The sequence below is a fragment of the Podarcis bocagei genome, assembly GCF_964188305.1.
Source record: "Podarcis bocagei genome assembly, chromosome: W".
NCBI lineage: Eukaryota > Metazoa > Chordata > Lepidosauria > Squamata > Lacertidae > Podarcis > Podarcis bocagei.
Genome location: NC_138131.1, coordinates 17,495,295 through 17,556,242, shown reverse-complemented (window position 1 = coordinate 17,556,242; position 60,948 = coordinate 17,495,295). Strand labels below are relative to the sequence as shown.

Sequence of the window (60,948 nt, the reverse complement as noted above, 5' to 3'; positions counted from 1 at the left end):
TTTGACATTAGTAGAATGTGTGCCCTTTTATTGAAAATGCATCTCTGGGTTATTTGTGGGGCATAGGAGTTCGTTCCTTATTTTTTTCAAAATCTAGTCTGGCCCCCCACAAGGTCTGAGGAACAGTGGAGTGGTCCCCAGCTGAAAAAGTTTGCTGACCCCTGAGTTAGTTTACATAGGTTACATTTGTTGGAAGCAGGACTCTCAGAAAGAGTCCCATTCTGTGAATAAAACAGTATTTAAACAGCATTCAAAATGCTCTACAAAAGAAATCAAACCACAAATGTTTCATTTCCCAATATAACACAACCGCCTATGGGCACTCACATTAGCTCATCAGCGAAGTTGCCTGAACCATAATAATAATAATAATAATAATAATAATAATAATAATAATAATAATAATAATAATTTATCATTTCTGCCCCGTCCATCTGGCTGGCTCTCCCCAGCCGCTCCAAGCTGCATCCAACAAAAAATTTAAAAGACAGCTGTTCAAAACTTCCCGAAATTATGCACCCCCACCGAGAGGGCTCAGATTCCTACAGGGGCTACTCAGCGTTTTGGACGTTTTCAGAGACTGAAGTAGCTGGGCAGGTATTTATATCCTGTTGGTGGTGCCCTATTCTTCTCCCCTGAGATCACCTAAAATGGTAAGATGTTTTCTGTGGTATGAGGGCCACCAGTCTGGGGCAAAGGGGTGTGGACATCTCCTGGTGGCCCCCGCCCCCATATTAATAGCCTCCCTGAACTCTCAAACTGAGACATGCTCTTTATCAGCTGAGCTCCTAAAGTAAGGCTGGTTGGGAATTGGTCCTCGCTGAAGGATGGCTTATCACAGGCACGCAGGTAACCCTCCTCTGCGCCCCAAATATATATATGACTTTTCATTGCCTTTTGTGCTTTGGGTAAGAGTTTGGGCTGGCTTGCTTGCTCTTTCAACAGGATTTCGCTGTGCTGGAAATCCTTCATTTGAGCTGGAGGGGCTTTCCAGCAAATAAGGGGACCCTCTGTGCAATGATATTCCTTCCAGGGAAGGTAGGAGTGGGCAGTAGGGCAGTTCAAAAAAACCTCTTTTTTGAAAATGCCTGCTCCAAAGGTCTTATCTTGCTACACTAGGGATTATATAACTGTATCTGAAATTTCATGCATATCAGTTAATATCATGACCCTCCTCCACGAAAAGAGCTGTTTACTTGGCCGTTTTCCTATGCCGTGGAGGCTGAAATTTCAATTCAGCAGAGCAGGGTCAAGATATTAACTGATATGCATGAAATTTCAGAGATAGCTATATAATCCCTAGTGTAGTAAGATAAGACCTTTGGAGCAGGCATTTTTTTGAAAAAGAGTTTTTTATGAATCACCCTACTGAACACCCAATGCTTTTCAGTGGAGCAGGGTCAAGATATTAACTCAGGCATGGCCAAACGTGGCCCTCCAGCTACTTTGGGATTACAATGCCCATCATCCCTGACCACTGGTCCTGTGAGTTTGGGATGACGGGAGTTGTAGTCCCAAAACAGCTGGAGGGCCAAGTTGGGCCATGCCTGTATTAACTGATATGCATGAAATTTCAGAGATAGCTATATAATCCCTAGTGTAGTAAGATAAGACCTTTGGAGCAGGCATTTTTTTTTAAAAAAAAGTTTTTTATGAACTGCCCTAGTAAAGCAGAGGTTCTGCTTCTTCCAGTATACTGGCATTAGTTCGCCTGTCTTCCCAAGTGAAGTGTCAAATTTTCCGGAGACCCCGTTAACAGAATCTTTCGAGGAGTTGGAAGTGGCGTTGATAAGTAAGTATAAGAGCTGGTAAAGGGCAATTAAGCAGGCCTATCACTAACTTCAAATGCAGCTCATGGACTGGGCTCTAAACAACTGCCAGATCCTTTTTGCAGGAGACAGGACAGAGAGAAGCTTCCGGGACAGCCTTGTCCCTGCTTAGACTCTCCACTAAACTCCTTAGCCGTCATCCTTTAAAATTTTGTTGTCGTTTAGTCGTGTCCGTCTCTTTGTGACCCCATGGACCAGAGCACGCCAGGCACTCCTGTCTTCCACTGCCTCCCGCAGTTTGGTCAAACTCATGCTGGTAGCTTCGAGAACACTGTCCCACCATCTCGTCCTCTGTCGTCCCCTTCTCCTTGTGCCCTCCATCTGTCCCAACATCAGGGTTTTTCCCAGGGAGTCTTCTCTTCTCATGAGGTGGCCAAAGTATTGGAGCCTCAGCTTCAGGATCTGTCCTTCCAGTGAGCACTCAGGGCTGATTTCCTTAAGAATGGAGAGGTTTGATCTTCTTGCAGTCCATGGGACTCTCAAGAGTCTCCTCCAGCACCATAATTCAAAAGCACAAATTCTTCAGTGATCAGCCTTCTTTATGGTCCAGCTCTCACTTCCATACATCACTACTGGGAAAACCATGGCTTTAACTATACGGACCTTTGTTGGCAAGATGATGTCTCTGCTTTTTAAGATGCTGTCTAGGTTTGTCATTGCTTTTCTCCCAAGAAGCAGGTGTCTCTTAATTTCGTGACTGCTGTCACCATCTGCAGTGATCATTTATATCATTTAGGCGTAGACAAATTAGACTGCTTTACTAAAACCCAAAGAGTGAAGTTTTGGATAGACCATTTGAGTCCAGGCGCTCTTGGGACAATCTTGCAGCACTAGGGATATTAGATCAGGGGGATTTGAGTTTAGCCGAAGCCACAAGTTAAATGTCCTGTGCAAGATCCATAATTCTATTGAAGGGAGATTGGCCTCAAGGTGCAATGATGTGTTTGGGACACAGGGTGGTACAGAAAAAAATTGCCTTAGAAACTTTGCATGCAGGAAAGCCCCAAGCTAGACCCCTGGAACCACCACTTAAAAACACCTGAAGTTGCATTTGAATCAAAAAACCCCAAGACCTGCTGCCTTTATGCGTATGGAGCTCAGTGGACAAATATCCTGACCTGGTACCAAGCGGCTTCCTAGGGTGATGTTACTGGATCCATATTACAGATCAGGTAGACTGAGGCAGAGGGCGAGAGAAAGGGTGTTAACTTCTCTTACGGAAATGACGGGGGGGCACATCTTTAAAGTTGTTAAATGTTACAAATATTATGCCTGAATGCATCCCTTCGACTTGACAGCTCAGTGAAGATACCTAGCTTTAAAAAATCATATAAAATCAACCCTTTTGCCAGTTTCCTCCATTCCAAAGCTATTTTGCCCTTGGAAAAATGACTCTTTCCCCTGCCACCTCTCCAAGTGTGAAGACATGTATACACACCTCCTACCCCAGGAAATGCCCAGAGGTGACAATTGCAGGGCTCATTGTTTGCCAAGGGAAGCGAAATCTCATCACCAGACTTGCCTCAGGCTCCAGACATGCAAAGGAAGTTTTATTATACTTTTGGGTGGTGGGTACGTAAGACCTATTTGTCTGTGCTAATCTTGTGTAACCTCCCCTTTCTGACGGTTTTAGTGGTGTAGCATTGACGTATAGATGATGTTGTGCAAACTGTATTCTGGGATACTGTGGGAAAGTTTTAAAAGTCAATGTCGCCCCAATGCTCGGGGTTCTTACTGCCGTATGAACCTGTTGCACAACAATAAAGGATCAAAGTCTAACGACCGCTGTTTTGCTCCAAATTACTTGGCTGGAATTTCCTTCTTTTACTGACCGCATGGACCCACGGGGGACTCGCACCCCAACGAGCTGGGCTGTTGAGTAGTCTCTCAACCCAGAATTGTCTTTAACACGTGCTTGGGTGGGCTCACAGCTTGGCCCCTTGTCTCTGTCTTCTATAAGCACTTTGGTGCTCATTCACCCTAGCTGTGCTCCTGTGCTGTAGGACTGGCATTTGCAGTTCATGCTTCAATCCCACTTTGCCTGCTGATGGACGGATGGAGGCTGCAGAAATTGTTTCGCGTCCTTCCAGAGACATTTGACACCCCCCCACACAAGCCAGACCAAATTCCGGGTAATCGAGTGAAAGGGCAAGCAACTCAGGAAACAATGGGGTCATGGGCCTATATTTAGATTGGAGGGAGGGTGGGTGGGAGAGAACATTGCAGAAACAAGTTAGCCATGAACACATTGGTTTTACTTGGCTGTCCTGGACCTTAGAAAGGGGTGCTCTGCGTAGCCCCCCGCTTGCTTACTTCTCTTGTTCTGAGCTTGCAGGCCTGACCCTGTAGCTGTGAGAGCTTCAGACAGGAATGGCAGTCTGGCAGCCCCTGCTCCAGATCTGTTCTCTGTCTGGATCTAATGCTGTTTGAAATAAATTAAAAATTAAAAAAATTGTCCAGCAGTGCCTTAGAGACCAACTCAGTTTGTTCTGGGGTCTAAGCTTTCGTGTGCAGGTGCCCTTCTTCAGATACATGGAAACCAAAGTCTGTATAAGAACTAGTATGAAAAAAGAGGTCTCCCAGCATTCTCCCAGGCCCATATAAGAACAGCGTAAACAGTTGGGCCTGATGAGCGTTTACTGTTCCCAACCCTAATCCTGCGGTAAGCCATCTAACTAGGTTTTAATTTGATCCTGACTTGTTTTCAGGAGGCAATTTCATTATTGTTTGATTTTATACCAATGTTACATATTTGGTGTTAGCCTCCCTGAGCCTGGTTTCATCCGAGGAGGGCGGGATACAAATCAAAGTTTATTATTATTATCAGGCCGTGATATATAGTGGGAGGGTGGGGCGGGGTTTTTCTACGCAGGGTAGTAGAACTCAATGGGTATTATGCAGATGACCAAAATTAGCCAGGGGGGGGGGGATTGTCCAGTAGCACCTTAGAGAACAACTCAGTTTGTTCTGAGTCTAAGCTTCGTGTGCAGGCCCCCTTCTTCAGATACATGGAAGCAGAAGTCACTAGACCCTTACATATACTAGGAGGGTGGAGTGGGGTATTTCTCAGAAGGGTAGTAGGAGACGGGTGATTTTATGGTTCCAGAACTGAAACCTTCCTCTGCTTGTCCAGGATTACAGACCTGCGCCTCCATGATTGACACCTTCTTAATCCTTGTATTTAATGATAATAACACTTGGCTGTCATGCGCAGGCAGACTTCTTCAGATACACTGAACCAGAAGTCCCCAAACCCTGATATTTAGTGGAAGGAAAAGTCACCAGACCCTGATATATAGAGGGAGGGTAGGGTTTTTCTCCGAAGGGTAGTAGGACTCAATGGGTTTGGTCAACCTGTGGGCGACTGTGAATGACTACAATTAGTCCTACAGGAAAAAGCAAGGGATAGTATGCAGATGATTAGCACATGCAATGAGACAGGAATCCAATATCTCTATTCAGACCAGGTCTCTCCATCGTTTTCAGTTGAGTAATAAGTTGCAATTCAACCATTTCTCCTTCAAGTCTATTTCTGAAATTCTTTTGTCATAAGATAGCTTCTTGGAGATCCTGTATTGAATGTCCTGGGAGACAGAAGTTTTCTCCTCCTGGCTTCTCTGTCTTGTGATTCCCGATGTCGGATTGATGCCCATTTATCCTCTGGTGCTGGGTTTAGCCTGTTGGTCCAATATACAGAGCCAAAGGGCACTACTGGCATTTGATGGCATACACCAGGCATGGCCCAAGTCCGTCTCAGGGGCCTAATCTGGCTCACAAGTCAGTTTAATTTGGCTCCTGTGGAAGTTTATTTCCTAAAAATCCTTAAAAAACTCAACAACTTTGGTCGGCCCTTTGATCACAGCCCTTCACTTCATCAAATCTGGCCCTCTTTGAAAAAAGTTTGGACACCACTGGCTACACCATGGGTAGGCAAACAAAGGCCCAGGGGCCAGATCCAGTCCAATCGCCTTCTCAGTCCGGCCTGCGAATGGTCCAGGAATCAGTGTGCTTTGACATGAGTAGAATGTGTCCTTTTATTTAAAATGCATCTCTGGGTTATTTGTGGGGCATAGGAATTCGTTCATTCCCCCCCCCCAAAAAACCACTAGTCCGGCCCCCCACAAGGTCTGAGGGACAGTGGACCGGCCCCCTGTGAAAAAAAATTGCTGACCCCTGGCCATATACAGTGTTTGAAGATGAGCCATGAAATAGGCCTGAGATGATGATGATGATAATTTATTTATACTCCGCCCATCTGGCTGGGTTTCCCCAGCCACTCTGGGCGGCTTCCAACAAAAGATTAAAATACAATAGTCCATCAAACATTAAAAGCTTCCCTAAACATTAAAAGCCTTCAGATGTCTTCTAAAAGTCTGGTAGTTGTTTTTCTCTTTGACATCTGGTGGGAGGGCGTTCCACGGGGTGGGCGCCACTACCAAGAAAGCCCTCTGCCTGGTTCCCTGTAACTTGGCTTCTTGCAGTGAGGGAACCACCAGAAGGCCCTTGGCGCTGGACCTCAGTGTCCGGGTAGAACAATGGATGGAGATGCTCCTTCAGGTATGGGATGTTTGGTGTTGTTGGGTCCAGCAATGGTGCAATCCAGGCGTGTGTGGGCAGCAAAGTTGGCACCTGGGTTTATTGTAGGCTCTGGTACCCGTGTCCATGTTAAGTCTGTATGATTGTGGGTGAGGAGTTGTTTAAGATTGGGCGGCTGACAGTAGGCGAGGAAAGGTCTTCCTCCCAGAGCTTGGGAAAGGGAACTGTCGCCGTCTAGGAAAGGTTGCAAATCTCTGATGAGGCATTGAAGTATTTTAACTTGGGAGCTGGATGTGATCGCTAGTAGCATTCTGTTGTTTTCTCTTTGGGGTGTTTTCTCGCAGCATGCTCTTTCTGGGGATCAGTTTGGCCTTGTAGATCTGTCATTGAACTTTGAGTTCCAAAACCCCTGAATCTAGGATCTGATGTTGCTTGAAAGAAGATCAACGTCCTTTTTAGAACCCAAAACTCCATGGTGGCTCTCACTGGTGGAAGCATTAGCATTAAAACCTCTTAGCAAGAGAGGAAATTGGCCAACATACAGAGAATTATTAATAGAGGTGGAGAAAGGGTTGAAGCTGAAAGAATATGAGGAACTAAAGACTACATTGCAAAGTTGGTTACATCATAGACAATTAAACCAACAGTTTAAGGAAGACAGTAAGAAAGGTCTCAGCTATACAGTGTCAAACTTACCAAAAGAGATAACTGAGAGTGATACGAAATTACTTTTTAAAAATGTATCATCTCCTGTTATATGGGGAAATGCTGGATGAAATGGTAAAGTCAGCACAAATAATGTGGGCTCAGGATTTAGGTCACAATATACAACTTGAAGACTGAGAAAAGATGTGGAAGGTGAATTTAAAATTTACAGACTGTATTTTATTGAAAGAGAATTATATTAAAATGATGTATAGATGGTATATTACGCCAGAGAAAGTGGCAAAAAAGTATAAAAAGGGATCTAAAACCTGTTGGAAATGTAAAGAAAAATATGGTACATTTTATCATATGTGGTGGGAATGCAAAAGGGTTAGAAATTATTGGGAAATTATATATAATGAATTGAAATAAATGTTTAAAAAGACTTTTGTTAAGAAACCAGAAGCATTCCTCCTAGGAATTTTAGATCAAGATTTAGAAAAAAAAGGAAATTGGAAATGATTTATGTCTGCAACAACAGCGGCAAGAATTATATTAGCACAAGCTTGGAAGACAGAAGAAATACCAACGAAAGAACAATGGCAAGGGAAACTTATGGAATATGCAGAACTGGCAAAATTAACAGATAAATTTCATGAAAAGGATAACAATGACTTTAAAAGAGAATGAGAAGCATTTATAACATATATGAAGAGACAACATAAAGAATTGGACTCATTGGCAGGGTTTGAATAAACCAACACAATTGTGTATAACCAAAAGCAAGACTATATGCATTGGGGAAATTTTGGGAAACAACACGCAGGGTGAGTAATATGGAAATAAAACAAAATGGGAATATGAGGGAAGTCCAGGTGAGGAGGGGGGATATGAAAAATTGTTAGAGAAATATTGTTAGAGGATGTATACATGAAAACACCAATAAAAAATATTTTTGAAAAAGAAAAACTAATAAAAAATATTTTAAGAAAGAAAGAAAGACGATCAATGCCCAGAGCAATTTTAGCCAAGAATGTGAATTGTTGGGAAAACCCTGGGAGTTTGTCTTTCTCCTGTGTCCTGTCTCTTGATGGATGAGGTGGCGGCTGGCCTGATGAATGGGAGACAGGTCAAGGTTAACATAGCTGGAATGGAAGCAATGTGTTCCTTAGTGGACTAGGAAGCAAAACGGGCCGTCCCGCTCTGCAAAGAGCTGCTGGGACTCACATCATGTTATAAAAAACCCACACCACTCCTTTTTCCTGTATGGGGTACCCAAGAGCACAGCATCTAGAGACCTTAAGTGGGTTCCCTATCGCAGGGGTGGCCAACTCCCAAGAGACTGTGATCTACTCACAGAGTTAAAAACTGGCAGTGATCTACCCCCTTTTTGGGAGGAGGAAAGCCTGTTTTGGGGGGGTTCAGGTCTAAGTGGGAGACCTTTTTTTAGGGAGGAAAGTTGTTGAGGTTTTTTTTGAGGATGGAGAAAATAATAGAGGCCGACCAGAGAATATTGAGAAGCACAGCAGCTAGGCTATTGGCTATTATGTGTGACCTCCCATTCTAAAAAGACCATAAAATCAAAGAACATCCAATTGCCGTATTTTTCCGTGTATAACACGCTCCCATGTATAAGATGCCCTCTATTTTGGGGGACTCAAATTTAAGAAAACAGGGCCCCCTTTTAAACATTTTTTGAAGTAAAAAAGCCCCTAGTCTTATACATGGAAAAGTACAGCACCTAGGCCAGGGGTCTGCAACCCGCGGCTCCGGAGCCGCATGTGGCTCTTTTACACCTTTGCCGCGGCTCCAGGGCGGATACTAGCGAGGGGAGGGGCGCATTGTGCGCCCCGACACTCCCCACTGTGGCGGGCGCTGTACTGGCTGTGACGTTGCATGGGGGCGGTGCATGCGTTAGTCACGCACCGTCCCGACGTCACCTTCCCGCCCGCTGTCAGATCGCGGCTCCGGAGATATATTTGTTTTAAATGTCGCAGTGGTTTTGGCGGCTCCCAGGTTTTTTCCCCTTCGGAAACAGGTCCAAGTGGCTCTTTTTGTCTTAAAGGTTGCAGACCCCTGACCTAGGCAATGGATTCTTTGGATCCTGAACAACCAGGACTTCTTAGAAAGAGACGGAAAAGTCAACGGACAAACAAAACTGTTTGGTTTACAAGGCCGCACAGAGCTGGCCCTGGAACAGCATAGTTTGGATATTTCAAGCCCTTGTTTGGGAGAAGTGAAGGCTTGACTTGATTCCAACAACCTCCCAGGCCCCGTGCTAGATTTCAAACACCGTCTTTCAGAACGTGGGGTTTCAAAGATATTTTTTCTGTGTCCAAGAGGTCCTCCTCGCTGTTTTTTTTAAAAATGTTGGTTTCCTGTTCTCTGCTGTGATGGTCTCCTTGTCGAGAATCACCCAGTTAGGTGTTTATTGATCCATGTAACGTTGGGAAATGTCAATCACTTCTCCTACCTGGGCAGTTCTCTTTCCACAAGGGCCGATGTTGATGCCGAAATCCAGCACTGCTTGAACTCTGCGAGTGCAGCTTTCTCCCGATTGAAGGGCAGAGTGTTTGAGGACCGGGACATTTGCAGAAAAACCCAAATTTGCTATGGTACTACCAACCTGACTGTCTGCTTGTGAAACACAGACCACTTATCAACGCTGTCTCCAACTCCTTGAAAGATTCCATCAACGGGGTCTCCGAAAAATTTGGGAAGACACAGGCAAACTGTACTGGAAGAAGCAAAAATTGCCAGTGTCGAAGTGACGATTCTTCAACATCAACTTCTTGAATTCTGACAAGACAAAAGTATTCTGTTGGGGGGACAGGGTGTGTGTGTGTGTGTGAGGGACTCCCTGGCCCTGAATGGGGCAACTTTGCCCCTGAAGGACCAGCTGCACAGCCTGGGGGTCATTTTGGACCCATGGGGGCACAGGTCCATTCTGTGTCCAGGGCAGCTCCATCTGGGACACAGGATGAGACCCCACCTGCCCAGAGCAGTGCATGCTCTGGTTATCTCCCGCTTGGACTACTGCAATGCACTCTACGTTGGGCTACCTTTGAAGGTGACCTGGAAACTTAAACTAATCCAAAATGTGTTGGAAAAACGCTCTGGGGGAAATGGCACCCCCCCCCAGACCTCTGAGCGTCTCCCAGTAGGCACGTCTCTGGAATGGCATGTCCCTTCATCTCCATAGTGCCTCTCTGCGACACTTTTCATCTGAAAAGTGCACACAAGTCTTCTAGCATCACACAGCAAGAAGAAAGAAACATCCGTAGATCTAAACTACATTTTATTTAGATTCTATACAGACAATCCATAATCACGTCTGTGTTCTCCAAGCTCTGGCAGAACAACAACTGTTGCATACTGCAAAAGTGAAAGTACAGTTACAATAACATGCTCAGACGGAAGAGATAAGACAGTCTTCCGTTATCACACTCTTCTCAGACATCTCATGTGATTTATATTAATCACACCAGCAGCATTGGCTGCATAAAAATTCTAATATAATGCAGCAGCCAGGCTGGTGACTGGGACCCCCGAGATGACATCCACTGGGCCCAATTCATAGCATATTAATTTTTTTTACCTTCCTGTAATAAAAAAAAGGGGGGGGGAGGATTTTAGTCTTCTCAAAAGGAAACCTTCCTCCGCGGGTCAACGTGAAGAGGATGTCAGCAAGGTTGAAAATTTTTCTGTAAAATAAGGGATTTGACCGGGACCACATAACACCGGTCCTGAAAGACCTACATTGGCTCCCTCCCAGGATGTTTCCAAGCACAATTCAAAGTGTTGCTGCTGACCTTGAAAGCCCTAAACAGCCCAGTAGACCTGAAGGAGCATCTCCACCCGGAGCATCTCCACCCGAGGGCCTTCTGGCGGTTCCCTCCCTGCAAGAAGCGAGGTTACAGGGAACCAGGCAGAGGGCCTTCTCGGTAGTGGCGCCCGCCCTGTGGAACGCCCTCCTGTCAGATGTCAAAGAGATAAACAACTATCTGATGTTTAGAAGACATCTGAAGGCAGCCCTGTTTAGGAAAGTTTTGAATGACTGATTGACTGATGTTTTAATGTATTTTTAACCTTCTGTTGGAAGCTGCCCAGAGTGGTTGGGGAAACCCAGCCAGATGGGTGGGGTATAAGTAATAAATTATTATTATTATTATTATTATTATTATTATTATTATTGGCTGACCTTTGCTTCCTGTTACACATTATTATAAGATCTGGACAACTAAAGGTGGACCCATGTGTGGGAATGAGTTTTATTCTTAGGCAGGCATAGGCAACCTTTGGCCCTCCAGATGTTTTGGCCTCCAACTCCCATGATCCCTAGCTAACAGGACCAGTGGTCAGGGATGATGGGAATTGTAGTCCAAAACATCTGGAGGGCCAAAGGTTGCTTATGCTTGTCCCACACCATGTTCTGAGCTGCAGGTTCTTTTCCCATTTGCCGTGCACCGACCATGTGCTTCGCTGTCTCCCTCCCTGCCTCCTTTGCCCTAAATAATAACTTCTTCTTCTTCTTCTTCTTCTTCTTCTTCTTCTTCTTCTTCTTCTTCTTCTTCTTCTTCTTCTTCTTACAGGGCCTACCAGCTACACGGTGGGCACCATGTCGGAGCGCTTTGATTGCCACTATTGCCGGGACAACCTGCACGGGAAGAAGTATGTGCAGAAGGAAGGGCGCCACTGCTGCATCAAATGCTTCGAGAAGTTCTGCGCAAACACCTGCACCGAGTGCAAGAAACCCATCGGGGCCGATTCCAAGGTGGTTATTTTAATAGTTTGCTTGTTTGCTTAATGCAAGCATAGGCAAACTTGGCCCTCCAGAAGTTTTGGGACTACAATTCCCATCATCCCACCACTGGTCCTGTTAGCTAGGGATCATGGGAGTTGTAGTCCCAAAGCATCTGGAGGGCCAAGGTTGCCTATGCCTGGCTTAATGGATATTTCTATCCCACACTTCCCCTAAAGAAGTGTGGGGGTGTTTAGGGAGGTGGGAGAGGACCCGCTGTTTAATACAGGCATAGGCAAACTCGGCCCTCCAGATGTTTTGGGAGTACAACACCCATCATCCCAAGCTAACAGGACCAGCAGTCAGGGATGATGGGCATTCTAGTCCCCAAGCAGCACACATGAAAAACTGTAAACAAATCCTTATTTCCTGATGAATAGCCTTTGGATTCTGGACACATGGTCAGCAGACCCTGTGCACCTTCCACCAGACATTCAATGGAATGGCTTTCACCCCACCATCAACCTAACAAAGAACCAATCTATGCAATAAATACATTTTCTGGACACTACTATAAAAAGACAGGATGGGCACATAGACACATTTTTTATATATATTTCTTCCTAACTTGCGCTAGCAAGTCCCTTTGCTGAGCAGAGTGCATTCCCCTTTTGAATGCACAGCGGCTGGCTTGAGGCAAGCTTCTCACACAGGCAGGGATGATCTACCGGTAGATCTGTGGCCGATTCTGGTAGATCGCCAAATCCTTATTGTGTACAAAAAGTTACTGGGGTAGGGGAGAGCTACAAAAAAACCTCTATGCAATCCTCCCCCCAACACACTCTTGCCTTTAAATGGGAAACAGTGAAAATCATCGGGTGGAGGGGAAATGTGTAGAGAAATTGGAACGGAAGCTCAATAAGCTAAGGCTGTCAGATAGATAGATAGAGAGAGAGAGAGAGAGAGAGAGAGAGAGAGAGATGATTGATTGATTGATTGATTGATTGATTAGATAGATGATAGATGATAGATGATAGATGATAGATGATAGATGATAGATGATAGATGATAGATGATAGATGATAGATGATAGATGATAGATAGAAAGATAGAAAGATAGATAGATAGATAGATAGATAGATAGATAGATAGATAGGACCAGGGATTCCCCCCCACCTGCCCCCCCACAACCGGACTTCTGTCTTGTCAGAATTCAACCTCAGTTCTGCTGCCTTCTCCTCCTCCCTCCCTCCAGGAACTGCATTTCAAGAACCGCTACTGGCACGAGAACTGCTTCCACTGCTTTAAGTGCTCTGTGTCTCTGGTCAATGAGCCCTTCATGCTGAAGGAGCACAACAAAGTGTGGTGCAACAAGTGCACTATGGATCAGGCCCCCCACTGCAAGGGCTGCCAGAAGCCCATCGTGGCAGGTAGGACTCCTCTCGGCTGCCTTGTGCCCCTTTGCTTCTTGCCCCCCTTGATCATGGAGCATTGCCCTGGGACGGCCAGCAGGCTTACGGAACATTTCTCTTACCAAGATACTTACATAACATGAATTCATTTTTAACTTTGCGCACAAAACCAGGGCTGTCTTGAGTATGAGCACTGCTGGGATGCAAAGACCCACCCAGCGACATAATAATAATAATAATAATAATAATAATAATAATAATAATAATAATAATAATTTATTATTTCTACCTCGCCCATCTGGCTGATTTCCCCCAGCCACCCTGGGTGGCTCCCAATCAAGTGTAAAAAAAAAATACAGCATTAAATATTAAAAACTTCCCTAAACAGGGCTGCCTTCAGATGTCTTTAAAAAATAGGATAGCTGCTACTTTCCTTGACATCTGATGGGAGGGTGTTCCACAGGGTGGGCGCCAATACCGAGAAGCCCTCTGCCTGGTTCCCTGTAACCTCACTTCTCGCAATGAGGGAACCACCAGAAGTCCTTCATGGTGGAGACACTCCTTCAGGTATACAGGACTGAGGCCGTTTAGGGCTTTAAAGGTCAGCTCCAACACTTTGATTTGTGCTCAGAAACGTCCTGGGAGCCAATGCAGATCTCTCAGGACCGGTGTTATGTGGTCCTGGCAGCTGCTCCCAGTCCCCAGTGTAGATGCTGCATTCTGGATTAGTTGTAGTTTCCGGGTCACCTTCAAAGGTAGCCCCACGTAGAGTGCATTGCAGTAGTCCAAGCGGGAGATAACCAGAGCATGCACCGCTCTGGTGAGACAGTCTGCGGGCAGGTAGGGTCTCATCCTGCGTACCAGATGGAGCTGGTAGACAGCTGCCCCGGACACAGAATTGACCTGCGCCTCCATGGACAGCTGCGAGTCCAAAATGACTCCCAGGCTGCGCACCTGGTCCTTCAGGGGCACAGTTACCCCATTCAGGACCAGGGAGTCCTCCACACCAGCCCACCCCCTGTCCCCCAACAACAGTACTACTGTCTTGTCAGGATTTAACCTCAATCCATTAGCCGCCTTCCATCCTCCAACTGCCTCCAGGCACTCACACAGGACCTTCACTGCTTTCACTGGTTCCAATTTAAAAGAGAGGTAGAGCTGGGTATCATCCGCATATTGATGGACACCCAGCCCCAGCCCCCTGATGATCTCTCCCAGCGGCTGCATGTAGATGTTAAAAAGCAGAGGACAGAACCCTGAGGCACCCCACAAGTGAGGGCCCTGGGGTCTGAACACTCATCCCCCATCACAACTTTCTGGACAAAAGTTAGTTTAGCCCTTCGCACATGCGGCGCTGGGGTGCAAAAACCCGCCCAGCGCCCCCAAAATTTAGTTAATTTTGCATGCACGGCACCACGGAGAATGACAAGTGCCACCGTAGAGTCAGACAAGCACCACCATTGCGAATGACAAGCACCACAGCTTTGGTAAATGAGCACACAAAATCGAAAGTCCTCGAGTGAAACAGTAGATCTACATTTTGGGAATACCTAGGTATAGATGTCTTTTGTTTTTCTAGCTCTGGCATAGGCAAACTCGGTCCTCCAGCTGTTTGGGGACTACAACTCCCATCACCCCTGTCCACTGGTCCTGTTAGCTAGGGATGATGGGAGTTGTAGTCCCCAAACAGCTGGAGGGCCGAGTTTGCCGACACCTGTTCTAGCTTTATTAAAAATTATTGTATTTCCCCGTTTATAGGACTAGGTCCCCCCCCCAAAAAAATAATGTCAAAAATGAGACGGCGTCTTATGCACGGATCCATCTCACCCCCCTCGTTTTCTTCAATCTGAGTCCCCCCAAATAGAGGGCATCTTATGCATGGGGTCGTGTTATAGACGGGGAAATACAGTATTTATTATTTCATAACAGGTAGATAGTTAAGAGCTGAGGCAGCTCTTAACAAAGCCAGATGGCAAGAACCATATAATCAAAACCAGAAATCAGGTAGCTATTGTGGAAATAGGTATTCTTCATTGTCTGTTGGAATAGAGTTTTCGGCGGGTATTTAAAAGTGGAAACAGAGGGTTCCCACTGAATCTCTGGTAGCAGAATATTCTGCAATAATGGTTTGTTTCCTTTTCATTGTCAAATGAACATTCAGGCATCACTGCTTGCAGAAAGCAGAGTTGCGAACTGTTGCTCGGCTTTCTGATTCACATGGGATTTATGACCTGGAGGAGCACACAAGCATTTTTCCAACCCCACCCCACTATATTCAGTGTAATATAGTCCAAGAGATTTATTATTATTATTATTAATTTTCATCATTATTTCATTTCATTCTTATGCAGAATCTGCAGTGTCAGTTATGACATTGATAAAATCCCCATTTCCTCTTTCATTCTGTTTCTGTGACTTTTCTCCGCCACAACACGAGAGTCTTTCATATATTTTGAACTTGTCATTGTATGTGTGTGTGTCAAGCTTTTTTGAGGGAGGAGGAAAGCCCCGTTAAAAGGGGGGGGGGTTAAAGTCACTCAAAAAAAGATTGCTATGGATCAAAACAGCAGCACAGAGAAAACTCCGTCTTCCCTTCCAGAGATCATACAACAACGGAGGGCGGGGTGAGGGGGCATGGCAGAAGTCAGTTTCAGCAATGAGCCAGACATCAACCGCTATCTACCAAAACCTCACGGGGATCTACCAGTAGATCACAATCGACCTGTTGGACATCCCTGCCCTATCCCTATCTCCTATCCCTAACCCCTATTCCTATCTGTAACTCCTATCTATAACCCCTATCCCTATCCCCTAGTATCTTGTGTTTTTAATATTCAATTGGGAGCTGCCCAGAGTGACTGGGGAAACCCAGCCAGATGGGCGGGGTATAAGTAATAAATTATTATTATTTAATTATTATTATTATTATTATTATTATTATTATTATTATTATTATTATTATTATAGCTGTTAGCTTGCCTTTCTTGAATCACAATTTTCTCAGCGCTATGAATTGCATCAATCTGGCAGCGAGCACCACCTCCTTCCCTCCCTCTCTTTGCAGGCGACCAGAACGTGGAATACAAAAAGACTGCTTGGCACAAGGAGTGCTTCACCTGCAGCCAGTGCAGGCAGGTGATTGGCACCGCCAGCTTCTTCCCCAAGGATGATGAGAGAAATTCGCCAAGACCTGCATAAAGTGTAAGCAGGTAAGTCGGGCCGACACCCCCCCCCCCCCCGCTTACCTGGATCCCATTCGGATCCTGGCTTTCCTCCAAAGGGCTTGGAGCTGTGTTCATTATCAGGGTTTCCTCCGTTGGTTCAGAAGGAGGAAGATGTGCCCACTCTCCTTTTGGCGCGGCCTATCTTGGTGCAGTTCTTGAACGGAGGACATATGGTGGAGATAAGGTCAGGGTTAAGGGAACCCTGGATTGTTCAGTCCAGTCCAAGGCGGCGATGGGGTTGTGGCGCTCATGGGGTTAGGGATGTTGGGATACTGCCAGGGAGACAAAGGCCATCATGCCTCCACGTCGTCTCAGGACGATCCATCAATCTCCCGTAGATACAGTATCAGTCAATTAGTGACACGAGCCTCGGAAATAGCTGTCCACATCTCAGGACTCATGCACGCCCTTTTTGCAGAGTTCGCACAACGAAAGATGCACTCAGGAGAGCAGCATATTTACAGCTTTATTCATCGGTGGTCAGAACAAAAGGAAAAAACATGACTGACTGCCTGCTTGTCGAGGCACAGAGAGAGAACAAAAGCTATATACAAAACAGAGACTTCCTGTGAGCAGGAAATACGCAGGCTGTGACTCACAACAGCCTGTCCGTTTTTTAAGGTGGAACGGAAATATCCTAACAAGGGATAGGGCAGGCATGTCCAACAGGTAGATCGTGATCACTGCCAGTTTTTAACTCTGTGAGTAGATCGCAGTCTCTTGGGAGCTGGCCACCCCTGGGATAGGGGATGGGGATAGGGGTTATAGATAGGGATAGGGATAGGGATAGGAATAGGGATAGGAATGAATAGGTGATAGGGATAAGGATAGGGGTTAGGGGTTAGGGGTTAGGGGTTAGGGGTTAGGGGTTAGGGGTTAGGGGTTAGGGGTTAGGGGTTAGGAATAGGAATAGGAATAGGAATAGGGGCTAGAGATAGGCATTAGGGATAGGGGATAGGGATACGGCAGGGGTCAGCAAACATTTTCAGCAGGGGACTGGTCCACTGTCCCTCAGACCTTGTGGGGGGCCGGACTAGATTTTGAGAGGGGGAAAATCAATGAATTCCTATGCCCCACAAATAACCCAGAGATGCGTTTTAAATAAAAGCACACATTCTACTCATGTCAAAACATGCTGATTCCTGGACCGTCCCCCAGCTGGATTTAAAAGGCAATGGGGCCTTAGTTTGCCTACCCATGGGATAGGGGAAAGGGATAGGGCAGGCATGTTTTGGGGGTCTAATCTGACCAGCCGGTCAATTTAATCTGGCCCGCATGGCAGTATATGTCCTGGGGTAAAATCCTAAAAAAAGCTCAGCAACTTCAATCCTAAAAAAAATTCGTGATTTAAATCATGACTGACTAGTGATTTAAATCACTAGTCAGTCACACTTTATTTAAATCCTTTTTTTACATAAAGGTTTGACCTTGCTGGCATCCTCTTAATATTTACAAGTGAAGGAAGGTTTCCTTTTTGGAATAATAAATTTTCAGAGTAGTTTTTACAGTTAAATAAAAAATGACTGATTTTGGGGGGGGGCTGCTAGGGGCGCCTTGGAAGATGGCCGACAATACCATCTCTCTGGCCCACACGGGGTAATTTAGGGGCTGATTATGGGAGTACATCAGCCTCCCGATTTCTTCCCAGGGGATGGGAAGATGCAGCCTCGTCCGCGGCTGCCCATAAATCACCCCCGAGTTCGAAAGAAGGAGGGGGTGGCGGCACTGGACGGAAAGCCCTCGAGTGAGCTCCGGATCTCCCTGACACTACTTCTGAGAGCGACGCTAGTTGCATTACTTAAGATTAACGATTGGATATAAAAAATAAATGCACATGTTTCGAGCCAAGGAAATGATATTTTAACTGCTAATTAAGCTAGCCACTGAGAAGTTAAAAGTGACAGGAATGAACTGAACAGAAGATTACCTCTAAGAATTACAGCTATGTCGGTATGTGGAAACGGAACGGAAAGGGGGGGGGGAGCTTCTTCTTTTATTTACGATACTGCCTAACAACCCCTCCCCTAGAAGAACCGTCACATGACTGATAGCAAGCGAGATGGGAAAACAACTGTGTGGAATAGACTGTGTGGAAACAAAAATATTAACTAAAGGCTTTGCTTTTTAGAAGATATGGAAAGAAAATGAAAGGCTCTCTGATGACACACTTAATCGGGATCTGCCATTATGAGACAGACTAAGTTGCTAGATTGATAGTCAGAGGGGGAGGTGAGCCATTGCTTTGTTATCATGTTTGGATTGTGTCTTTGAGTCGACAAACCCTCCCCTGGAAAGACTGATTTATGGTGCAACTGGTCTGGGAAAATTAATGAGCAGACACTTAAGACTTTATTACATCGGAACAGACTAAAATGGCGCCTGCCACTCGAACAGGACTGTTGGATCAGTGTGTGGTGATTTAAGGAGAGCCTTACAAAGTTCACACAGAAATATAACAATGTTTGGTTTAACTCGCCTGCGAAAACAACTCAGAGGCTATTAAGAAGAAAAATGATAACAACAAGAAGACTGGAAGATGGGATTTGTGAATATCAAAAGCAGCAGAAATATGAGATGATTGGATCCTTACTGAGCTCGAAACATAGGAACCCCCAACAAAAAAATTAAAATTTGGCAAAATATTCGGATTATGTAATATGTATTGGTATAATTTGGAATAATTAATGTGATATGATTGGATTGTTAAATGGAAAACTTAATAAAATTATTATTTAAAAAATGACTGATTTGGTTCTACTATTAGAAATACATTGACAGATAATGATGAAATGATTATGAGGTTTAATAAGTTAACTGTTTCTATTTGGACAATTTTTCTGCTGTACTTGATTGGAAGGAGAAAAAGAATCATTTCCTTCATAACAATGTAAACAATTTATTTCACTAAAACAATAACATGATAGTATATGGATCCACGTTTGTTAACTGATGCGGTTAAACGATTTAAACAACAACAACAAACCTTAGACTGAGTTTTAGCACTTAAAAACAAATCCTGATGAATAGCTTTTGGACTATAATGTAACTTAAACAGAAAAGTATATTTAGAAAGATTTTTCCTCCCAAAGATTTTATTTTTAAAATCCCGATTTGAATTAAAAAAATAAATAAATCCCATTTAAATCAAAATAAAGACTTGGTGGGGTTTTTAAAGTCATAATTTGAAAAAAATGTAATAATAATTCATAAAGGAAACAGTTTATAAGAAGGAAATAAGGAGGCCATGCACAGCATAAAAGAAGTCTTTTATTTTGTCGTTTCTTTTATGTTATGTTCATGTCTAATGGTGGTGGATTTGTTGATTTGAGTTGTGGTGGATTTATGTTGTAAATCATGGGTAGGCAAACTAAGGACTGGGGCCCGGATCCGGCCCCATTACCTTCTAAATCTGGCCCGTGGGCAGTCTGGGAATCAGTGTGCTTTTACATGAGTAGAATGTGTTCTTTGATTTGAAATGCATCTCTGGGTTATTTGTGGGCAATAGGAATTCGTTCATTTCCCCCCAAAAAATATAGTCTGGCCCCCCACAAGGTCTGAGGGACAGTGGACCGGCCCACTGCCAAAAATGTTTTTCGACCCCTGTTGTACAGTGGTACCTTGGTTTACAACCATAATCCATTCCGGAGGTCCATTCGTAAGCCAAAACAGGTTGTCACCCAAGGCGCCCTTTCGTCAATGGGGCCTCCCAAAAAATTTTGTTCGTAATCCAAAAAAGGGGTTGTCATCCAAAAAAGGTTGTGAACCGGGACACGCCCTTCTGGGTTGGACGTGTTTGTAATCCAAAACATATGCAAACCAAGACGTATGCAAACCACTGTAAATAAAATTTAAATTGAATGAAAAAATTAAATACAAATGGTTGTCAAATAAATTCAAATTTATCCCCCCCCAAAAAAATCTGATTTATTTATTTATTTTTAAATCATTGATTTTTATACACACTGCTTTAAACAGAAGAGAGAAAGCTTCCACAGGTGACACAGGGTTTCGGGGCAGCTGGGACGAATGGTTCCCCAGGAGTCCAAGCAGCGCTTGACCTCTGACTTCCTTCCCCAGGCCATCATCTGCGGAGGGGTCGCCTACCAGGAGCAGCCATACCACTCTGAGTGCTTTGTGTGCGCCACCTGCTCCAAGAAACTGGGAGGGCAACGCTTCACAGCTGTGGAGGATCAATTCTACTGTGTCGATTGCTACAAGTCCTTTGTGGCCAAGAAATGCAGCGGTTGCAAGAACTCAATCACAGGTGGGTTAGTGATGGGTCGGGGGTGAGTGCCTGGAGGCGGTTGGAGGACAGGTGGCGGTTAACAGGTTGAGGTCGGATCCTGGCAAGGCAGAAGTCTGGTTGTGGGTGGGCCCCCTGGCCATGAACTGTGGGCCCCCTGGCCATGAACTGTGCCTCTGAAGGACCAGCTCCTCGGCCTATTTTGGACTCATGGGGGTGCAGGTCCGTTCTGTGTCCAGGGCAGCTCCATCTGGGATGCAGGATGAGACCCCACCTGCCCAGAGTGGCACCTGCTCTGGTGATCTCCTGCTTGGACTACTGCAGTGGTGGTCCAACTCGGCCCTCCAGCTGTTTTGGGACCACAACGCCCACCACCCCTGACCACTGGTCCTGTTAGCTAGGGGTGATTGGAGTTGTAGTCCCAAAACAGCTGGGGGGCCAAGTTTGCCTATTCCTGAATGAAGTGACCTGTGTGCTTCCTTCTCCTTCCTTTTTAACCCTTCCCTCCCTGCTCCTCCTCTGAACCAGCAGGTCTCGGGAAAGGCACCAACGTGGTCAGCCATGAAGGCCACTCCTGGCACGACTACTGCTTCAACTGCAAGAAGTGCTCCATCCCGCTGGCCAACAAGCCCTTCGTCTTCCACAGCGAGCAAGTCTACTGCCCCACCTGCGCCAAGAAGCTGTAAGGGGAGGAGCCAGGGGAAAAGGGGGCGTGGCCTCACCTCTTCCACAGAAGGGTTCGATCTGTGTGCTTGGAGACAACCTGCCTACTCGCCTGCCCGCATTTTAAGCTTCCCCATCCCCATCCTTAAGAGGTGCCTGGCATCTCCCCCCTCCCCATCCGATACGTGATGTTCAATAAAAGCTCTGCCTTAGCATCCTACCTGCTGCTAACCTTGCTTAAAATCACTTTTTTATTTACGGAAAGGTTCGACCTCGCTGGCATCCTCTTGCTTTCTCGCCATGCTCTGTGGATGCCCGCCAAAGTTTACGCTCAAGCTTTGCACATCCAAATGTACTTACTGATAACCCGGGTGGATTTGATTTCAATCACGATTCAGGAAGACTGGATTTCAATCATTTTTTTTAACAGAAAGATTCAACCTCGCTGGCATCCTCTTGCTTTTTTGCCATGCTTCCCAGATGTCAGCTGACATTTAGGCTGAAGCTTTGCACATCCAAATAGACCACACTTCCCTTCCCCTATTTTGGGGGGACTAAAAATTTTGTTGTTGAGCTTTTTTTAGGGGGCGTTGCCGCAAATCGCCCACCAGCCGTGGTCACCGAGGGGTCTTTGAAGCCTTGAGTCTTATATAAAACCTCGTCTTCTACACGGAAAAGTACAGTACTTGCTGATAACTGAGCACATACAGCTAATTACAGGCTTTTTCCGTGTATAACATGTCCCCATGTGTAAGACACCCCTATTTTGGACTGGACTTAACTGTCGGGGTCCTTTACCTTTATCTTGGGGGACTCAAAATTAAGAAAATGGGGGGGGGGGGAGATTGCCCCTGGGTATAAAACTACCCCCCCCCCTTTAACATTAATTTTTAGTAAAAAAACAACGCTAGTCTTATACATGGAAAAGTACGGTAGGTTACTAACTTCTGAGTGAGCGGTAAGATGTGGGCTGAAATCACATGGCTGCTTTTGAAAGGGAAAATTTTTGCTCTTCTTTCTTGGGGAGCAAAAGATCGGGAAAGAGTTTGGGGCTGTTTTAAAGGATCGTTGACCAGGAACACCCGTATTTAAAAGCCTAAACAGGGCTGCCTTCAGGTGTCTTTTAAAAGCAGGATAGTTGCTGATTTCCTTGACATCTGATGGGAGAGGGAGCCACCACCGAGAAGGCCCTCTGCCTGTATAACGCTGAATCTTGGGGTGGGGTGGGGCAAAATGCTTGTGTCAAAAATCCCACAAAAGCCAGGAAACAGCCGGCCTGAGCCCTTTGCAACGTCGCTTTCCACAAGCAATGATACCTTCATATTTGTTTGACAATCAAAAGCAGGGGTTGCCAAACTTTTTCAGCAGGGGGCTGGTCCACTGTCCCTCGGACCTTGTGGGGTGCCGGACTATATTTTGGGGAAAAAATAATAATGAACGAATTCCTATGCTCCACAAATAACACAGAGATGCATTTTAAATCAAAGGGCGTATTCTACACGCTGATTCCTGGACCGTCCGGGGGCTGGATTGAGAAGGTGATTGGGCTGGATCTGGCTCCCGGGCCTTAGTTTGCCTACCCATGCCCTAGGTCAGGCACATTCGACAGGTATATTGTGATCTACTGGTAGATATTGGGGTGTTCCTGGTAGATCGCTGGCCCCTCAGTGATCTATTTTCCCCCCAAAAAGCTCATTAGCTTTGGCTTCCCCCCAAAAGCCCAAAAGCGTTGGCTTCCTAAAAAAGCTCTAGAACTTTGGCTTTCCAAAGAAAAGCTCTAGAACTTTGGTTTCCTAAAGAAAGCTGAACAACTTTGCCTCTCCCAAAAAAAGCTCAGCCACTTTTGCTTCCTAGCCAAAAAGTGGGCCAACAGATTAAGTTCTGTTATTGGACTGGGGATTCAGGACCTTCCACTGTGTTTTATATAATCAACTTTTGATTATGTTCTGTGTATCTCGCAATGCTCATTCTGTTCCATTTATTCATATATTCCATTCCATTTAGTCATATATTCAGTTTCTTTTTTAAAAAAATGATATTTATTGGGGGGGGGGTTAAAGTTACAAAAGGAAAACAAAGTAGAAAAAAAGAAAAACAAGCCACTTCCAACCATACATATACAAATTCAAAATAAGAGAGGAAAAAAACAAAACAAAAATACACCACAAACATTTAAAAACAAATCCATTATTTTCAACTCCTCAACTATCATTACCATCTTTCCCTGACCTCCTCCTCCTCCCCTTCCTTGTATCCTGGTTGTTAATTGTCACAGCAAATCCTTTCCATATTTCATAATATTCTGTCATTACATTACCTTAAACTATTTTAATCTTATCTTACTATAAAAAACCTTGAAACTTAAAACTTAAATCTTATTTTTACCAACTTCTCATAACCATAATATTCTTGCATAATTATTTAAACATTTTTACTAAATCCAAGTAGTTTCATTCCAACATTTTTCTAACATTCATCAATTTTATAAAACAGTCCTAGTAGTGAAAAAAAGAAATAAAAACAAATCCAATCTTCATCCAGCGTCCCTTCCTCCTGGTCCCGGTTTTGTCAGTCCTTATTATCCCATCGATCTGGCGCATTAACCTGGTATCCTTATATCCGAGGCCCTTAAGTCTCTTCCATGTCCCTTCCGCAACACCAAGGATTCCCTGCCTGAGCTGCTTCAGGTCGTGGCGGATGTTCTCCTGGAGACACCTAGCCTGGTCGTCCTAGGGGATTTTAACATCCACGCCGACACGACCTTACAAGGGGCCGCTCGGGACTTCGTGGAAAGCATGGCCTCCATGGGGCTGTCCCTGAATAAGTTGGGCCCAACTCATAGTCATGGACATGCCTTAGACCTGGTATTCACCTCTAGCGACGTGGGTGATCTGACACTAAGTAAAAATGAAACCAAAGAAGTGCCATGGTCAGATCACTTCCTGGTGCAACTGGACTTCTCCGCGACCCTTCCCCTCTGCAGGGAGGTGGGACCAATTCGGATGGTCCGCCCCCGCCACTTAATGGATCCAAATGGTTTCCAGAAAGTGGTAGGGGATGCTTTATCCCATGTTGATGGCCTTTCAGCTGATTCCCTGGTGGCCCGCTGGAATGCGGAGTTAACCAGGGCTATCGACTGTCTGGCTCCGAAGCGCCCTCTCCGATTGCATGGAGCCCGGACAGCCCCGTGGTTTTCTTCGGAGCTGAGGGCGATGAAACAATCGCTGAGACGGCTAGAGCGTCGGTGGCAGAAAACTCACTCCGAATCTGACCGGACACAGGTTAGAGCTCAACGTCGAGCCTACCAAGTGGCGATAGCGACGGCGAAGAAGACTTTCTTCGCCGCCTCTATTGCATCTGCAGAAAATAGTAGCAGGAGACTCTTTCAGGTGGTCCGCAATTTAACGGAACCACCTTTACCATCGGGGCCTTGTAAAGACCCCAAGATCTCCTGCAACGATTTTGCAAAGTTTTTTGCAGATAAAATCACTCATATTCGGAAGGAGCTAGACACCACCGTGGGAGCAGGGCTGGGGCGGGAGAGTGCTAGAGCCCTGTCTGGTCAAGTTGCATGGAATCAATTTCAATCCGTTACCCCCGAGGATGTGGACAGGCTGCTTGGACGAGTGAAACCAACCACCTGTCTCCTTGATCCTTGCCCATCCTGGCTTATAAAAGCTAGCCGGGAAGGGCTGGGCGATGGGCTCTGTGGGGTGGTGAATGCTTCCCTCTGTGAGGGAACATTCCCAGATCCGCTGAAAGAGGCGGTCATTAAACCGCTTCTTAAAAAACCATCTTTAGACCCGGCCAGTATGGCCAACTATCGCCCAGTCTCAAATCTTCCATTCTTGGGCAAGGTGATTGAGCGTGTGGTTGCTGAACAACTCCAGGCACGCCTGGAGGATGCGGACCATTTGGATCCCTTCCAATCAGGGTTCAGGCCTCATCATGGGACTGAAACTGCCTTGGTCGCACTGGTTGATGATCTCCGGCGAGCTAGGGACAAAGGTGAGAGTTGTTTCCTAGTTCTGCTGGATCTCTCAGCGGCCTTTGATACAATCGACCATAACATCCTTCTGGACCGTCTAGAGGGGTTGGGAGCTGGGGGCACTGTTATACAGTGGTTTCGCTCCTTTCTCCTGGGCCGTGTTCAGAAAGTGGTGGTGGGGGATGAGTGTTCAGACCCTTGGGCCCTCACTTGTGGGGTGCCTCAGGGTTCCGTCCTCTCCCCCATGCTTTTTAACATCTATATGAAGCCGCTGGGAGAGATCATCAGGGGGTTTGGACTGGGTGTCCATCAATATGCAGATGATACCCAGCTCTACCTTTCTTTCAAATCAGAACCAGTGAAGGCGGTGAAGGTCCTGTGTGAGTGCCTGGAGGCGGTTGGAGGATGGATGGCGGCTAATGGATTGAAGTTGAATCCTGACAAGACAGAAGTACTGTTTTTGGGGGACAGGAGGCGGGCAGGTGTGGAGGACTCCCTGGTCCTGAATGGGGTAACTGTGCCCCTGAAGGACCAGGTGCGTAGCCTGGGAGTCATTTTGGACTCACAGCTGTCCATGGAGGCACAGGTCACTTCTGTATCCAGGGCAGCTGTCTACCAACTCCACCTGGTACGCAGGCTGAGACCCTACCTGCCCGCTGACTGTCTGGCCAGAGTGGTGCATGCTCTAGTTATCTCCCGCTTGGACTACTGCAATGCGCTCTACGTGGGGCTACCTTTGAAGGTGACTCGGAAACTACAGCTAATCCAGAATGCGGCAGCTAGACTGGTGACTGGGGGCGGCCGCCGAGACCACATAACACCGGTCTTGAAAGACCTACATTGGCTCCCAGTACGTTTCCGAGCACAATTCAAAGTGTTGGTGTTGACCTTTAAAGCCCTAAACGGCTTCGGCCCAGTATACCTGAAGGAGCGTCTCCACCCCCATCGTTCTGCCCGGACACTGAGGTCCAGCGCCGAGGGCCTTCTGGCGGTTCCCTCATTGCGAGAAGCGAAGCTACAGGGAACCAGGCAGAGGGCCTTTTCGGTGGTGGCGCCCGCCCTGTGGAATGCCCTCCCATCGGATGTCAAGGTGATGGACAACTACCTGACATTCAGAAAACATCTTAAGGCGGCCCTATTCAGGGAAGCTTTTAATGTATGATATTTTAGTGTTTTTTGGTTTCTGTGGAAGCCGCCCAGAGTGGCTGGGGAGGCCCAGCCAGATGGGCGGGGTATAAATAATAAATTATTATTATTATTATTATTATTCTTCATATTTGTAACTGTATTTTCCCTTTTCTCCTGCTCGTTTCACTCGTGGGAACTCCAGCTTAGCAATATTTTTGACCCTTCTCGACAGATCAGCCCCTTTTCCATAATCGACACTAAATTCCATGTGGTATTTAAAGACATGTTTCAAAATCCCTCCAAAATTAAGAGCCCCCACAATCCCAAACATCTCACGGCCCATTGCCAGACTTGAAAAGTCCAAACATCCCTGCATAGGAGGGTCTATCCAACCCCCCATTTCCAAACCAAACCAAACTTTTTCTTTCCAAATCTGGCTTTTTCCAAGTTCATTTGTCAAATCCGAAAGTTCATATTCCTGTTGGGCCTGTTCTGTCAGGGCACACTCCTGATTTAATTCCTGGGTGGGCTCCACATATTTTCCCACTGCCTGTTCAAAATTTCCCACTGCCTGTTCAAAATTTCTAATCGAATCAGCCATCAAATTCGTCTTCTCATGTAGCTGTTCCAGTAGGGCATTTGTTTTATAAAAAGCACACAACAGAGCTTCTGAATACATTGTCCTGAAGGTCAAATGTCTATTCCCACGATTGTAATCTGTAACAGCTTCCAGCTCCCAGGAGTTGGTTACAGTTTCACAGTCTCCCTCTAGGGGGAAAACTTCTATTTAATCTTTCTTTTAAAGACAAGTCTAGCAACAGAGTTTCCTTTTTTCAGATATTTTGTCAATATTTGTTACTTTAAGGTGCGAAAGGAAACAATGGAATCACTATGTTTCTCTTCTTTTAGCTATCTGTCAAAAGCGTTTGTCTCTGGTCAATGAGCTTCAAACGTCATTCCTGACACCCCGCTCCAGGATCAGGACGATGGAAAGTTACTTTACTTTTTTTAAATAATATTTTATTAGGTTTTATCAATAGAAAAGTTTAGAAAAATACAAAAACGAAAAAGATTCAAAATTACAAAATACAAAAATACAAACATTAAACACAAAGAAAGAAAAAGAAAAAACACATATAAAAGAAAACAAAAATTCCCTCTTTCTTAATTTCTCATTTTAGTTAACTTATTTTCCTGACTTCCTCACGTCTCCCATTTTTGTATCCCTTTTAAAAATTGGTCCAGCAAATTCATGTCCTATTAGTTTATCTATTATTAGTCCCATCTTACATTTTACCTTGTTGCAAGAACCCCTTCAATTCATTTCAATGTCATCAGCATTCAAAAATTTTACAATATTTCTGCAAATAAGTTTTAAATTTCCTCCAATCTTCTTCCACCAACTCTTCTCCCTGGTCTCGGATTCTGCCAGTCATTTCCGCCATCTCCATATAGTCTATTAGTTGCATCTGCCATTCTTCCAAGGTGGGTAGGTCTTGTGTCTTCCAATGCTTTGCGATGAGAATTCTTGCTGCTGCTGTAGCATACATAAAAAAAGTTCTATCCTTCTTTAACTATGCCCAGGAGAAAGGCCTCTGGTTTCTTCGGGAAAGTATATTTAAATACCTTTTTCAGTTCATTATATATCATTTCCCAGAAAGCCTTGATCCTTGGGCACGTCCACCAAAGGTGAAAAAATATACCTTCAATTTCTTTACATTTCCAACATTTGTTATCGGGCAAGTGATATATTTTTGCAAGCTTGACTGGAGTCATGTACCACCTGTACATCATTTTCATAATATTCTCTCTTAGGGCATTACATGCAGTGAATTTAATCCCGGTGGTCCACAACTTCTCCCAGTCAGCAAACATAATATTATATCCTATATCTTGTGCCCATTTTATCATTGCAGATTTTACCGTTTCTTCCTCAGTATTCCATTTCAACAGCAGATTATACATTCTTGAAAGTATCTTAGCATTGGGTTCTAACAATTCTGTTTCTAACTTTGATTTTTCCACCTGAAAGCCAATTTTTTATCCAAGTTATAAACCTCTCTTATTTGAAAGTAATGTAACCAGTCTCGCACCTTCTCTTTAAGTTTGTCATAACTCTGCAATTTCAGTTTGTCACATAGAATCATAGAATCATAGAGTTGGAAGAGACCACAAGGGCCATCGAGTCCAACCCCCTGCCAAGCAGGGAACCTTCCTGTTCTAGAATTTCCCAATATTTTGGCCATTTAGCCTCCATGTTGAGTTTTTTCAAAGCTTTCGCTTCCATAGGTGATAGCCACCTTGGGGTTTTACTCTCCAGAAAATCTTTGTACCTTGTCCAGACATTAAACAATGCTTTCCTGACAATATGGTTTTTAAATGCCTTATGTGCTTTTACCTTGCCATCTGTCATGGAACTGACATCGGAGACCAGCAGAGAGAGAAGTCGCCCCGATAGTGCAGGAGAGGGAACCAGCAAGGAGAGAGAGAGGGTTTCCGAGGGGAAAGGGAATCAAGGTTACACCATGAAGGAAGGAGGGAATGAGAGCACCTTGGAGGGAAGGCTCAGGGACTCTTCCAGTGAGATCAGCGGGGAGAGTGCCGGACCACCACTGGGCACGCCTACTCTATGCAGAAGGCTTCCGCGCAGGGAGGCTAGGCGGAGACTGGCTGTCAAAGAATTCTTATGTTGGAAAAAATTTAGGAAACACCCACTAACGGATTCTGCCAGCGACTGAAGCAGACGCACAGTGGTGCGCTTCAGTTAGGGAAAGGTTTAAACAAACAAGCAGTTTAGGGAAGTCGGTGACTTACACACAAGCAACTACAATTCCCATAACAGCAATCCGTTAGTCCCTCACGTTGCTTGTGCGGAACAATCAGAAAGGGGCACCGTCATGAGTCTAACCGGAGGAGTAGGCACTGAGGAAGGAGCCAGGGGCGGACCATCTCTGGAGGAGAGAAACAGAGAGTTGGAACAACAGCTGGCTGTCCTGGCAGCGCGACTGGACGAAAGGAGGACTCAGGATGCCCAGGGGAAACCCACCCCCATCGCGAGGAAGGTACCGGGACTAGTGCAGAAGTTTGGGGGCAACCCCAGAGAGTACAACGCATTTAAGACAGAGGTGCAGTATGCACTGGACCTGCAGTATGATGATTTTGTGGACGATGGGGCTCGGGTCGCTTTTGTGATTGGACACCTTCAGGGCGGGGCCAGGGAATGGGTTCGACCCTTGATGGCGTCCAAAAATGCCACGCTAAAGGATCTTAGGAAGTTTTTCAGCGCCATGGACCATATGTTCTCAAGTCAAGTGGAGCTGAGCGTGACGCGCAAGGAGCTGATGGGTTGCAAACAAGGGAACCAATCAGTGAGACAGTACTGGTCACGTTTTGCCATGCTGATCCATAAACTTGGGTGGGAACTGGGTTCGGAACCAGTGCAGATGTTGTTTGAGGAAGGGTTATCCCCTTGGGTAAAAGACGAACTTTCCCGCTCGCCCCGCCCAGAGTCGATGGACCAGCTAACCAAGTTGGCGCTTGCGGTGGGAGTACGACAAGAGACGCGGGCGATGGAAAGGCGGGAAGGGAGAGCGGAGCGTTGTCATGGCAACTGGATTCCTGAGATGCCAGAGCCGCCTCAGCCGCCAGCGGAACCAATGGAAATTGGAGGCGCGTGCGCGGGGGGGGGTTCAAATGCTGGCGAGGCGCGCAAGAAGGAGGGGAAAACCACCAAGAAATGCTTTATCTGCCAACAGCCGGGACATTTCGCCAGGGTCTGCCCTCAGAGGAAGGCGTGGCAAGGAATGGTGGGGGCAGTTGGTGGTGAGCAGGAGGAGGAAAATGAGCAGGGAAACGACAATGCTTGGCTGCAGAAGGGCGGGCACAGCAGCCAGGCAAGTACCCAGTAAAAGTGCCCAAGCCAGACCCTCCCCAGGCAGCCATCGCCATAGAGGTGGTGCTAGAACTCCCAAACGGGCACCCAATCAAGGTGAAGGCATTGTTGGATTCGGGGAGCTCTTGCAACTTTTTTAGCAGGGAATTTGCCCTGGAACACCAGCTCCAGTTATTGCCATTGGAGCACTCCTTGCAAGTAACAACCATCGATGGGAGGGGGAGAAGTGACCCACCAGACACCTCCTATGAGGATGAAAGTACCCAGACACACAGAAACAATTGCTTTTTACGTGGCCACACTAGCAGGACCTCCAATTATACTGGGCATGAGTTGGTTGGCATTGCATGATCCAGTGGTGGAGTGGCACCAGCGAACAGTCTCCTTTTGGTCAGCCTATTGCATGGAGCACTGTCACGGAGGGGAGATCCAGAGAATGCCAGTGGCTAGAGTGGCAGGGATGGTGACAGGAGAAACGGGGAGGGTACCACCTCAGTATGCTGATCTGCAAGAAGTTTTCAGTGAGAAGGAGGCGGATAGACTACCCCCCCCCCCACAGGCCCTTTGACTGTCAGATCAACCTACTCCCTGGGGCCCAGTTACCAGTGGGTAAGCTGTATGCCATGTCAGACAGGGAGATGCAAGAGTTGCAGAAGTTTATTGACAAGAACATGAAGAGGTGGTTCATACGAGAATCAAGGGCGGTGGGGGGCAATCCGGTGTTTTTTGTGGACAAAAGGGACTCCAAAGAACCCAGATTAGTTGTAGATTATAGGTCCTTGAACCTCGTGTCGGAACCAGTGACCTTCCCCATGCCGAGAATCGATGATATTCTGGCCAGAGTGAGGAAAGGGAAGGTTTTTACCAAGTTGGACCTTCGAGGGGCGTACAATTTGATAAGGATGGGGGAGGGGGATGAATGGAAAACCACGATGTTCACCCCTCTGGGGGCCTTTGAGTACCTCGTGATGCCCTTCGGATTACAATCGGGCTCCAGCACATTTCAAGCATTCATGCACCACGTGCTGGGGTCCCTGCTGTACAAGAATTGCGTGGCCTTCCTGGACAGCGTGCTTATCTACTCCGAGAACGAGGAGCAGCATGTAAAAGACGTCAGGGAAGTGCTTAAAAGGCTGCAGGAGAACCGGCTGTGGGTCAAATTGGAGAAGTGCCAATTCCATGCCCGAGAGGTGGAGTTCCTAGGTTACAGATTGTCAGACAAGGGGTTAGCCATGGACCCGGGCAAGGTGCAGGCTGTGTTAGAATGGAAGACTCCCAAGAACCGGAAGGACGTGCAGAGGTTCTTGGGGTTTGGGAATTTCTATAGGAAATTCATCAAGAACTTCGCCCACTTAACAGCGCCCATAACCGATTGTCTAAGCAGCAAGAAAAAGTTTGAATGGACGGCGGAGGCTCAGCAGTCCTTTGAGAAGCTAAAGAGGGCGTTCGCTTTGGAAGAGCAACTCTTACACGTAGATCTGCGGAAGCCAATGAAGCTGGAGACGGACGCATCAGATCGAGCGGTGGGAGCTGTTTTACTTCAGCTGGGAAATCGTGGAGATTGGAAGCCGTGCGCCTTTTTCTCGAGGAAACTGAATAAGTCCGAACAAAATTACACTGTGTATGATCGGGAACTGCTGGCCATTCATGAGGCCTTTCGCCGATGGAGACATTTTCTAATAGGTGCACAGCACAAGATCCAGGTGTGCACGGACCACAAGAACCTAGAGTATTGGAGAACTGCACGTGTCTTGAATCAAAGACAAGTGCGATGGGCACAGGAGTTTTCAAAGTTTTTTTTTGAGATTAGGTACGTACCGGGGAAGGAAAACGTCCGCGCAGACGCCCTTCTCGCAAACCAGAGTACTTGGAAGGAGAGGGAGTGCCGGAAGTATGTCATGTCATACCAGAGAACCAATGGGTGTGTGGGGGAGTGTTGGTAGGAAGACAAGAACTCGTGGGGTGGACGAGGGATGACCAGTACGCCCAAACCAAAATCAGAGAGATCCGAAATGCAGAAGAAGGTCAAGGGGGTTTTGAGGTAAAGGAGGGGGTTTTGTACTATAAGGGAACGTTGTACATACCCGAAGGGGACTTGAGAGGAAGGATACTCAAGCAGCTTCATGACAACCCCACGGCGGGACATTTTGGTCAACACAAAACCATGTTGCTAGTCACTAGGCAGTTCTGGTGGCCAAGGGTAAGGGAAGATGTACGAGAATACGTAAGAGGGTGCGAACGCTGCCAGCGGGCCAAGGGGGAGAGGGCAGCACCAGCGGGGTTACTGGAACCTTTGTCAACACCAGAAAAACCATGGGAGGTGGTCTCAATTGATTTTATGACCGATTTACCTAGGTCCAAGGGGAAAACGGCTGTCATGGTGGTAGTGGACTTGATGACCAAAATGTGTCATTTTATTGCATGCTCGCACGCAGTGACCGCCGAGGAAACAGCTAGGCTGTTTGTTAATCATGTCTTTAGGTTGCATGGCGCCCCCTTGAGGATTTTGTCCGACAGAGGCCGGCAATTCACTTCCAGGTTCTGGAGGAAACTGATGAGCCTGTTAGAAGTGGAGGTGAGTTTCTCGACGGCCAGACATCCGGAGACCAAGGGGGAAGCAGAGAGAGCCAATAGCATACTTCAACAGTATCTGCGTTGCTACGTTAACGAAAGGGAGAACGATTGGGTGGACAAACTAGCACTGGCTGAATTTGCATACAATAACGCGGAACATGTGTCCACGGGGATGAGCCCTTTCACGGCCAATTACGGGTGTCACCCCAGGGCTTTCCCAGGGGAGGGGGAGGGGAACTGGAGTGTACCGGCAGCCGAACAATTTGTGGAAGAAATGGAGGCGTTACACCAACAACTCAGGGTCAACCTGGAGAGGGCGAAGGAGGCGTACAAGAGGCAGGCGGACAAGCACCGCAGAGAAGGGGAAACCATAAGAGTGGGGGACCGAGTGTGGTTGTCTACCCAAGGGTTACCGTTCAAAGGGGGGGGGTGTAAGAAACTATGGCCCAGACAATTGGGACCGTTTGAGGTAACACAACAGGTGAACCCTGTCGCTTTTAAACTCAGACTGCCTAGCAACATGAAATTGCACCCGGTTTTCCACAGGTCCTTACTCTCACCGTACAGGGAAGGGAGGGAGTTTATGGGACAAGAAAGAGAAACACCCATGCATCCATGGGTGGAGGAAAGGGAACTCAGTAGTCATGCAGCGGAGATCATTGATTCCAGGTGGAGAGGAAAGCGGGTGGAATATCTGGTGGCTTGGGAGGGGGAACCCGAATCCGAGAACACATGGGTTCCAGCAGAATAGATCAGGGATGAGTATTTGCAGGAGGAGTTCCATCGCAGATTCCCAAGAAAACCCAAACCTTTAAGAAGGTTCTGGGAGGAGCAATTTGGTGGCACGGAGGAGGAAGAAGAGTTTATGGGATTTCCCCCCTCTGAAGAGGAGGGAGGGGGAAGATCCGAGGAGGAGGAAGACGAGTGGGCAGAGGAGGATGAGGAAAGAGACGGCAGCAGGTGGAGAGAGGTGTTTGAATCCTCTGAGGAGGACAACTCATTCCGAGGTTTTCCAGCTTCACCGTCCCAGGAACGGATGAGGGAGGAAGGGGGGTCTAGGAGGGAGGTGGATGTCATGGAACTGACATCGGAGACCAGCAGAGAGAGAAGTCGCCTCGATAGTGCAGGAGAGGGAACCAGCAAGGAGAGAGAGAGGGTTTCCGAGGGGAAAGGGAATCAAGGTTACACCAAGAAGGAAGGAGGGAATGAGAGCACCTTGGAGGGAAGGCTCCAGGGACTCTTCCAGTGAGATCAGCGGGGAGAGTGCCGGACCACCACTGGGCACGCCTACTCTATGCAGAAGGCTTCCGCGCAGGGAGGCTAGGCGGAGACTGGCTGTCAAGGAATTCTTATGTTGGAAAAAGTTTAGGAAACACCCACTAACGGATTCTGCCAGCGACTGAAGCAGACGCACAGTGGTGCGCTTCAGTTAGGGAAAGGTTTAAACAAACAAGCAGTTTAGGGAAGTCACACAAGCAACTACAATTCCCATTACACATACCATAAATATGCATGCTACCCAAATATGCTATCATACCCTTCAAGGTCCAAAACATCTGTATTCTCAAGAAGTAGCCATTCCTTCAGCCAGCAAAAAGCTGCTGACTCATAATAAAGTTTAAAGTCTGGCAGGGCAAACCCCCCTCTGTCTTTAGCATCAGTAAGAATCTTAAATTTTATTCTGGGCTTTTTGCCCTGCCAGACAAATCTAGATATATCTCTTTGCCACTTCTTGAAACAGTCCATCTTATCAATAATTTGCAATGATTGAAATAAAAATAACATTCTCGGCAATACATTCATCTTAATAACAGCAATTCGACCCAGCAAGGAAAGCTTCAGATTCGTCCAAATTTCTAGATCTTTTTTCACCTCTGACCAGCATTTCTCATAGTTGTCTTTAAATAGGTTCACATTCTTGGATGTCATATTCACCCCCAGGTATTTTACCTTCTTTACTAATGTTAAGTCTGTCTCTTTCTGAAACCTCTCTTTCTCTATCGGCGTCAAATTTTTCTCCAAAACCTTAGTTTTCAATTTGTTCAATTTTAAGCCTGCCACTTGACCAAAATCCTGGATTACTTCTAGGGCCCTCTTAGTGCTGGATATCGGCTCCTGTAATGTCATAACAAGATCATCTGCAAAAGCTTTAAGTTTGTATTGTTTAACTCCGACCTGGATACCTTGAATCAAATGGTCCCTTCTTGAAAAAGTTACTTTACTTTAAACCCACTTCTGCAGGTTTAAACAGTCCAGAAAAGATCCCCCTTCTTCTCCTGCTGCTGAAGGGGGGGTTCAACAATTTTAAATGATGAAAGCCAATCCTTTAGAAGCGATTTTCTGAGCTCTAGTTTACGTTGTCTTTGCTTTATTCTGTCTACAAAGAAACGGAAGGTTGACTTCCTGTTTAGACCTTCCCGTTTCAGTACCAAATTGAAGTAAATTTTTTAAGTCCAATTCCTTTCTGCTCGCAAGTCCTTATTTAAAGCCCAATTGTTCAAAGTTTAAGTACTCACGGGTGCTTATTTTAGAAGCCAAATTGTCCCAGGAAAAAGGCAGTGCTCTCCGGCAACGGCTGTGCGGCTTCGCTCCACAGAAATAGCAGTTGACTCACAGCACCGCGCCACTTCCCCCTCTTCGCTTCGGAGCCCGTTAGTGGGTTCCTTTGCGGGTTGGGGGGGCGCTAAGGGTGCCCGCCGAGTCCCATGGTCAGAGGCTTCATCCGCCTGTGACCTTTAAAAGGGTCCCCGCTTCGCTGTAGCGGAAAGGACCCGTTTCGCGCGGAGCTAGTCCCTCCAATTCAGAGGGAGTCCGCCATTGCCGATGGCGCCACCCCGGAAGTCCTTTCATATATTCAGTTTCATTCATTCATTCGCTGCCCTAAAAAAAAAGCTCAACCACCTTGGCTTTTCCCAAAAAGCTCCACAACTTTGATCCATCCAACGACAACGGGTGGATCACTGCCAGTTTTTTTTTACACTGGGAGTAGATCACAGTCTATTGGGAGTTGGACGTCCCTGCCCTAGGTGATAGCATGTCAATATGCAGATCTGATCAGCATCACACAGTCCAGTCCAGACACGTCTCCAGAAAACCTGGCATTCGCAGATTAACACAATGAAACCCTCGATGCGCACAAAGCAATAAAACGCAAACGTTTGTGACATGCAATTTCCTCCACCCATTCTTACCAAGATCGCTTCCGATGAAGTGTCTCACGGGGAATCCACGTGTGCTTGGTTCAATACTGTATAAAAAGTAAGAAACATCTCTCGCTTGGAGTCTTCTCCTTTCCTCCTTGGCGAGACTGGCTTTGACCCTGCTGCCGCAGAAATCTTTAATAAAGGTCCAGCGTCTTCGCTGCTTTGCTTCAACTTGCCTGGGTTTGTATTCCGTTTTTTCACTCCGACCGCAGGAACCTTCGCAGGTCCCATACAGACAGGAGTCCCTTATTTTTCACCGTTCCTGGAAGCCTCGCGTGGGAACATCAAACCATTGATGGACACCAGAGACAAAGTATGACTAACTAGTAACAAGAAAAAACTCAAAATAAAAAAAAAATCCTTCCAGTAGCACCTTAAAGACCAACTAAGTTAGTTCTTGGTATGAGCTTTCGTGTGCATGCACACTTCTTCAGATACACAGATACATGCACACGAAAGCTCATACCAAGAACTAACTTAGTTGGTCTTTAAGGTGCTACTGGAAGGAATTTTTTTTATTTTGACTATGGCAGACCAACACGGCTACCTATCTGTAACAAGAAAAAACTCAGAATGGGTGAAAATGAGATCATAAGTATGGGGACAAGGTAAACAGGGTGATTCAGAAATGCTCAGATAAAAGTGATTACATCTGGAAGTCAGGGAGGGTGACGGGAGGAAGTCAAAGCCCAATTTGAGCAAAGATCTATGTGATGAAGAAATTTTATTTGATTGTTACAAAGCAGGCATGTCCAACAGGTAGATTGTGACTGGACGTCTACAATAGATCACTGGTAGGTCACTGGCTCCCCCCAGAGAAGCTCAACAACTTTGGCCCCCCTAAAAAAGCTCAACATTTAAGTCCTGACCCCCTTAAAAATGGTGCTTTCCTCCTCAAAGCTCAGCAACTTTGACCTGAAAGGGGGTAGATCACTGCCAGTTCAGATCACAGTCTCTTGGGAGTTGCCCCCCCCTTTCGTTATAAAGGGAAAAAGAAAAAATGTAATCAATATTATATTAAAAGAAAAAGAAAATGAGATCATTATCCATAAAATAATCCCAACCAGGGGGGGCCACCAGGTGGTGCGTTGGAAGATGGCCGACAATAACATCTCTCTGAACCATACGAGGTAATTAAGGGGCTGCTATGGGAAGTATGCAGTCTTCCTACCCCCCAGGAGATGGGGGGCGCTGCCTTGCCAGCGGTGTTCACAATGCACCCCCTGATCCGAGAGATGGGGGTGCCGAACACTTGGCACGAGCCCTCGGTGAAGTCAGATCTTCCTGACGCCGATTCCAATTAGCGCGTGCTGGTTGCTTCAGTTCGGAATTATAATTGGAAACATCGATTGGAATGAAGCTGAAGCACATATATCAAGTAATGTTCGAGAGATAAGACTGCTGATTAATGGATCTCTGTGACCGGGAGTGACGGATGGATAAGTAAATCTTCTGATGAATCACCACTAGGAGACTGTATGTTTGGAATGAAGGGGGGGGTGGAGGGAAAAACTTTTTTTTTCTTTGCACGATGTGATATTAATAACCCTTCACCCCAGATAGAAATAAGATTGTTGCGTTTTCACTAATCACAAGCAGGAATTCAAGAACTGTGTGGGATGGATTATAACAGGAGAGAGGATTGGTGAACGGTGAGAGAGGAAAATTTTCATGACGCAGTTAAAAAATGGCGTCTCGCCAAGACAGGCTTGCCGGAGAAAGAAGGACAGGGGGAGGAGAATCAGGATCATTCGAAAGAGAAAGGAACGTTGGAACGCAAGCTTGACCTGACAGAGCCTCCTGATTCATTTGATTTATTTGGCAAGCCTGAGAAAAGTAAAGGACAGACCGAAGATTTATTTGTTTATTTTTTGGAAGCGTTGAACAGAGGCTGTCCCTGAGTGATATGATCTTTGAAGAGTACAAAACCCACACAAAGGATGCCTGTTTTCAATCTGCTTGTGAAAATTATCAGAGATCGCAAAGAAAGGAATATATGATAACAACAAGAAGAGAAAGAAAGTAATAAAGGACTATCTGGATTGAACTGGATAGAACTGTCTAATTACAGCAGTAACATAAGTGATGTTTTGACTCGTTCGGAGTTTTGGACTCGTGCGGAGCTTGATGTATGGGTACCCCCAACAAAATTTAAAATTTGGCTGTATAATTTGGAACTAATGTGATTTCGATAATGTGATGTGATTGGCCTGTTAATAAAAATTATTTTTTTTTTTAAAAAAAAAGATAATCCCAACCAGGCGATTGAAGAGAGAAATATAAACCTGTTGTAGAAGCCCTAAAAGGAAATTCGATAGTACATAGGTGGGAATTCCCAGAGGGCATCTCTTTCTTCTTCAAGGGGAAACGGCAGAGGTTCACAACGCTGGAAGACGCCAAGAAATTTGGGACAAAGGCCAATTTTCAGAGAAATGCCCAATTGATTTTGATTTTGTGCCTGATTTCCAAACATTCCTGTCCCGCAACCTAGGCTGTACCATGTCTATGGAACAGAATCATGTAGAACAGGAACGTCCAACAGGTAGATCACGATCTACTGGTAGATTGCGGGGCGTTCCTGGTCAATCTCTGGCCCCTCAGGGATCTCCTCCCGCCCAAAATTTTAAAAAAAGAATAAAAGAATAGAAATAGCTCAACAACCACTGCTTCCTATTATGTTCTGTGTATATCGCTATGCTAATTTGGTTTCATTCATTCATATCTTCCGTTTCATTCATTCCTTCCGTTTCATCCATTCATTTGCTTCCTAAAGCTGAACAACTTTGCCTTTCCCCAAAAAAGCCCTGGCTCTGGTCGAGGCCAGCCTAACCTCCCTGTGGCCCGGGATCTCCAAGATGTTTTTGTTTGAAGACCGTAAGGTCCTCCGTGGGACATACCAGCAGAAGCGGTCCCGTAGGTACGAGGGTCCTTGGCCATATAGGGCTTTAGAGGTTAAAACCAGCACCTTAAACCTGATCCTGTACTCCACCGGGAGTCAGTGCAGCTGGTATAGCACCGGGTGAATGTGATCCCACAGCGAGGACCCCATAAGGAGTCTCGCCACAGCATTCTGCACCCGCTGGAGTTTCTGGGTCAGTCTCAAGGGCAGCCCCACGTAGAGCGAGTTACAATAATCAAGCCTGGCGGTGACCATTGCGTGGATCACAGTGGCTAGGTCAGTGTGAGAGAGGTAAGGAGCCAACTGCTTAGCTTCGCAGAGATGAAAAAATGCCACCTTTGTTATAGCTGCAACCTGCGCCTCCATAGATGTCGAAGATTACACCCAAACTCTTAACGGTAATTGTGAAGAAAAACTCCACCCCACCCTCTCTCTCTATATAAGGTTCTGGGAACTTCTGTTTCAGTGTATCTGAAGAACTGTGCATGCACACGAAAGCTTATACCCAGAACAATCTTCTTTGGTCTCTAAGGCGCTGCTGGACAATTTTTTAATTTATTTCGACTGCATCAGACCAACACAACTACCTACCTGAATCTATTATTATTATTATTATTGTTATTATTATTATTATTAGACCAAGAACAGGTCAATACAAAGTCAGTTTCAAAATCTCTGCATTCCTCCCTGCCGACAGCAACAGTTGTGGATCAAGGGCCCGACCCCGCTATGTGAAATAAATACACAAGGACACGTGATATAAGGTTAATGGGCAAGAAAAGGACACAACTTTATTGATTACAGCAGTGAAAAGGTATTGGCTTAGGCATTGGATGACTATAGGTGGTGGGTTTATTCAACAGTTGGTGGAGCCTATTGATGCTCATCCAACTATAGGCTCACCCCCTGATGTCACCGAGGGTCGTGCCATGGCCTCCCGCCAAGCAGGCATCGGACGGAATACACGACCGCCAGATTCCTTTAACGGAATAACCCACGGTAGATAGCATAGGCGATGGCCACACCTAGCCCTTGACACAGCACAACACATGAATCCAATGCCTAACCGCCACCCGAGGCGCAAAGGGGCTCGCCGCCAATACCCTCCCAGCTGCAACCAATCCCTAATGCTGCCAATGACACTGTCCAACCAAATATCATTCCCAATGTCCGTTAGATGAACTCCGTCATTCCGGTACATGGCTTGGTCGCCGATCCGGATACGGTCATGATAAATGACTCGGCCATTCATAAAGCGCACCCAACGGGCTACCGCCCGGTTCAGGAGTTTCCTGGTTTTTTCAATGGCCATACAGTTCTGCGCACCGCGCCAGGCAATTCTTTTCAAGAAGGAGGACCAGAACACCATTGTTCCCGGGCACAAGGCCGCAATCGACTCCAAGTCTCTTTTTATGCACCACAACAAATCCCCGCTTCACCTATTGGCCAGGTCATTCTCTCCCAAGTGAATGATAAGGATGTCAGGAGGGCCCAACATGGCAGCTCTGTCAATCAGCAATGGCATAAGCTCTTCCCACTGCATGCCGCGTCGCGACAACCAGGCAACTCGTATCCCAGGAGGCAAACCAAGATGATGGGTAAGGCCGCTGCTGACAGCCCGAACGTGGGCCCAATGAACAATACTGTGGCCGCAAATCCACACGGTGCCCCCGGAAACAGCTGAGAACGAAAGAAAGGAGAAAGCGGGTAAGTAGATTCAGTGTAGCGGAGCGCAAACTAATGTATATAACCCTTATAAGCATTGGATTTCCATCGGCCCATTTCTTTAATCTTGTCCACAGGCAAGCCCAGGCACGCGGCAGTTGAGGCAGCACCGATCCTAAAGGAGTGGGCGTCATAAGCCCGGGAAGCTAAACCACAAGCATCAATAGCTTTGCGGAGTACCCTGGTGAATTGGTGTCTCAGTAAGGGGGACCCGTCTTCGTGTAGCAGAAGCGGACCCTGACCAGGTGGTCTGAGGCAAAGATACTGCCTGGTGTCCTTTACCGGACAAGGGCCCTGCCCCCCGGATGCTGTGAGTTTTAGAAGGACACCCCTACCGGCCCGATCAGTTTTGGATTGTCGTATCCGTACCAACATGCTCGCCTCAGACAGCTGTACATCTTCCATAAGGAGGCCCCGCATCACACCATTCGCACTACCTTTGACTACAACCTCGCCCACTCTTAGGGCGGCAAAAAGGCGATGGCATATGCCGCAGAAAAGAGGCGGGCCTCAAACCGGGACCAACAAATTGACCGGAGTTTTTTGCATATTTGAGAGAGCAACCCGTAAGAAATTGGCTTACGGCCCTGAACCCTAGGGGGTTGTAACCTGCCCCAGCCTTCGATAGCTCTACGGACCAGGAAGTCACTGCATGGATTGGAGGACGTGGCCTTAGCAAAGAAGCTAATGGCGGCTACATGTATTTTTAATGTTTTAGGTGTGCGCCCTAGGTCATCAAGGTGTGAAAGGTATTGCAAAACGTCATCGGTGTTGGGAGGCGCGCTAGCAGAAAGCCCCGAAGACCCAAACCTGAAGCCCAAGAAATCGCACCAGGCCTTCTTGTAAGACCTGAGGGTGGAGGGTGCGACAGACGCTAATACTCCCTTAATCACTTTGCGTCTCCAATGTTCCACAGGTGCTCGGAAAGGGTTCGGGCAACAGCTGTGCTCCAGGTACCTGAACCCCATGAAATCACACCAGACCTTCTTATATGATCTAAGCGTAGAGGGTGTGACAGATGCTAATACTCCCTTAATCACTTCACGTCTCCAAGGTTCCACAGGTGCTCCAGAACGGGTTCTGGCAGTGGCTGAGCCCTGGGAGCTAATGCTCAGAAGTGAGGCACTGGAGGACGAATGATTGGAGTAGGCACAACACCCTCACGGAACGCGATGACTGTTTAGCCAGTATGTTGACCACTGCCTGGTTTTCAGATCTGAAGCACACCCGGCGATTCTGGAACTCCTCAGTCCAAATGTGAACAGCCACAACTAAGGGGGGAAAAAACTCCAGAAAAGTGAGATCCCATGTGATAGCTTCGCCTTGCTCCTCTACTGGCCATTGTTGAGCACCCCAGCGTCCCCTAAAGAATAAACTGAAGCCCAAGGACCCAGCGGCATCAGTGAACCTGGCAATTTGAGGACAGGTTGAGGATTTCCTGCCATAAGGAGACTACATTGAATGAAGCGTTGCAGAAACGTGATCCAGATCTCAAGGTCTGTCTTAACTGATTTTGGGAGTCTTACCCTGTGGTGCGGTTTGTTTGTTTGTTTGTTTTTGTTATTATATTTTATTTTTAAGGTTAGATATGCACATAGGCCCCAAGCCTCATTTTGTATCATGACTTTTAAACTTCTGATTTGTTTCTGAGTCACTTGGTGCTCTCTGTGCTGAATCTGAAGGGGGCTGGCACACAGACTAGTTGAATGTGGATGTTCATTATGCACTGTATCATAGTATAGTTCAAGTACTTTCAAGTACTTTATTACGGTCACAGACCAGCATAAGCAAAACATCTAAATAAATAGCATAGCAGTATGAATCTAAGCGAATAATTGTTAAATAAATGGGAGCAAGAACCAAACGTAGATTTAAACATATACACAGAATACTTAATTAAGCATAAATAATGGGTGAGTAAAAATTTATAAGAAATTTAAAGATTGATTAACACAGCTATATGGGGTGGGCTTCAGAAGTGCGGGTCTAACAATATGGGCAAATAGGATTGAATTGCAGCATAGCATTCTTCATTGAATATCCAAGTTCAAGTTTTGTTGCGGCCAAAGCCAGTGACACTAAACCCCACAAGATCAGACAAGAAGAAATCAACAACAACCTCAGAAAAGGAAAATGGTAACGCAAGGGAACTTCGCAGTGTGCCATTCAACAGAAGAGATTTACGCTTCCTAATTACTAAAGTGCAAAATTTAGCCACCTGATATGATATTGAGCTTGAGGAATCTTCCAGGAGGTATTTTCGGAGAATTTCAGGGCAGGATTCCAAATAATATTGAAGGGGTATAAATTTTGATAGAAGCGGTAAAATAAGTTGAACTCGTTCTTCACTATAAAATTCGCAGAATAGAAGAATGTGTGTGACAGATTCTACCTTATTAGACATACAAGGGCAGAGACGCGCATGCATTGGAACCCGCGTGAATTTGCCGTACAGCACTGCTGAGGGCATTGTCTCAAAGCGGGCTCTAGAGAAAGCCCATCTATAGGCTTCGTTAGTGATGTTAGTTAAGTAAGGGGCAGCTGCAAAATTAGGCCAAGCTTTTAAACATCTATACGTCTCCGGGAGTAGGGCGCCTTCTTGTTGTAATTCGATATCATAAAGTCTCCGAGTGACAATAGCTTTTGCCTTGTTCAGAGTTCCAATAAAAAGATTTTCAGGGTTTAGACCAATTTGTTTGATCTTGTTAGTTATTTGCATAAGCCAAGGAGGATAGGGAACTGCGGCCAGGAAACAAGGTAATAGACCCTTAGGATTGTAGTGGATTTTCAGCCAGAGGGATATTGCTTGTTCCCAGACTTTTAATTCCACTCTGGGCAGTCCTGCCTCTTGCCTCAAGACTGCATTAGGTGTACACTTAGGAGTAGCAAATAATGATCTTAAGAATTTAGATTGTACTGTTTCAAGGGTCTTAAGGTTGGCAGAGGGGTTAATTTGAGAGCCATATAGAAGTTGGGCTAAAGATTTTGCTTGAAAGACTGTTAGGGCCATCGGGAGGAAGCCCGCTCCTTTCCTTCTGAATAATCTAAGGATAGCATTTGCACTTCTTTCTGCTGATATAGCTGATGTGGTCAAGTGTGTTGACAATTTGGCATTATAAGAGAAAGTAATGCCTAAATATTGGAAGGTCTTAGTCTGTTCAATGGCGTTTCCCTTTACGCTCCAATTATCCTTCCTGAAGGAGCGGTTAAAATGTACAATTTTGGTTTTGGCAAAGTTAATTGTTAACAGTTCAGTGTTACATTGGTCACTAAACTTTCCTAGGGCACGTTTCAGACCCACTTTGGTTTGAGAGAGAAGAACAGCGTCATCCGCATACATTAAAACTGGTACTTTTCTGCCGTTAGAGAACACAGGGGGGTGGGTTTCAATTTCACGGCAGCATGTGGCCAGGGAGTTAACATAGATGTTAAATAGGAATGGGGCTAATAGGCATCCTTGTCTAACTCCTCTTTGGACTGGGATTTCTCTAGAGAGTCTGCCGTCCTGTGCAAGTCTTATCTGGAGGGTATTGTTCTCATGAAGCTTAATCATCAGAAGTAATAACCTTCTGTTGATACCCATATTGGCCAATTTGGCCCAGAGCCTACTCCTGGATACAGAATCAAATGCTGCCTTTAGGTCCACAAAGGCCGCATATAATGACTTTTTCCAATGTTTCGCATACTTATAGACAAAGTAATCTAGCACTAAGCAGTGATCAATGGTGGAACGTCCGGATGTAAACCCTGCTTGTTCAATTTCTAGCAAGTTGTTATGATTTAACCATTCACATAGTTTTAGGCATAGGTGTTTTGTATAAAGTTTACAGATCACATTCAGGAGACTAATTGGTCTATAATTGGATGGATCAGAGGGGTTGCCCTTTTTAAATATGGGAACAATTATAGCTAGTCCCCAATCTTTAGGGATTTCAGTCGTCTTATCTATATATGAAAATAGATTTGCAAGGACCGGGGCCCACCAGTTTATTTGCGCCTTCAAAAGTTCAGCGACAATGAAATCACTTCCTGGAGCTTTGCCAGATTTCATTTGTAGAATTAGCGAAGTGATTTCAGTTTCAGATGTTGGGGGCCATGGTGTATCATTATCTAAGGGGATGTTAAGCGGCGCAGAAGGACGATGTTCCCTAAACAGCCCTTTATAGTGCTCTTCCCATGAATTTGCAGGGATTATTGTGCCCTCATTAGGAGCTTTGGTTTGACTGGAGATAATTTTCCAGAAGTTGGAATTATCTTTTTCTATTGACGCTTTTATGAGGGCCTGCCAAATGAGAGAGTCTGCGGTTCTTTTTTTGGTTTTTAATAGCTCTTTGTAGTTCTTTTTTTTAAGTTGTAACTCTAATTTAGTGATAGGGTTAGGATTTTGCTGGAAGACCTTAAAGCATTCCCTGAGTATAAGTTTTGCCTGAGTGCATTCGTGGTCAAACCATTTTTTGTTGGTAGGGGAGTCATTTTGGTTAGATCTTCTGGGTCTTGACAATAACGGTTGGAGTTTTCGGATTAATGTGTTATAATGGTCAATTGGGGAGGTCTCTTCAGTGTCGTTGGAAGTCAAATCAGCCCAGAGGAGTTGACCTTCCATTGATTGTATCCAAATACCAAAATTGTTATTGACATAAGGGGACCATTTAATTCTGGATTTGCCTATTTGTTGTAAAGCACTAGGATCAGGAGTCTGCGGGGCAAGCCCGCGTCTAGAGGGTTCCCAAAATTCAGTCCTTTTAAGATTTAGGGGTAAATGGTCACTTTCGGTTCTTATATCTACAGTAAATTCAATATATTCATCGAAGAGTTCTTGGGAGACAAGGATGTAGTCAATAACAGAATGCCTTAAGCCTGACCAGTAAGTAAATTGGCCAGGGCAGTCTCCCAAGGAGAGGCCGTTTAAGATAACAAGGTTTAATCTAAGTGCCATTAAAAAAAGACATGTACCAGCAAAATTGGTAACTGGGTCAAGTGAGTGACGCCTGAATAGGGGCCAGTGTTCATCATTAGCATTTAGGGGACCCATTCCACTTTCCTTGATTAACTGTTCGTCTGAGTGGCCTAGCCTTGCATTAAAATCCCCGCCAATAATTAAGGAGGCAGAGGGAAACTTATTTGAGACAAGGAGAATGCAGTCTTCCAGTTCGTTCCAGATGTTTTTAAGATCAGTTTGTTTCATAAGTGGGTGAATATAAACATTGATGCATATGATCTTAAAATGGGTGGAGAATATTTTAACGGCCAAAATCCATTTTTTATCGATTTTCAGTTGGATAGGGGAGGCTCCTAGATCCGTCGATACGAAGGTGCTCAAACCTCCCGCCGGTCTTCCGCCTTTTGGGCCGATTGAGGCAGGGGAATGGAAAGCAAAGTAATTGTGTAGTTCAAAAGGATTTTGCATCCAGGTTTCTTGGAGCAGGATGATCTTGAACTGTGATACGTAGGCTAAAACGTCTTTGTCCCTTCTTTTCGATTGCCATCCAGCAACGTTCCAGGATAGTAGTAGGGGTGAGAGTCATTTTGTCTCTTCAATAGCATCTAGGGTTTTCCCGGGGTCGTGGAAGATGCAACCATTGGATGGTTGAGTCTCCGATAATGTGATTAGGGGCGCCTCAGAGATTTCGGCGTGGATTTCAGTTGGGCAGAGTAGGGGTGTATGTTCTGCTGTGACCTGAGGAGATTCATGAAGGCAGACTGCCATATCATCCGTTATTGGAGTCCCAGTGTTTGGCAGGGGTTTCTGGGGTGTTAGCCCCTTCATGACTGCATTCCTTTGATTTAATAGGTTGCTATGACCAGGTTTTGAGGAGATAGTACAGTGATTATAAAATATCTGCTTGAGTATACGTTTTCATCATGTGTAAAACTCATAATGAATAAACAAATAGTTCTATATTGTGATCAAGTAACTCCTGTGGTCTTGCTCTTGTAGTTGATCTGGGAGAAAAAGGCAGGCAAACCAGGAAAAATAAATAAATAAATAATTCCTGTATGAGGTGTTATGGAATGATACATTTTATAGCTACCCGTTGGGTGAGGCGAGCGTGCTTCCCCTTACTGACTTCTGATTAGGAGAGTCCTTCGCGGTTAAGGAGCCACTACTGGGATTCTGCAGCCCTCTGAGAAACCCTTCCAAAGATAGGATGCTGCACTTCCGTCCGGATGGATAGACAAGAGGTTGAGGAGAGGAGAAAGCTGAACTGGAGAAAATGCTAGACCCAGAAGGACTTCATCGATGGTTCCCTGCTGTGGGGGCTCGTCTGGAACTAGAGTGGTGGAAGCCCTGACCTCCCCAAAAGGGCCGCTTCCCTTTGTAACACGCTGTGGCTGGGTGAGCCCCCGCACATCTCTCACACTCGTGCGGGTACTTACAAGACTGCCTTTGGCATTGCCCTTTATTAAATTACCAGCACACCTTACGTTTTAAATCCTTTCTATTATTTTTTTTTAAATATTTTTATTACATTTTTCAGGTACAAAGTCAAGTATATGCACAGAATATAAGAAATATAAGAAAGAAATTACAGAAGAAAAGAAGAAAGAAAAAAGAGATACAATTTTCCAAGACATTTTTTTATATAACCAAACGGACTTCCCCACATCTCCCACACCATGCATTCTTTACAATAAAAATATCAGCAAATTATTACCTTGTTTCATGCATTCCTTTATACTTTTCAGATATTATATTTCTGGGTTTAAAATACTTATTCTCAATTACTTATTCCTTAAATTAAATATAATATTACTTTAATTTTTAACCCTTTCTTAATTGTATCTTAAATTCCTGTTTGAACAAATCTTGTTGCTGAAGCTAGATTTTCCAAATCGTGCAACTTTTAACATTCATACAACTTATAATATTTTTGTAAATAGTCCTTAAATTTTTTCCAGTCCTCTTCCATTGTTTCTTCTCCCAAATCTCGGATTCTGCCAGTCATTTCAGCCAGTTCCATATAGTCCATCAATTGCGTCTGCCACTCTTCCAGCGTGGGCAAATCTTGTGTCTTCCAGTATTTTGCGATGAGTATTCTTGCTGCTGTGGTCGCATACATAAAAAAGGTTCTATCCTTCTTTAACACTTTCTGGCCGACAATGCCCAAGAGGAAGGCCTCTGGTTTCTTGGGAAAGGTATACTTAAATACCCTTTTTAACTCATTGTAGATCATTTCCCAGAAGGCCTTCACTCCTGGACAAGTCCACCAGAGGTGAAAGAATGTCCCTTCAGCCTCCTTACATTTCCAACATTTGTTATCAGACAGGTGATATATTTTTGCAAGCTTGACTGGGGTCATGTACCACCTATATATCATTTTCATAATATTTTCCTTCAAGGCATTACATGCCGTGAATTTCATTCCGGTGGTCCATAACCTTTCCCAGTCCTCAAACATGATGTTATACCCAATATCGTGCGCCCATTTTATCATGGCTGATTTGACTGTCTCATCCTGAGTGTTCCATTTAAGCAGCAAGTTATACATTCTCGAAAGTACCTTAGTTTTTGGTTCAAGCAATTCTGTCTCTAATTTCGATTTTTCCACCTGAAATCCTATTTTTTTATCCAGTTTAAATACCTCTTGAATTTGAGCGTAATGTAACCAATCTCGCACCTTGTGCTCTAATTTTTCTAAGCTCTGCAACCTCCAATTGTCTCCAATTTTTTCTATTATCTCCCAATATTTCGGCCAACCAGCCTCCATATTGAGTCTTTTTCGGGCCTTGGCCTCCATTGGTGATAACCATCTCGGGGTCTTATTTTCTAATAAGTCCTTATATTTTGTCCAGACAATAAATATTGCTTTTCTGACAATATGGTTTTTGAACATTTTGTGAATCTTTACCTTGTCGTACCACAAGCATGCATGCCATCCAAAAGCATTATTGAACCCTTCCAGATCTAGGACATCAGTGTTCTCTAGAAGTAACCAATCCTTCATCCAACAGAAAGCTGCAGCTTCATAATATAACCTTAAGTCCGGCAGGGCAAATCCCCCTCTTTCCTTTGCATCAGTTAGAATTTTAAATTTTATTCTGGGCTTTTTGCCCTGCCACACAAACTTAGAAATATCTTTCTGCCATTTTCCAAAACATTCCACTCTATCCACAATCTGTAGGGTTTGAAACAAAAACAACATCTTTGGCAATACATTCATTTTTATAGCTGCAATTCGACCCAACAAGGAAAGTTTCAGTCTTGACCAAATTTCTAAATCCTTTTTGATTTCTGACCAACATTTTTCATAATTATCTTTAAATAAATTCAAGTTTTTAGCAGACAAATTCACCCCTAGGTATTTTACTTTTTTAACCACATTTAACTCTGTCTCCTTCTGAAACCCATCTGTTTCTAAAGATGTCAAATTTTTCCTCAAAACCTTGGTTTTTTGCTTATTCAACTTAAATCCCGCCACCCGACCAAACTCATGAATCAGTTCTAAAACTCTTTTTGTACTAGATTCTGGCTCCTGTAATGTTAAAACCAAGTCATCTGCAAAAGCCTTCAGTTTATATTGTTTCACTCCGACCTGTATTCCTTGAACCAACCGGTCCTCCCTAATCATGTTCAGAAGCACCTCCAGGACTGAAATAAATAAAAGAGGGGATAGGGGGCACCCTTGTCGTGTTCCTTTTTCAATTTTAAACTCTTCTGTCACCACATTGTTCACTATCAGTTTAGCTTTTTGCTCTGAATAAATTGCCTCTATGCCATTTTGAAACCCCCGTCCCACTCCCATCCCTTCCAAATTTTTCTTCATGAACTTCCAAGAAATGTTGTCAAAGGCCTTCTCCGCATCAATAAATATTAACACTGCTTTCGTATTGGTGTTAGTTTGCAAAAGCTCCAAAATGTCAATAATGTTCCTAGTGTTATCAAACAAATGTCTACCTGGGAGAAAGCCGACCTGGTCTTTATGAATTACTTCATTTAGCACTTTTTTCAATCTACTTGCCAAAATGTCTGCAAAAAATTTATAATCCACATTTAGGAGTGAGATGGGACGGTAGTTCTTAAGTTGGGTCTTTTCAGATTCCAATTTAGGTATCAATGTGATGAAAGCTTCTTTCCACGATTCCGGTGCCTTCTTCCCCTCCATAATCTGGTTACAAACCTCCATTAGTGGTTGTATCAAGTAGTCTTTCAATGTCTTATAATACTTGGAGGTAAGCCCGTCTGGACCTGGAGATTTGCCTAGTTGCATATTCTGAATGGCACCCTCAATTTCTTGCTGCGTTATTTTATAATTCAGGATTGTTCTCTTTTCCTGGGGTAGTTCTGATAGTCCATTAGTTTTTAAAAATTGATCTATCTCAATCTCTTCCTGCGGCCCTTGTGTATAAAGTTTTCTGAAGTATCTCTGGAAACACTTTCTAATTTCCTCGGGTTTCTGGATATTTCTCCCTTCGATTTCTAGGCTAGTAACCGTGTTCAATTTTTGTCTCTTTTTCAACTGCCATGCTAGCAGTTTCCCACATTTATTCGCTGATTCAAATGATCTTTGTTTCATCTGTTTAATTTTCCATTCCACTTCTTGATTTATCAATTTAGCATATTGTGCTTGGTAGAATTTAATTTCTCTCAGAAACTCCTGTGACTTGGGTTTTGATCTCAGTTTTTTCTCCCCATCTCTTATCTTCTCTAAGATCTTGTCCTTTTTTTCATTCCAAAGTCTTTTCTTTATCGTATTCTGTTGTATCAAAAACCCTCTCATGACTGCTTTACTTGCGTCCCAGATTGTTCTTTTTTCCACCGTGGTGTTCAAATTTATTTCAAAGTAGTCTTTTAAGGTTTTTTGGGCCTTCTTCACAATCTCCTGGTCTCTTAACAGGGTGTCATTCATTTTCCATCTGAAGGAACCAACTGGAGTAAGTCTCATTTCCACTTTCATGGCGTTATGGTCGGAGCAGGTTTTTGGGCAGATTTCCACTTTTCTAGTCTTAGGTGCCAGCCCTCTAGTTATCCATATTTGGTCGATTCTTGTCCATGACAGGTGGGCTTCAGAAAAGAATGTTCCTTCTTTACCTAAGGGGTTCTTTGTCCGCCAGATGTCAATCAAATCCATACTGTCAATTAATTCAAAAAAGGTTTTGGGTAGTCTGCCATCTTTAGTTAAATTTTGGTTTTGTGACTTGTCCATATGTGTAGAGACCACCCCATTCATGTCTCCCATCATAATGATGTTGGTATAGTCCAGATAGTCCAGCATTATCTCATGCAGCTTCTTGTAAAATTCTGATTTCCCCTCATTTGGTGCATAAATTCCTAGTATCAAAAATTTTTCTCCTTGTGTCTGTATTTCAATTGCCAAAATTCTTCCTTGCTCGTCTTTAAATAAAAATTTCGGTGACAGGCTCTCCTTTGCATAAATCACCACGCCTCTTTTCTTGACTCTATCCGATGAGATAAATTCTTGGCCTAGTCTTTTGTTAATTAACACTTTCCTATGGAGCCTAGTCACATGCTGTCAAGGCTGCCACTCAGTCCCAGCTCACATAGGACCACGTTAGCCAGCGTTCAGGTTAAAAGAGTCTTTATTGGATTACAGGTTCCATTTCCAAACTGCAATGTGCAGCCCTACTTCTTCTAGGTCAGACCGGCGAAGACCCGTCTGAGTCTCCGCCTCTAGCACACCAGCTTAATACCCTAGCCTTGCTCCACCTCCTGCGCCTTTCCTTCCGTCTCTGGGTCCTTCTGCCCCCCGGGGTCTCTTCTTTCCTACTCTCTTCTGACGCGGACCCCCCTGACCCTTCCGCCTCCTTGCGGCGGGCTTTAGGACCTGGCTCACTCTCTGGGCTGCTTACTGCGCCAGCTTCCGCTACATTTGAACTTGGCGCGCGCGCCCAACTCTCTACCTTCCTCTTGATCGTTTCGTCGCTCCCCGAGGTGGGCGTGACTACTCCTGACTCATGCCCTCCCTCCTTCTGAAAGCCTCCGGAACCCGATATCTGGTCCCCTTTCTCCCCGCTGCTCCCGGCTGGGTACGTGGGTCCCGATCTCCAACTGCTGCTCTCTGATCCCTCTCTGGACCCTTCTTCCTGGGGTGTCCCCCTGCTTTCCCCCCTTGCTCTGACCGCTGGCGCTCCCTTCTGGGAATCCTCGGACTCACTGGACAGGCTCGGTGATCTCGGTTCGTCATCCCCACTCATCTTTCCTTCGTATTCCTCCCCCTCGCTCTCTGTCTCCTCCCTTCTCTGCGTCTCTGCTCCTGAACCCCTGACATCCATCCCCCCCTCGAAGCCCCCCCTTCCCCCCTCCCCGCTTTCAAGGGTGGTTGCTGGGTGCTCCATCATCACAGGAGTGAATGCCGGATACAGTTCGCTCCTCGTCGCTGGCCGCCAACTGAAGACCTCCGAGTCTTCCTCCTCGCGTTCGTCAACGTTGAGCTGCTCCGCCTCCATTTCAGTGCCGCCGTGCTCGAAACCGAGATCCTCCCCGCACACGTCCATGTCAGTCTCTGCGTCGGTCGCTTGACCTGGCATCTCCAGCCACCTCCGGCGCCACTGCTCCTCTGGCCGATCGTCCCACCAATACGAGGTGTCGGACGCCGAACCCTCCGGTGACCCCTCTGGGGAACGTGTGCCCTGTGCGGGCTCCCCGTCCGAGTCGAAGCCATGGAACGTGCTGGAGGAAAGTGTGGGCGTGAACAACCAGTCGTCGAAGAAGCCTGCTGGCATGGGTCTGTGTGGGAAAAGGGCATGAAACTCGTCCTTGAGCAGGGGTTCCTCCAAAGCGTAGTCTGGCACCCAGCTATTAGCACTGGCCCGGGTGCCCTCTCTGGCTAGGAGGTATTCTACTCCGTCTTCCCCCCATCTGGAGTCCAAAATCTCCGTGACTTCGTTGATGGGGTCCTGCTGTGGCAATCTCCCCGCCTCCGTCCGCTCCTGAGACGGACTCGGTGCCGTTCCTGGTTCCTGGAACCTGTGAGGTGTCCTGTAGGGAGTGAGCACCGACCTGTGGAACACCGGATGCATCCTGGAACCCTCCGGTAGCACCAGCCTGAAAGCTACTGGGTTGATCTGCGCTTCGACTTGGTATGGACCGAGTTGCTTGTGCCCCAAATTCTTCTTGGCTAACGATCTGGTCGGCACTGCGTGGGCTGCCAACCAGACCCAGTCTCCCACTCGGATCTCTTCGCCAACCCGCCTGTGCTTGTCAGCTTGCACCTTGTATGCGTGCTTCGCTAGCTCCAGCTGCCGTCGGAGTTGATCGTGGACCTCCTGCAACTCAGACGCGAAAGCGTCCGCCGTCTGCGGTTCCCCTTCCCCCACTCTGTCCAGTCCCGGGAAGGTTCTGGGATTCCTCCCATTGTTGGCGAAGAACGGCGTCACCCCTGTGGACACGTGCTTCGTGTTGTTGTAGGCGAACTCGGCGAGCGGCAGGTAATCCACCCACGTCGCAGGCTGTTGATTGGCATAGCATCTCAGGTACTGCTGCATGATGGCATTGACCCTCTCCGCTTGCCCGTTGGTCTGCGGGTGTCTCGCTGATGTCAGGTTGATCTTGACGTTCAGGAAGCCCATCAGCTTCTGCCAGAAATTCGAGATGAACTGGCGGCCGTGGTCGGACAGTATAGACCGCGGCAGCCCGTGCACTTTGAACACGTGATCTATGAACAGTTTGGCTGTTTGTTCTGCCGTGACCACCTTCGCACACGGTATGAAATGTGCCATCTTGGTGAACAAGTCCACCACCACTAGTACAGCTGTCTTGCCTCTCGAGCTGGGTAGATCCGTGACAAAGTCCAGGGCCACCCTCTCCCACGGTTCAAACGGCGTTTGCAGCGGTTCCAGCAGTCCCGCCGGTGGTTTGTGCACCGGTTTGGCCCTCTGGCAGGTGTCGCACCTCGCGACGTAGTCCGCGACTTCCCCTCTCAGTCTGGGCCACCAAAAGTCCCTTGCGACTAATTCCACCGTCTTTTCTGTGCCAAAGTGCCCGGCTGTGGGTGCGTCGTGCAACTGCTGCAGTACCTTGGCGCGAAGTTCATCTCCCGGCACGTAGATGGCCCCTTTACGTAAGAGCAAGCCGTCTCGTATCTGGAACTCGTCGCTCTTCGCCGTGCCCTTGTGCACCTCGGCCATCTTCGCCTGCGCGAATGAGTCATCCTGCAACGCCCGCCGCACCGCATCCAGGTCTACTGTGGCTGAAGCGCACGCCCACGCTGTTGGCGCGAAGATGTGCACGGCTGCCGCTGGCGTCGCCTCTTCGAGGTATTGCGGTTTTCGGGACAGTGCATCCGCCATGATGTTGGTGTCGCCTGGGACGTACTCTATTCGGAAATCGAAGTCAGCAAAGAACTCCGCCCAACGTATCTGCCTCTGGTTCAGGAACTTCGCCGTGCGCCAGTGCTCCAGATTCTTGTGGTCCGTGCAGACCTGCACCGTGTGCTTGGCGCCGATCAGGAAGTGTCTCCACGCCTTGAAAGCTGCATGAATGGCAAGCAACTCCCTGTCCCAGATGGTGTAGTTCTGCTCCGACTTGCTGAGCTTTCTGGAGTAGAACGCTCCCGGCCTCCAGACCCCCTGTGGGTCCCTCTGCAGCAGGACAGCTCCCACTGCTCTATCAGAGGCGTCCGTCTCTACCCACATCGGTCTGCTGGGGTCGATATGCAGCAGTTGCTCTTCCGACGCGAAGAGACGCTTGAGTGCCTGAAAGGACTGCTCCGCCTGCTCCGTCCAGATGAATTTCTTTTTCTTGGAGCTTAGCGTGTCCGTAATAGCCGCCGTCTGCATCGCGAACCCCTTGATAAACTTGCGATAGAAGTTGGCGAAGCCGACAAACCGCTGGACCTCCTTCCGGTTGCGCGGGCTCTTCCAATCCAACACCGCGCGAACCTTGGCGCTGTCCATGGCTAGCCCCTTGTCCGACAACTTGTAACCCAAGAAATCCACCTCCTTCGTGTCGAACTGGCACTTCTCCAGTTTGGCGTACAGTCTATGCTGCTGCAACCTCTCCAGCACCTCCCGAACGTCTTGGTCATGCGCTTGCTGCGATTCGGAGAATATCAGGATGTCATCCAGAAAGCAGACGCACTTCTTGTAGAGGAGTCCCGCCAACACATGATGCATGAAAGCTTGAAAACAGTGAGAACCGTTTTGCAATCCAAACGGCATCACTCTGTATTCGTAGGTGCCCAGAGGCGTGAACATGGCTGTCTTCCACTCATCGCCCTCCCTCATGCGGATGAGATTGTACGCCCCTCGCAGGTCCAACTTGGTGAACACGCGTCCCTTGCGCACCGTCGCCAGTAGGTCGTCAATCCTGGGCATGGGGAAATCAGAGGGCTTGGTCATCTTGTTCAAGAGGCGAAAATCCACCACCAGTCTTTTTTGGGGCGTGTCCTTCTTCTTCACGAAGAAAACAGGACTGCCCCCTACTGCCCTGGACTCCCGGATGAAACCGCGCTCCAAATTGTGATCTATGAACTGTTTGAGTTCCTGTAGTTCGTCCTCAGACATGGAATACAGCTTCCCTTTCGGTAGCGTCGCCCCTGGTAGGAGATCAATCTTGCAGTCATATTGCCTGTGCGGTGGTAGCTTGTCTGCCTCCTTCTCGCAGAAGACCTCCAGAAAGTCTGCGTATTTGTGGGGGACTGCTTGCAACGTTCCCAACTGCAGTTGTGATTCCTCCTCCTCTCCCTCCTGTCTGGGCAGGATGCAGTGTTCTGCGCAGTAAGAGGAGCCGAAGATCAGCTGTCGCTGGTACCAAGCCAGTGTCGGACTGTGCCTGTCCAGCCAACTCATGCCCAACACAATGGGTGTGTCCGACAGTCGGGTGACATTAAAACTGATGACTTCCCTGTGGTTACCAAGGCGCATCACCATTGGCGGCGTCTGCTTCACCACCTGCCCCCCCAGCAACTCTCTGCCATCCACTGTGACGACTTGCAGGGGCAGAGTGGCAGGTAATAGCTGTATAGCGTGCTGCTCCACAAAATCCTGCGCTATAAAGTCTGCGTTGCTTCCAGAATCCACAGAAAGCGGCACTTCGATAGTGACGCCATCGGGTAGCTGGAGAGATGCTGTGAGCTGCACTACTGGTTTGGGTGGGAGGGGGTCCGTGGGTTGCAAGATCGCTGGGGACTGCTTCAGTGATGCGTCTGGCTGGGCCCCAGTGCCTCTGTCTCCAGCCAGACATCGTCGTTTCCCTGCTGGGGTTCGCTGTGTTGCGTGGCCGCTTTCACCGTTGCGGAGGCTGCAGTGTGCTTGGAGCTCCTCTGGGGACACTCTTTCGCCAAGTGTTGAGAGCTGTCGCATATATAACACTTCCGGGTCCCTCTAGGAGGTTTAGTCTTGACTGCCGCCGGTGCAGGGGCTCTGGTAGCTGACTGAGCCCTGGCGCCTCCCACCTCCATAGGTTCCACTCCCCCTCCTGGCGGAGGTGTGGATTGCGCACGCGCAGCTTCCCTGGGAACGAAAGAGAAACTTCTCGCTGCTTCGCGCCCTCCACGTCCTTCGTCTCTGCACCATGGACGTTCTTCCAGCCTCACCCCCACAGTCAGCGCCCTTTGGACCACCTCCTGCGTGCTCCGGGGCCTCTCCCCCCTCGCAATTTCATCTTTAACAGCACTGCTCAAACCCTCCCAGAATAGGTCTCTGACTGGGGGCGAATCCCGGTCCCATTCCAAGGCACTGACCAGCGCAAAAAAGCGGGCGTGGTACTGCCGTACGCTCGCCCTCCCTTGTTTCAGTCCATGAATCTCCCGTCGGGCAAGATCCACGTCAATGGTAGATAAAAAGCACGCATCCATCGCTTTGATAAAGGCATCTGCACTCTGAAGCGCCGGATCTTTATCCCTCCACAAATTGCGTAGCCACGCTTTAGCATCCCCATGCAAATGGGATAGTATAAACCCCACTTTCTCTTCCTCATCTCTAAAGTCTTTTGCCAGCAGTTGCAGTGCGCACATTACGTCTGCTCGAAAATTGGGGCACTGTTGTAAATTCCCATCGAAGTGAGCCACAAGCCCTCCTGCTCTCCGTGCCAACCCAACCCCCTCCGGTCTGGGTCCTGGCTGCCCATGCTTAACCAATGCTTCAAACCTGGCGTGGAGATCTCTGTAGGCGGCTGCCGCATCCTCCTCCCTTTTCTTGGATGCCTGTACCTCCGCGTTCAATTGGGTCACTGCCTGTTGCAGCGCTGAAATTTTCTCTGCTTCCGTCATCTCTGCCAACCGTTGTGAGCTTGCTCCCAAACACCAATTTCCTCCTCTCGCTGCTTCTGCCTCCGCTGCGAGGTATCAGGTGTCCGAAGCTAACTGTGACGGGTCTTACTGTCAAGGCTGCCACTCAGTCCCAGCTCACATAGGACCACGTTAGCCAGCGTTCAGGTTAAAAGAGTCTTTATTGGATTACAGGTTCCCGTCTGAGTCTCCGCCTCTAGCACACCAGCTTAATACCCTAGCCTTGCTCCACCTCCTGCGCCTTTCCTTCCGTCTCTGGGTCCTTCTGCCCCCCGGGGTCTCTTCTTTCCTACTCTCTTCTGACGCGGACCCCCCTGACCCTTCCGCCTCCTTGCGGCGGGCTTTAGGACCTGGCTCACTCTCTGGGCTGCTTACTGCGCCAGCTTCCGCTACATTTGAACTTGGCGCGCGCGCCCAACTCTCTACCTTCCTCTTGATCGTTTCGTCGCTCCCCGAGGTGGGCGTGACTACTCCTGACTCATGCCCTCCCTCCTTCTGAAAGCCTCCGGAACCCGATATCTGGTCCCCTTTCTCCCCGCTGCTCCCGGCTGGGTACGTGGGTCCCGATCTCCAACTGCTGCTCTCTGATCCCTCTCTGGACCCTTCTTCCTGGGGTGTCCCCCTGCTTTCCCCCCTTGCTCTGGCCGCTGGCGCTCCCTTCTGGGAATCCTCGGACTCACTGGACAGGCTCGGTGATCTCGGTTCGTCATCCCCACTCATCTTTCCTTCGTATTCCTCCCCCTCGCTCTCTGTCTCCTCCCTTCTCTGCGTCTCTGCTCCTGAACCCCTGACACATGCGTTTCCTGCAAGCAAATAATGTCCAATTGTTCTTTTTTCAATATGTGAAATATTCTTCTTCTTTTTTCCGGGGAATTTCCGCCATTAATATTCCAACTAAAGAGCTGCAGAGACATCCTGAATCAATCTGTTAGTCCTATAGTGGCGTCTCTTCCTTTTGGTCCTCTGATCCCGAGGGTACAGGTGTCGGTATAGGTACAGGCAGAGGTGGTGGCCAAGATGCTGCTGCTCCCTTTTGAAGGTCCTCTTCGTAGTCCTTCAAAAACTTTTGTTGGTCTTCTGCTCTTCTGATTTTAACTTTCTTTCCTTTGAAGTTAAAAGATAGTCCTTGAGGGAACTCCCACCTGTAAGGAATTGAAGTGCCTCTAAGTAGTCTTGCTAGTTCTGTATATGTAGCTCTGAGATCCAAAAGTTGTTTCGGTATGTCTCTGTAAATTTCTGCTCTGCTACCTTGAATAACGAGTGATTTTCCAAATTGAAGGCCTAGTATTTTATCTCTTTCCTGCTTGGATCTCAAAATGATCAAACAGTCTCTGGCTCTGTCCTTCCTCACCAATCTTCCCAGTCTAAAAGCAGTTACAATTTTAAAGTCCTTATCCTCTTCTATACCCCAGAACTTTGAAAGTTCTGATGTCAAGTAACCAATCAGGTCTCCTTGTTCAAGTTCTGGAATAGCTCTCAATCTGAGATTGTTCTCCACCATAGACAGGTAGGCCTCCTGTTCACTGATCTGTTTGTGCAATGGCCTTACCTCCACTTTTATTGCCTCAGCCTTTTGGTTGGCTTGTTCTGCTTTTTGATTGGCTTCCTCGGCCAGTTTACGATTTTCTACAGTTGCTTCCTGGAGATTCCCAATTGCTTGTGTATGTTGAGCAACTTGATCAGTTAGTTTGCTAATAGAGGCTGTGGCTTGATCAATTTTAGTCGAATGTTCATCAGCCTTTTTGTTTAAAATTGCCAGCTGTTCCAAAATTTGTTTTAAGACTGTATCAGATCCTCCTGAGGCCATATCCTCTGGTGCTGTCTGCTCAGCTTCGCCTTCTTGTAATCCTAAAACGGTTGGGACAGATGATCTACGTGATTGAGAAGTCAAGGTTGCTTGTACCAATTGTACAGATTGCTTTGCTTTCGTTTTAGCCGATCTTGTTTTCCCTGAGCCACTCATTCCACACCTATCTATGTGTCAAGGTCACACTGTATGCAGTCCCATGGGAAAGACAGTTCCAGAGTATAAACAACAAGGCAGCAAAGAATCCAAATAAAATGCAGTTCCCAGACACTTATAAATCCAAAATCCTCTAGGGGGAGTACCACTGTAGTTCAGAAGAAAGAAAGAGCTTTTTCCGCCATTAAAATCCCTGCAGTCCCAAACAAGATGCAAAGGAACCTTCAAAATCCTTTTTAGCGTGTAGAGCTTTTCCCAAGTTAAAACTAAGTCTCAAAAGGGTGCAAGAAACAGTTTCCTTATTTGTATCCAGTCAGTAACGCTCATATGTAACACTTTCAGTATTAAATACAGTTTCTGCAATTTGACAGTTCTCTTGTATCCTGGCAGTCCGAGACTTTGGTTTCTTAAACCTTTATAGTCCATAAAAGAGAGGAACATTCCAATCAAAGTTAAGTAGATTTTAAACAAAGTTAATTCTTGCAGTTTCTTAGAAACAAATCCAGTTATTACACGATAGTCCCAACTTTTTGTAATCCCTTTTAAAGCGCTTCCCGCTTGTCAGAGTCTTTGCTTTGATCTTAAGCACGATCGGAAGACGGACTTCCTGTTTGCGTCTCCCGTTTTCAGCCGAATTTAATAACTTTAGTCCCGAAAATTTTATAATCCCTACTCACGGGTATGTAGTTTGTAATCTGATGTTTCAAGAAGAAAGGTCAGCGCTCATCAGCAGCAGCCGTGCGGCTTCGCTTCCGCAGAAAGAGCGATGAACTCACAGCACCGCTCCCCCTTCCACGTTCCGGAGCCCCTTACGGGGTTCCTTCTTCGATTCTGGGGGGGCTTCTGGTGCCTGCCGAGTCCCACGGCCACAGGCTCGCTCTGCCTGTGGTTTTTCTTAGTGGGTCTCCGCTTTGCCGCAGCGGACGACCCTTTCCTGCGGAGCTCCTCTTCACAGCGCGAAGAGGACCGCCATTGCTGTTTCGCGCCGCCTCCGGAAGTCCGTTTTAAATCCTTTCTAAGGCCCAGCTTTCCAGTGCGATACACCTCTGATGGCTTCTTCTCGACATACGGGCTAACTGCCAGATGCTAATAGCGGCGGCCTCCCCAGAAAGGGCGTAAGCCATTCTGACTCATCATCACTGGCTGATGAGGTGCCTGATTCTGGAAGCTGGACCCTGGGCTGCTTATTCTGCAAAGAACTAGAAGAACTGGAAGCAACCGGGTTATTGATACGGGCCAGCAGCCTCCACACAGGCGCCCCGATGCGGTTCTGAAAGTCGCCGAGCAATCCTGAGACCTAGTTTGCACAGCCGCCGTTCCTGTCTGAGGGCTTGGGCCTGCGTCTGGGTAGTTTAAAGGCTGGTCACTGGTTTGCGAAACAAGGAAGTAAGAAACGCAAGGCAAATAGAACTAAAGAATAGCTAAGAGAAAGCGCTGTTCATAGTCAACAATGAATGATGTGAAGGCATTAAGGAACTGCGAAATGGGTTTGGGTTTATTATTATGACGGTTGACAGCTGCAGTGTGTGCTGGTACTGCACCCATGCGCTACCACTTGGGTGCCATGAGCTGCTCTGCGCACTAGTAAAATGCGCCTACTATTTATTTCGTCACTTATTATTATTATTATTATTATTATTATTATTATTATTATTTTATTTTTATTTTTATTTATATATTAAATATTAATTATTATTATTTTATTTTTATTATTTATAATTATAATTATTTATTTATTGTTATTATTTATTATTTATTTATATTTCAAATTTATTTTATTTTATTACTTTATTTTATTATTGTTGTTATTTTTTAATTAGTATTAATATCACCACTCGATTAATAACTTAACTGTAATTAAATGCTAGTATACAATTATTGTGCATCAATAAAGTTCAGAGCACTGTTGAGGGATTAATTATTAATCGATAGTATCTCAATTAATAGCCAATGGATTTATAGCTATGAGTAGGAATTACTATTATCAGTTGCTCTGCGTAACTGCTGACAAAATGAACAAGCTATACGTCACTTAACTGCACTGCTTGTATTTATTTATATTTATTAAATCACAACTCAGCAAAAGTTCAAGCAGC

General features: G+C 46.4%; 1 pseudogene across 1 annotated transcript; it reads left to right on the top strand.

Annotated features, from left to right (window-relative positions):
- The first annotated feature begins 773 nt into the window (after nucleotides 1-773).
- Nucleotides 774-21,513, top strand: LOC308577835 (four and a half LIM domains protein 1-like; annotated as a pseudogene). The gene is made up of 6 exons (XR_014013528.1): nucleotides 774-849; nucleotides 11,603-11,784; nucleotides 13,007-13,181; nucleotides 16,228-16,372; nucleotides 20,465-20,651; nucleotides 21,162-21,513. The product of XR_014013528.1 is annotated as a four and a half LIM domains protein 1-like (transcript).
- The last annotated feature ends 39,435 nt before the right edge of the window (nucleotides 21,514-60,948 follow it).